This window comes from Juglans regia, chromosome 4 (assembly GCF_001411555.2).
Source record: "Juglans regia cultivar Chandler chromosome 4, Walnut 2.0, whole genome shotgun sequence".
In the NCBI taxonomy this organism is placed as follows: Eukaryota; Viridiplantae; Streptophyta; class Magnoliopsida; order Fagales; family Juglandaceae; genus Juglans; species Juglans regia.
This window is the reverse complement of record NC_049904.1, coordinates 2,299,496-2,370,349: the sequence shown is the minus strand read 5'-3', so window position 1 is coordinate 2,370,349 and position 70,854 is coordinate 2,299,496. Positions and strand designations below refer to the sequence as shown.

At 35.6% G+C, this 70,854-nt stretch overlaps 7 protein-coding genes and 2 non-coding genes across 13 annotated transcripts; 3 read left to right on the top strand and 6 right to left on the bottom strand.

Annotated features, from left to right (window-relative positions):
- Positions 1 to 10,201: 10,201 nt before the first annotated feature.
- LOC118348288 lies at positions 10,202 to 11,669 on the bottom strand. Its single transcript, XM_035689656.1, has 5 exons — positions 11,439 to 11,669; positions 11,144 to 11,353; positions 10,947 to 11,039; positions 10,733 to 10,828; positions 10,202 to 10,600 (listed from the first exon to the last, which is right to left on the bottom strand). The coding sequence occupies exons 1-5, from the start codon at positions 11,502 to 11,504 to the stop codon at positions 10,202 to 10,204; spliced, it is 864 nt and encodes a 287-aa protein (XP_035545549.1). The 5' UTR covers positions 11,505 to 11,669.
- A 17,736-nt stretch (positions 11,670 to 29,405) lies between these two features.
- On the bottom strand, positions 29,406 to 31,495 carry LOC108984209. The gene is made up of 3 exons (XM_018956086.2): positions 31,225 to 31,495; positions 30,646 to 30,975; positions 29,406 to 30,107 (listed from the first exon to the last, which is right to left on the bottom strand). Exons 1-3 carry the CDS (start codon positions 31,289 to 31,291, stop codon positions 29,920 to 29,922), a joined length of 585 nt encoding a protein of 194 aa, XP_018811631.1. The 5' UTR covers positions 31,292 to 31,495; the 3' UTR covers positions 29,406 to 29,919.
- Positions 31,496 to 37,735: 6,240 nt separating this feature from the next.
- LOC108984216 (fructose-1,6-bisphosphatase, chloroplastic-like) lies at positions 37,736 to 42,334 on the top strand. The gene is made up of 4 exons (XM_018956095.2): positions 37,736 to 37,881; positions 41,098 to 41,302; positions 41,476 to 41,982; positions 42,131 to 42,334. Exons 1-4 carry the CDS (start codon positions 37,736 to 37,738, stop codon positions 42,200 to 42,202), a joined length of 930 nt encoding a protein of 309 aa, XP_018811640.1. The 3' UTR covers positions 42,203 to 42,334.
- A 916-nt stretch (positions 42,335 to 43,250) lies between these two features.
- Positions 43,251 to 46,845, top strand: LOC108984220. Of its 2 annotated transcripts, none has more exons than XM_018956100.2 (5): positions 43,251 to 43,755; positions 44,390 to 44,568; positions 45,157 to 45,517; positions 45,724 to 45,841; positions 46,419 to 46,845. In XM_018956100.2, the coding sequence occupies exons 1-4, from the start codon at positions 43,369 to 43,371 to the stop codon at positions 45,802 to 45,804; spliced, it is 1,008 nt and encodes a 335-aa protein (XP_018811645.1). In that variant the 5' UTR covers positions 43,251 to 43,368; the 3' UTR covers positions 45,805 to 45,841; positions 46,419 to 46,845. The 2 variants fall into 2 exon arrangements, with proteins under 2 accessions (XP_018811645.1, XP_018811646.1); XM_018956101.2 differs by having other exon boundaries at positions 43,275 to 43,755; positions 46,473 to 46,845.
- A 2,305-nt stretch (positions 46,846 to 49,150) lies between these two features.
- On the top strand, positions 49,151 to 50,852 carry LOC109016006 (L-type lectin-domain containing receptor kinase VIII.1-like). Its single transcript, XM_018998475.2, has one exon. The coding sequence runs from the start codon at positions 49,526 to 49,528 to the stop codon at positions 50,582 to 50,584; it is 1,059 nt and encodes a 352-aa protein (XP_018854020.1). The 5' UTR covers positions 49,151 to 49,525; the 3' UTR covers positions 50,585 to 50,852.
- Positions 50,853 to 52,657: 1,805 nt separating this feature from the next.
- Positions 52,658 to 54,701, bottom strand: LOC109016008 (tubulin beta-6 chain-like). Its single transcript, XM_018998477.2, has 3 exons — positions 54,052 to 54,701; positions 53,696 to 53,965; positions 52,658 to 53,608 (listed from the first exon to the last, which is right to left on the bottom strand). The coding sequence occupies exons 1-3, from the start codon at positions 54,443 to 54,445 to the stop codon at positions 52,929 to 52,931; spliced, it is 1,344 nt and encodes a 447-aa protein (XP_018854022.1). The 5' UTR covers positions 54,446 to 54,701; the 3' UTR covers positions 52,658 to 52,928.
- Positions 54,702 to 58,218: 3,517 nt separating this feature from the next.
- Positions 58,219 to 58,309, bottom strand: LOC118348340. Its single transcript, XR_004801434.1, has one exon. It is a non-coding gene; the product is annotated as a small nucleolar RNA snoR27 (small nucleolar RNA).
- A 1,486-nt stretch (positions 58,310 to 59,795) lies between these two features.
- Positions 59,796 to 59,884, bottom strand: LOC118348339. The gene has a single exon (XR_004801433.1). It is a non-coding gene; the product is annotated as a small nucleolar RNA snoR26 (small nucleolar RNA).
- A 2,049-nt stretch (positions 59,885 to 61,933) lies between these two features.
- On the bottom strand, positions 61,934 to 64,878 carry LOC109021305 (immediate early response 3-interacting protein 1-like). Of its 4 annotated transcripts, none has more exons than XM_035689326.1 (2): positions 64,842 to 64,878; positions 61,934 to 62,317 (listed from the first exon to the last, which is right to left on the bottom strand). In XM_035689326.1, exon 2 carries the CDS (start codon positions 62,312 to 62,314, stop codon positions 62,081 to 62,083), a length of 234 nt encoding a protein of 77 aa, XP_035545219.1. In that variant the 5' UTR covers positions 62,315 to 62,317; positions 64,842 to 64,878; the 3' UTR covers positions 61,934 to 62,080. The 4 variants fall into 4 exon arrangements, with proteins under 4 accessions (XP_035545219.1, XP_018859464.1, XP_018859462.2 ...); XM_019003919.2 differs by lacking the exon at positions 64,842 to 64,878 and adding an exon at positions 64,632 to 64,707; XM_019003917.2 differs by lacking the exon at positions 64,842 to 64,878 and adding an exon at positions 64,109 to 64,541.
- Positions 64,879 to 70,854: the final 5,976 nt, after the last annotated feature.

The window sequence follows — 70,854 nt, the reverse complement described above, 5'->3', positions numbered from 1 at the left end:
AAATTCTAAATGTTCACAACCATTATAAAATTATTTAAATATATATATAGAGGAAATATATGTGACTACAGATAATATAATTTAAAATAATTATGATTATCCTTATTCCTAAATTAAGAATCAATTAAAATTAAAAGAATCTTTTTTTAATCTTGAACCATTGGATGGCTCATATATGCCTGCATATTGCATGTTCAAGTTCTCGATTAATGCAAGGAAAGAATTCGGGCTTTTTGTAATTATAATTTGTCCTTTGTAAGTTTGTAGCATCGATTCGGCCGATGTCCAAAGGGCCACAAACATGTAAAAGAGTCTAAGAACTTCATTCTAAAAAAAAAAAAAGTACAGGATTGAACTTCTAACTGTCTCAAGCCGTCCTATACCAACTTGGCCCAAAAAAACCTAAAAACACTTTGGATAATGTTTTGTTTCATACGCTTTTGGGCTAAATTTCAGCAACTTAGGTCTTCAGAAATGGGCTTACAAAATCGAAGCAGAAATCAGTTGGGAGAGGGTGGCCTTGGGGGTAAGGCTCCGGTCCTGCAGGGATTGGAGAGTTACTTCTTATCACTTAAACTCACATTCTAACAATATATTTATAAACTCCAAATTCTCGATCCCATATAAAAAATTTTGATTCAAAATAATTTTCTCAATTTAATCAATCTCCCAAAATGCCAATTCATCAGTAGATGAAAAAAGAAAAAAGACTTTTTCCAACGCTAAATTTCATAGCTAATACCATAGAAAATTGTCGGAAATACTTATTTTCGTCGCAATTTCATTTGACACATGTTCGTCGGAATTGTGTGTGTGTGTGTGTTTTTTTTTTTTGCGTAAAATCAACGAATGTCAAAATTCTTTGCAATTAGTTATCCTTTCCAGCGATTATTGGTCGTCGCAATTAGCTGTACAGATCCACTCTTACATTGTTGGAAAAAGTTAATTGCAGCAAAGATTTTCCTTGCAATAGGTTAAATATTCGCCACTAATAGTGAGATCATTTTCTCGTCCAATCCCTAAAATCGCCGCAATAGGAGATTTCCCAGCGATACCATGTTTGACGCAACTTATTTGAAACATATGATAATCGTCGCAAAAAAATATTTCCAACAATAAGACTTGGTGAGGAGACCCAATGGCAATCAGAATTGGTGACAAGAGTTAGGCGATGAGCGAAATATTTTACTTCTCGGGAGGCGAGAAGACTTGGCGACCAGTCTAACCGATCAACTTAAAAGACTAACCAAAACCACATCGTGGGTGACAACCAGCAAAGGCAAGTAGCTTTACCACTCGGTAGGTTGGGAAGATGAGACTTTCATCCAGGTCAGGAGTCTTTCTACTCGGTAGGCAAGGAGAGGGCAGTGTGGTCTTTGTGACCTCCACACCCGTTCAATTGTGAACTCCATGCCAGTTATATTCAGAGCACACGGCATCTACTTGGTGGCACTATTCCTCCCAACTAGGATAAATATGCTAACCACCAAATCCGAGTTCCACAATGAATCTGTTTGGCGACCAAATCCTCTCGAATTCTGCAATTCAAACCACATATCACTGAATCATCCATTTAGATAATCATGTTATTCTTGGGATATTTCCTTTTATATTAACATCTATCTTTAGAGATTATTTTCTAGATTTTTAGGCGAGATGGTAGCTGCAGTTATCTTGTTTCCAGATTTGAAATTCAACATCTGTTTAATCTCAACTTGTGGGATAAATAAAGGGAGTTCTGAATCAGAGTTTTGTTTGTTTTTTCTTGCTTTTTTTTTTTATTTCATTATGAACTAATTTTATTGTCTAGACCTTTGATGTAGCCTAGCACTGAATACACAATTTATATTCCAACTTATTTTATTTTCGATATTTCCATAATTAAGTGTTTATTCATTGTTCTTACTACTTGCAATTTTCTAGCTAACTATTGCTCGATCTATTAGATTGCAATGAGACCAAGATATGATTTGTGATTAGAGCTCTATGATTAAACACCATTAGTTGAGTGAAAGCAGAGATGTTATACCACGACTAGTGTGATTTTCAAAAAAAATCTAAAAAACTTAATGAGTCTCCAATTAGTTAAATTCATATAGAGATATGGAGTTATTAGTTGGAGATATTTTTTGTATTATTCGAGATAAAATATTGAATAATTAAGAAATTTTTATTATCAACTTAGGATAATTGAGATTCTATAACAAAGGAGAATAAACTGTGTAAGATTTGCTAGGTGAAGTCAAACGCTATAGATCTGTTCTTATTATTTTTAAAAACCTTAATTTTAATGTGCATTTCTTCAGTTTAATTTAGATAAACAACTCTTTAAATTTCAATTTTTCAAATAGTAATTAATTTAGTCAATTTCAATACTTAATAGCATAATTATTCCATGTGGGTTCAATAATCATTTTCTTTAAAATATTTTACTACTTGTTACGATTATGTGCACTTACAGATATATTTTTATACCGAACATTGCTTTATGCGGGGGTACCTGGCCTTCAGCCCCATGATATGCTTATCTGGTGTAGTAGACCGGCCTCAAGACTTCCTCCTCTTCGTGCACTAATGTCGAAGAGACTGCTTGGGGGAAGACCGACAAGTATAGGGTCAGTGTTTCCCCACACCTGGGTTGGTTGAGGAGAGGTGGGCATGTGAGGTACTTCTTGAGAGCCTTGAACACCAGGTCGCACTTGATGTCCCATATTTATGCCTTTCGCAGAACCTTAAAGAAAGGCAGGCACTTGTCTGTGGATCCTGACATGAACTTGCTGAGAGCTACCACACGTCCGACCAGTCTTTGCACCTTGTTTATACTTTGGGGTGGGGCCATGTTGAGGATGGCCTCCAACTTTTCGGGGTTGGTTTCAATTCTGCATTCTGACACCATGAATCCCATAAACTTCTCTGATCCGACGTCAAAGGCACACTTCACATGGTTCAACTTTATCCGGTACTACCTCAGTATTGCGAAAGCCTCCCTCAGATCATTCAAGTGTTTTTCTGGAGTCTCACTCTTAACCAACAGGTCGTCTCCGTAGACCTCCATGTTTCTTCTTACCTGATTTTTGAACATACGGTTGACCAACTGCTGGTAGGTGGTTCTCGCATTCTTCAGCCCATAAGGCATTCCATGTAACAATACAGGCCTCGGTCGGTGATGAATGAGGTCTTCTCCTCCTCCTCCAGGTTCATGCGAATTTGGTTATACCCGGAGTAAGCGTCCATGAAGCTAAGCATACGATCACCCACCATGGAGTCGACGATCAGATCAATGCGGGGAAGTGGGAAGCTGTCCTTCTAGCAGGCTTTGTTGAGGTCGGGGAAATCGACATACATTCTCCATTTTCCGCTCAACCTTTTCACGAGCACCACGTTGGCTGGGACAGCCATTCTAGGTAGTGGGTTTCTCATATGAATCGGGCGGCTAGCAGGCAGTCTACTTCCTCAGCTATGGCAACATTCTTTTCCGCACTTACACTTAGGCATTTCTGCCTCACCCCTTTGGCCTTTGGGTCTATGCTAAAGTTGTGTTATATGACTTCGAGGGCTATTCTGGGCATGTCCTCGTGACTCCAAGCAAATACGTCTAGGAGTTGCTACACGGCGCTCCACAGCTCAGGTGTCATCTCGCTACCGATCCAGCTTGCAGTGGCTCCTGGTTGAGTCAAGTTTAAGGGAACGAACTCCAACGGCTCGTTTGGCTCCACCTTTCTGAGTCTCTGCTCGTCTCGGACTTCGCCTTCAACTGGGTCACAAACCAGTGACGGTGGTAAGGTGTAGTCATCCACTGTAGGGCATACCACGTTCACCCCACAACTCGGAGGCACCATTTCCTTGGTATGTTCTTGCCTCTCCTCCAGGGCATCTCCTTCTCCAATCTTGGGAGTTTTGTTTCCTTGTTGGTGAGCTTCCATGTTCGTCAACACTATTTGTGAGCTTCTGAGTTGTATAGAATGGGTTGTCGCAACCATACGAAGTACAAACAAGATCTACAAGGATCCCACAGACGGCGCCACTGTTAACGTCGTGTTTCATACACCTTTGGGCCAAGTTCCAGCAACTCAAGTTTTCAAAGTTGGGCCTGCGAAAACAAAATAGAAAGCAACTGGGAGAGGGCGGCATTGGGGCCAGGGAGTCCCTGATGCCATTGTCAATAAAGTATTTTGAAAGTTTGTAAATAATGAAAGAGTCTAGAGACTAGAGAGCTTTTTCGTACCTGAAAATTGCTATTTATATCGTGAGTCTGAGGAGGACAGATCGTGTCTGCCTTATGGAGTCCATGACCTTTTTTTCTTTCCTTTTATCAGAGTCTTTTAATGTGGTGTGCCTCTGCGATAACGTCATTAATGTGGGATGTAACTCAGGTAATAGTATCATTATTGCGGCGTGGTTCCCTGATTGGTGCCTTTGATGGTTCGTTCCCATGTCAGAAGATCAAAGCTTCTCCGTCTCTCTCATTCCGCTATGTACAAGTCCCCAAAAGCAAGGTGTGACTGAGCGGTGTCAAGCCTGTGCATCCAATTAGCCATCATTGTTTAATTTTTCTTGCAGGCAAATTACTTCGTAGGCAAGTTTGGGCCTTGGGGTCACATATCGGTGTGAAACCGATTACTCTTGGCCGAGTGCCTGTGGGCTTATGAAATGAGGAAGAAATCCCCTTTCAACTATCAACCAACAAAATAAAGCATAAAATTTAAAAGATAAAAAGATTATAGAACATATATCATCAGCCTTCAAATTAGTTGGATATATTTTTAATTAATATACATCTCATTTCTTCTTTTTAAAAATAAGCATATTGTTAAGCCCCAGAATGTTTTTTCTCCCTATCACAAGTTCTAAGAGGGCAGAGGACTTCAGTCGGGTGACGTGGCACCATTAATAGAATAATTAAAAAATGTCAAGATAAATTCCTACTTTTTAAAAATGAAGCAAAATGTAAAACCCTCTCTCACAAATTCTAAGGGGACGAGGCTCTTCAATCGGGTGACGTGATGGTAGGTATATAAGAGGTTGATTGGTGAGGTGGAAAACGAAAAAGAACACCTAAGAACACGTTGAGGATCATGAGACTGAGCATGCATGGACGGAAAAAAAAAAAAAAAAAAACTGCAAGAGATACTAGAAAATGGGTATCTCTGATGCCTTATAGAATAACAAATTGGTATGAAATTGAGAGAGAACAATTTGTATTTCTATATATCAAACTATACAGTGAGAGGCTCTATTTATAATAAAGGAATGAGACATGAGAAATAAGGAAATTATAATAAATCAAATATAATAATTGATACTAACTAATTTACAAAATAAACTATATACGGTAGATAATATATTCTAACATCCAGTACCATACATAGCAGTACTATGGCATTTTGTATATTCATCAATGTCTCACCAGAATCATTTATGTTGGGGATAAAATGAGCACATGTACAAGACCCCACCAAAGGTCTATGGAAGATTGAAGCCCACTACGCTAGGATGGATGGGAGAAATAGAAGATCTGACAAAGATCTACAAGAAAAAGGTCATTTCCGGCGGTCAAAACCGCCGGAAATACACATACTTCTCGCTACAATTGGTTCATTTCGGCGATTTCTAAATCGCCACGGATTCAACGATATCCTCAAGCCAATTTAGAACTGTTTCTTCGACTTTAAAAACTCGCCGCAATTATTAGCAATTGCGACGATAATCTGTCGCCACAAAGTGTATAATAAAACGCCGAAATTGGTGGTATCAGATTCGGAGATAATCGCCGCACCTTAATATTACCAGCGACTATTTACGTCGCAAAACACTCAATTAATCGCCGCAAGTGGTTCTAGTTCAACGCAGCGATATCAGACTATCGCCGCAATTGATCTCGGTTCATAGCAGCGATACCCACATTCGTTGCAGTTCAAGATATTGCGACGGAAAAGTAATCGCCGCAACATTATTTTTTCCGCCGCTCTTCTTCAGCTGCAACGATTACGATTGGTGTCAATATAAATAATTCCATGTCAAATGACTTTTTGCGGCGCGTAATACTCGCCGCAAATGAGTTTTTATAGCGATATCCTATATTCGCCTCAAGGATCCTATTTCATCGTTAGACTATTGCGACGGTTAAGTAATCGCCGTAAGATGTTTTTTTTTTTTTTTTCGCTGCACCTAGAGACGTTGGCTGACTTCATTTGCATACTTCATGTAATGGAACCTTAATTTATTTGATTAACAATATATTTATCTTATTCCAAGTCAGTAACTAAAACAATATTAATTATAACTTTGGTGTATTAATATTGTTTTAGTGACTGACCTGGAATAGGATATACTGTTAATAATATAAACTGCACTTTAATCAAGTAAAATAATATTGTTTCATTGCTATGTACTTAGTGTTTATCCAGCAGTACCCATGCCTTATGATATTAAATATATACTTAGAAACATGAAACATAAAGGAAATGCTATAGAACTTCCACTATATATGCCTGACCGAACATGTAGGATTCCATGACAGACCTTTTCAAACCATTTCCATCTAATTACATAAATTAATGACATTCAATTCATCCATTGAGGTGGGGAATTCACACTAAAATATTGTTATGGGCTATATACACTGCGGTGGACCAATCATAAGCCAAAACACTACATCTTAACTACTAAATAGCAGAGAGTACATATATCATTCACAATATGCTTGCTGTACTGCTCCTCCATCTTTATAAATTATATCTAGTCAGATCTAACAATATGCACCTGGGCATGAGAGGTCAGCAAAACACCTCCTTACAAGATTGCATCAACTCCCTTATACTCGTGGGATATTTCTCATTTCCATCTCGACAAACACCAATCTGACAGTTATAGATAAAATATATCAGCACACACCATATAACAATTATATATACGGTTTGACCACAGTTATAGTTCATATAACATTCTAATATTTGTTTAAATCAACATAAGAAGGTTGACTGGTATATATAAAACATAAGAATTTAATCTCACTTGACTAGTAGCCATTCCTTTGCTTGTCTCCTTCAACCAACTATGTGTCCCTCTGTAATGAAATCACCTGTAAAGCCCAAAAAATTGGTTTAACTGAGCAATTATTCAAAATTGGCAAGCTGAATGCCAAGGCAGTCACCATATATTTTTAAATATAATGAAATAAAAGGACAGGAGAAAAGCTGAACATTAGTCTTGCAATTATCCCATGCTTGAGCAGTCCAGAAAAATCACACAATGACAGTAGGAAGTGATAAAGAACTGAGCCTCCAGGCCTCATATCTGCAGAATATATTAGAAATCTCCAATCCAAATATTTGCATACAAGTATTCACTAAGAAGGAACTATTTTCTGTTAAATATTTTACATGGTGTGTACACAAATTAAGCTTCCCACTAATAACCTTATACTTTGCCCAAGGAGGTAAATTCATTTAAGCATTAATACCAGCAACATATATATAGAGACCAACATGCAGAGATAGGAAGAGAAGAATACTCTTCAATTCAAATATGCTTATTTTGGGGTGTCAATGACAAAAGTAGTCACTCTACAAAGACAATAGATTCTAAATGGTGCTTAACCTGATCATGATCTAGTCCTATCCCTTAATCCAGCAAAAAACCAAATAATATACAAAAAAAGGAATATGGAACTTTATTAGTCGTGCATGGGGGTTGAAGATTGCAAGAATAAAAATTAAGTGAGTCTCTGCCATAAGTATTAGTATTATTAAACAACTTTATAGAAAGTTGAAATCAAGGGAACTTGGTTGCTGAAAATCTTCATCAATAAAGTAACTTTTTCCATTTGGGATTATTCTCAGATTGCATAATGTCAATACAAAGAGTGTATAAACAGTAGCTGCCTCCTGTTACAGTGGGAGCATCATTTATCTAGTGAAAAACATGTTTTATTTAACATTAAAGACATGACTGTAAGCTCATTTTGCAAAGGAATACCAATCCCCCAACCAATCAGATGTAATTTGAACAATTACATATTGACATATAATTTCCCTTTTAGTATGGAGTAATGAGCTCCCATCTTTCTTGATCAAACATATATCCATCATGCACAATCAGCAATAACAACAAAAATACCAATCTGATCTAGTGGTTTGTCCATTATTTTTGCATTTGCAATCAACTATAAATAAATATTCTAATCCACTGCACTTGACTCCATAAAAAAAGTGACTTTATGGAGAACTTTGTAGTGATGTAGATATGACTGATTTAGGTGAAATGGTTTAGGATTAGCTAGGGAGGGTAGCAAACAATCCCATGTTTTTCTTATTAAAAAACAAAAAATTAAGCATTGGATTCCCAAAATATTATTAGTGTCCTTCACACTCATACCTGGAACTCTTCAAGATCCATCATTAACAAAAAAGCATATTTGTTTTGCATTTTCCAGTCAACATGCTATGTCTTCATGTACATGTCTATCATAATCTTTATATTATAATTCTATACCATTCTATTTTTTTTATAAATAACTCTATAAAATACAAATTAAACAACATGCTGCCATTTTTTATATTGGTGGGTGCATGCTGGACAACCATTGCTGAAATACAATTGCACCAAATCAGAACTACTGCCTATACATGAATAACTTTAAGAAAGTGCTTTTTTGCATTCTTTCACTACTTTAGGAACACACTGCACGCTCAATCAATTCTAAAAACATATGCAAAGACTTGTGCAGACTTGTAAAAACATACAAAGCATGAATTAATGTAATATAATTATATAAATATTAAACACATGTAATAAAATATTGGATACACCATTAATTCTGATCCGAGTAATAAAATAACAAAGACTTGTGCAGATTTTGAGGATTATCTCCTACTGGCCGGGAACCCTTTTGATGTATATATATATATATTTCACATTATATAAGAACTTTGCATAAGACTTCTACTGTGGCAATTCTAAAACAATCACACATGTTTAAACATAAAAGGAAATCCAAAAAAGAAGAGAAAGGTAAGAATTGCCTTACTGTTTGTGGTTGTTCTTATCAATATGCGATAATGGACTTGAATACTTTCTGCCCCCGGGCACATTGCTTTCCTTTGCTTTGTAGGAACAGGAAAAATATTAAAATACTGCACCATAGATTACCAAATTGCAGAGAAAAATATAGTAGTTTGGAAGCGTTGACTTTAGCCATTTATAAGGAAAATGCTTTATTTATCTCAACATTTCACACTTCAACACATTTTAATAAAACTCACAAAATACTATTACCTGACCCATCAATTCAAACCATTTAAAATCAACTATGTTCAGTAACCAGCAGTCAACTAAGTGGACAGCTAGGTGTTAATCTTAAGAGCATCGGGGAGCATTCTCCCATAGTTGATAATTATTATTATCTTTATGTTTTTAAAGTCAGTTTAATCATATCTTCCGTACGTCCACTTACTATTACCATGTTACCCATCTCATAATTAGTATCACATTACATTAGGTTTACATTAGGTTTAAATTAGTATCATGGTAATAGTATACAAAAAAGCATACAAAACCACAAGATAACACAGTATACAATGTAACCAATGACGGAGACTAAGTATATATATATATATATATATATATATATATATGCATATACGTAGGCACAACAATGACCTTGTTCCTTTCAGCCACTACCAGAATTAATAGAAATGCAGTACACATATGACGTTGTTCTCCAACAGTTTGGAATGTGAACATACCTTCTGCTTGACCACCCTCAGTTTGGCCATTATTTTTGAAGTTCGGCTCCCTTTATCAAAACACATCCTATTGAACCACTCATAAACGTCCTTGTGTGGAGCATGGTATTTGCAAAAGAAGAACACATAAGGTGGTTATATTGTAGCTAAAGGGATACATTTGCAAGTAAACATCTATAACTAAATTGATTGAAGAAGAGAAAATAAAAATCTAGGAGAAAGAAGCAATGGCATAAAAAAAACTATGCCATCAACCTTCATCTCGACGCCTCGACAATAATCCTTCAGGTTCACAAAATCCTCTCAACTGCCCAATGACTCAAACTAGTTGGAAAAGGTTTCCCAACCTTCATCTTCACCAAAAATATATATATATTGGCCACCAACCATCTCCCACCATCAAAAAGTGCCCAAAATACACAAAAAAGCTCTTCCCATGCCATAAGACTGGTAGCTCACTGAGTCTCTCGATGAGACTGGAGAGACTCAGTGAAAGACGGAAAATTATGTAAGAATTGCCTCAACATGTTATCAGTTTCATTTTGCCTCTCACGAAGTGCGGTCAATTCATCCTTCATTTCATCAAGCTGCGTCTTGTAGTTCAAGGCATCTTTCTTGTAAGACTCGACATCTTTCTTGTAGTTGTCGGCGTCTTTCTTGTGTTGTTCAACCAAGGCAAGGTACTCTTTTTCTCGTTCACGGTCCCGTTGTCTGCTCGACTCCGGTATGACCATCTCCCCTAGCCCCCGGGCATATCCTGGTCTATGCCCAAGTACCTCCCTAAACACACTCGCTGCTGCCTGACTGGTGCGTTGTTCAGGATCTAGATCATCCAGTTTGTCAACCATCTTTTTCTGCACGAGAAAACTTTCATTTTGTTATTGTTAAGTGTAGATAATGTCTCCTGAATTTATTGCTTTCAAATATAAAGTAATTGAACCTTAGTTTTTGTGCAACAACTAGCCTAACATAAAGATCACACTCACATAGGTGTCTTCAGTGGCTGGGGTGACAAATTTATCGTTCTTCTTCGACCAGTGAGTCTCCTTATAAAACTCCACCAAAGTCGCATTCGTCGCCCGCTACAAGAGTGTGGAATTTGTAAGGAGTTAGCTATGATCAATCAGAAACATCAACTCCTGGGAAATAGGGTTGTGACCATACAAGTGACTGGATAAAAAATCAGTTGAAAGATTATACCTTCTCCTCCAGTATCCTAACAAAGGATTTGCGGCCTGCTGTGTGGTTATTAGTTAGCTTCTTTCTATTCTCCTGATTTTGTCTTGACATTTTCTGCCATTAAAACATATTGTTAGCCAACACATTACATTATAAGATAGGAAAATCCTGACTTATTAACTATATAGAATTTTTATTTTGAATGGAAGTTCATATACCTTGAAGTCTTCACTTCCCCACCTCGCACACAGCTTATCCCATACGATGGGGTCGACCATGCTACCCCCAGATGACAACGCTTCTTCGTGAGTTTTGTATGATAAATACTTTTTGTGTAATTCGTGATGGAATGCATTGAACCGCTTACGTAGTTGCTTTAAGACTGCCAATCTATGATTCGCCATATCCCAATCCAACACGAAGTCACCCTACATGAATGAACATTTCATTAATTGAGCCGATTATTCTACGCCCACTTCCTTAATGTTCAAAATGAAATAACAACTGTCTTACCCGAACACGTTCAATCAACTCGTCCTTTTGAGCTTGTGGCACATCGGTCCATCTAGCATAACTCATGTCACAGAACTATTTAACTATTTGCGTGATCCGTGTCGTGAACATGGATGCATTCTGACAACACGGCGCTGACTCACCGTCATTAATCTTCAACGACACTTTTCCGAACTTTCTTATCTTTTCAAACTCAGTGCACTTAGCAGGCCCACGCCTACGTTTGGGTTGTTCCTGGGTGGCTGCAGCTGCAGGCACTGTGGGGGCGGCTGCATCTGTATAAACAACATAAAAAAATTGACTCTTATGTGAGGATCATTTTTAATCTTTGGTGTTTACACATATATGGTTCTAGGACAACAATGATAGACATAACACGCAAATGCTATACGTACCAATATCCTCTATGTTCGGTTCAGGTTCTCTTATGGGTGAGGATTCTCTATTGGCATGGGGTGGGGGCTGAGTAATGGGACATGGAGGCTCCCATGGATGACTAGGAGGCTGCGTTGAGTCATCCGAGCCTGACTTATCCGCATCTGAATTTGAGCTATGGTATGAACTGATACAAGCTCCTCGGGGTCGACGAGCTCTACATGAGTATGGGACAAATCTTCTAACTCGAATACCTCTTCCAACACCTTTTTCCTCGGGAACTTTCTCCCCTTGCAGCACCTGCATTTGTACGACATTATATTTCCGTTAAATTACATTGCCACTGTACTTTGCAATGAACTAGGATGCAGGAAATATCCAAGAAACCTACTATAAGAAAGTACGTTGGGTTGAAATATCTACCTTGAACATTGATACTCGTCATTGCAAAGTAGACTGAAGATGGTAATGGTCTAGTTGGAGAGACTCAGTTATGGGCTCCTATTTCACGTCAATCTGGCCCCCAATTGAATGCGAGACCGAGTCTTTTTACCCCCAACTGAGATGCAATAATATCAATTTAGTGGTTACAGTTAACTTAGAGATCCCAAAGAATAAATATAAGGTTATAAGATAAACTTATCAAACTAATTTATAACAAAACATTAGAAGGCTATACTTGTAATTACGAACTTCAAACGAGCATAAAGTTGTAATTAGAATGCTATACTTGTAATTAGAAGGTTATACTTGTAATTCTTCGTACATTATCTATTGGCAACATGCCCATTAGTGAAGTGAAACTAAGTGTCTTTTAGTGCATTAAAATACCTGATTGTTGTCTATTCTGAAGCAGACTCATCGTCTGTGTCTAATTCATCCTCATCTGAATATTCCCCATCGGCATAAGCATCTCCTGAACCAGAAGCAACTATGCCATCATCAATGAAGTTGTATGAATTGATGTCTTCGCTAGCCGGACCAGTGATTTCTAGTGCATCAATGGGGATAGGTTCGATATCATCCCTATTTAGTGGAGTTGACACCGGACATGCATCACACGAAAATGGTGCATATGTATATGATGGCTCATCTTCTTGATAGGCATCATCATCACTTGATTCGCCATCATGCACCACTGTCCTAAATATGCAGTTCATTGCATTAGTGGCGCCTTTTGGACAAAATTATTTTACTATATGATCATAAGGAAGATGATTAATTAATTAGAGTTAGAAGTACATCTACATGTTGCCATGCATGTTATTGGAAGCTAGCTAGCTAATTTCCTGCAATCCAATCAAGAAGAAGAAAGAAGAAAAAAAAATAAAAAGGGTGCTGCTTATTTGGGACTGACTTTTGTTGTTTTGTTTTTATTGGTTTTCAAAATTTTGAATGGGGAATGAAAACAAGGAGTTACATTTGGATGTATGCATGCACTAATTTTTTTAAGATTTTCTTACAGCCCAGATATGAAGACTACAGTTCTTAGGTCTTTGCAAGCATTCCCACTACTCACAGATAGAATAATCTACAGTTCATATGCTTACTTATACACATTTAGATCAAGACAAACTTACATATGGTCAAGTAGAAATCAACTGTGAACCCATAAAGAAAACAATCAGTATAGGCCTAAACACGTACAATTATTATGAGCACCTTCTACACCATAAAAAAAAATTTTAATCTCATTCCCACAAAATTATAAAGTCACTAAAGACACTATATAACAATGTGTAACACGAAATTACAAAGAAAACAAAGTCCAAATTAGGGTGAAATTAGGGACACAGGAGCTCGATTCCGGAACTTCTAGTGTGAATGGAAAACATTTCTCATGACCTAATGCACCCAAATCATAGTAATGAAAAACGAAAATAGAGAAAGAGAAACTCACTAGGGATCTGCAGATGACGACGGCACTGGGCAATCGGAAACCGCTTTGCGAAGACGAGAGCGCAAGAGAGATGGATGGAGACCAACTTGCTGAAATACAAGCTCACCGGCGTCGGCGAGGCGGCGAGATGGTGGCGAGATGGGCACCGGAGTCGACAATCGCAGTCGAGAACAGCAGAGAGAGTGAGAGAAAGGGGGCGGGAACTGGGACAAATCGCGAAGGGGGGAAAGTTTTGGGTAGGGTGGGAGAAATAAGGCGCCCGCGGGGGAATATTAATTTTATTCGTATTTGCGGCGCTTAAATGTCGCCGCAAATAACAAATAATTGGCCGCAATTAACTGGCCATCTATTTTACGCTGACAATGTCGACTATTGCGACGACAATCTACGCTGCAAAAAAGTGATGTTGCGTCGATTATTCACTTTCGACGAAAACTAAATGCTGCTACAGTTAACGACTCCTATTGCGTCGAAAAAATATCGCTGCAATAATAAAAAATCGCCGCAAAAAACAAAAGTGAACATCAGATTGCGAATTTGAGCTGCAACTCAGCGACGGCATGGAAATCGCTGCAAATACTAGTTTTTAGCGGCGATTAAAGTTGCGGCGATATGAAAAACGCTGGAAATGACCCTTTTTCTTGTAGTGAGACAAGGAGTTGATCGGACAAAAAGTAAGGATGAACATAACATGAACATAACACTGGATCAGGAAAAAGAACATGAAGCTGAGGTTGATGAGACATAAAGCAATGAGATAGATTAGAAGATGAGAGTGAGGCATTAGAGGAGAGAGGTATACTTCATTTGGAGAGATGAAGGGAAGTGAAGAACCAAAAAGCCCTGAATTCTTTTTTCTTAGAGAGTCTAGTGAGAATAAAGAGTCTGTATCAAAGTCAGCTTATATTAAATTTTACATCCCAAACCCGTGGACATGATAGGTCTTAGTGCCTTAAGCAAGCCATGAATCATGAACACTTCAAGCACACTACCGCCAAAAACATTCATGTGAGAGGAGAAGATCATTTGACCATACTGTAAACGCCTAACGATGCATCAGACATTAATCTCTACTACGTTTACCTCCAAATTTAATTTGCGAACTTATATACCCACTTGGAGCTAAACAACTGCCAATTTACAATGCATTTTCTCTCATCTGTATTGGTTTAGAATTCAGATTTAATAAATAAAAGATAAAACCAAGATTCTATGCTTTACTTTCTATTTATTAATTATATATTTTATGTGTTGGATTTATTTATTAAGAAAGTCTAATTTACATATGAAAAAACTGTTAAAATATAAATTAGATAATTAAATTTTTGGAGTTAAACTTTTGAAAATCTCGTGGTTTAACAACATTTTTTTAAAAGGATAGTCGTTGAATTTATTTATAACCCTTGCTTTTGGTATAGGAAAACCATGTACAAAAACTATATTGATTACAAAAGAAAGAAATATAACCTAAACATGTTAGGAACTAAGAGCTGATCATGTAAATTAAACACACATATTTGTAATATGCATTAATATATGTCTAAAAAAGTCGTGCTCCAAATGGATCTTCCATTTCATCTTCATTTTCCAATGTAAAGAGTTTTTTGTTTGTTTCTCTGTCCTCTGAATTCTCAATTCCCCACTGCCTCTTTCTTAGTTTACTTCCAGCCCGTCATTTGGCACAATCTTCCATTGTGTTTGGCTCCACATTCCAGAAAGCTTCGTATATATTTCATTGCCGATCAATAATAGAAGCTCCAGTTAAATATTGTACATTGACAAGAGAGATCACTTTACTAATCCAAGAGAGATATTACTAATTGAGGTACTCCATGTAAGTTGTCTTATTGTTGTTAAGAAATTGAGGTACTCCATATAAATTGTCTTATTGCCGTTAAGAAATTGAGGTACTCCATGTAAGTTGTCTTATTGCCGTTAAGAAATGCTAAATACAGGCACAAATGTTAAATTTTTACGAATACTAGATACATATAATATATCACTAAATAAAATAATGAAACCATTAACTTTAAATTTACATGTACCTTATCCTAAGACGACATCGCTCAATATGTGTTGTTATCCATATATACTTTGTGCTCACATGTTTGCTTTTTTTTAAGTTTGACAAGCAGCTCTTTGTTCCTGCATAGATGTCTTGTTGCTACAGAGTCAACCCACCATGAATCTGTTGCTAGTTCCACGAGCATTACTTCTGAGACTCTCATCAAAATTTTCTTAATTTCGACCAACAGGTTCCTATAATGATTTGGCACGAAATTTGGAGCACAATGGCTCAAATCGGACTTGTAATGACTCAGAACAATCCTAAATTCACCCAAATCGATTCGGAAAATCGAATTAGCCAGTTCAAATTGGGTTCAGGAGAAGAAAATTGGTTGTCAACGGACATGAGAGAAGTGGGTTGACGATAAGGCTCGTATGCATGCCGTTTGGTGGAAGCCTGTTCCAGATGAAACGGTGTCGTTCAATTTGGCCAAAACGACGTCGTTCGGTTTCTTACGGGCGGCTTCTAACAATCTCAGAACGTCATCGTTTGGACCTTTGCTCGAAACGGCATCATCTGATGCACTATTTGGCTCCCCAGGCACATCCAATTACATTTTGGTCGATCTCTTTCCTACTCGATGAACAACATTGGCGTTGAGTACATTATTATTTGAATCCTTGTTACGATTGGTCAAAACAGCACCGTTTCGACCAAAGGTTTCATCTTCTTCCAGACGTCCAGTACTTCCTGTTTCTAGAAATGCCAAGTGGTATCTTTCTCCGACGTACTGGATGATAGCGACCCAGTATCTAACGTGTCCTTGACACTCTCAAACCTTGGCTGCAGTGAGCAACTCTGGTGATCGGCCAGAAACTTTTTTGGTACAATTTTTCTCAAGTTTGTACAGATTTTGCTTTTCTCTTTGTGTAAAAATATGTCAATAATTTTCTTTGAAGTAATAACTATTAACCAAATTCTGCAAATAAACAGTATATTCAAGGCCACCAATTGTAATTTGAAAAAGCTTTTGCCTTGGATCCAATAGCCTCCTCAAATGTTAATAATATGCAAGTGTGATTGCCAAACCAAGCACCTGTCTATTAATGGTCTTCTCAATGCGCGAAATAAACCTCTCTGTCATTACCAGGCTCTGACACCACAGTAGAATATTATAGAACAAATATAAACAAAAATTAGACAGAGTTTCGACAATATGGTGATACTCATGTGAGGGTATTTGTCTTATAAGTTGATGATGAACAAAGGGGAATCAAGTATGTTCATTGTGCACAAATGGTCCCGATTTATAAATTATGAGTCACTGATTGGCAATGGGCATAAATATTTGTAAGTGACACAATCTTTTGACTAAATCAAAGGGTTGTATCTCTTGACACTTCCTCAACCATCACCCCATGGAAACCATTACTATGGAGATTGTGTCATTCCATGAGGTATATAGTTTGGTGATCACAATCCTTAAAATTACACAACTAACTTATCCAAGAAACTAAAATTAGACATGGTTATTTTCATTTTCCTTTTCGGGTTTAAGGCCTTTGCATGTTTGATTACCCATTCTATAGTAAAGCTTAGGGAAAAGTAATAGAGATAACAAAAAGAGATTTTATAAAAGTAAACTCATAAACTGATATACTTTTATGTGATCCGTTAGATTTTCTTTATAATAAAAGTAACTTTACAATCTAATGAACCACGTCAAGCTACATTAGTTTGCAGGATTATTTTTATATAATCGTTTTGTGGCTAAAGTATGTTTTATTATCAGATACTTTGTTTGCTGATTTTATTTCATAAATGAATTTTGTGAGATGAGCATTACTACCATTTTTAGTCTTCTTTGTTTGCTGATTTTATTTCATAAATGAATTTTGTATTTCGTATTTGTAATTAAAATTTTAAGATTTAAAGTGAGAGATATATATGTAAACTAAACTTAAGGCTTAGTTTGGATACTGAGTTGAGATGAGATAAATTGAAATGGTTTTATGACTAACAATGAGATATTTGAGTTGAGATGAGATAAGTTAGAAATAGTTTGAGTTAAAATGTATTATGGGATTAAGAAGTGCTACACCTACCGAGGGCGTAGCCCGAAGATGGGTCCCGATAAGGCCATTTGGCCTTTTTATTTTTATTTTTTATACTTTTATTGATTTTTTTTATATCCTTACATATATTTTTTTTTTTTTAAATCACAACATCATTTAAAATATTTCCTTAATTTCTAAGTAAAAAAATAAAAAATTCTTTGGAACCTATTTGCTGGGACAAGTAGCCTTATTCTATGAGATTTTGGGAATTGAAGAAGAAAAACATTTCAAAAAAGTTATAAAAAAAGGTCAAATTAAGTAACATTTTACTTAGCTAGTTCACGGGATCCGCGATCCTTATCTAAATTTCATTTTTTCTTCTTTTTCTCCCCACTTGTTAATTCCATTTCAAACCCTTTTGGCATTATCTAATCCCTATCGACATCATAGTATAAGATGAAACGAAGCAACAATATTAAATAAAATACGAAACTGTTTCAAATCTCTTTAACACGTCAAATGTGGAAGAAAAATAATTTGTACAAGCTTCAAATAGACAGCCTCATACAAGCCTTTATAAAAAAATGAACCCCATATTAAAAATGTGAAAAAAAAAAAACTATTCTTTATTTGTGGGATCTATTATTTTACAAAAGACTTGTACGAGACTTGTCTATTTGAAACTTATATCTAGCATTACTTCTTCTGTAGACTTTATAGCTAGTGGGGCTGGTTTTATGTGGCAGATAATAAACAGTTGAATTAATCTTGCATGATCTGGGTTTTCTTTTTTCTTCCCAGCATTACTTTCCTCCCTTTTCTTTTTAAGTTTTCCTTTGATCAAGCTGGAACTAGCAGTTCGTCGATCGACAACTAAAGAAAACAAGAGTAGGATAAGATCGATGTTATATTGGTTCGGTTCATAATCCTCAAGGGAAGCACACGAGGCCTATATATAAAACTCATCAGGGGTCTTCTTTGTGTTTGTTCACCAAACACATTGAAAAATTGAATGCAGGAGTAGATAATCCAGAAAATAAAATAAATAAATAAAAGATGAAATTCCTGGATAAGGGAGTTCGAGAAAAACGACAGTCAACAAGTTCAAATCAGAATTGTTCTTGGTTTAAGGGTTCTTTCTGCAGCCAAATAACATCGGGTTAGGATATAATTTTTTAATATAATTTTTTTAAATTTTAAAAAAATTAAATTATTTATTTTATTTTATATATAGAAAAAAATTATAATGATAAAATGGAAGATTTTTATAATTTTTAAAATTTTAAATTTTAATCTTAAAAACAATTCATTACATTAAATATGTGGGTCTTTATGTACTGTTCGAAAATCTTAATTAATAGCTGTAGGGACCACACAACGTATGTATTTCTCACCAGAATTGAACCATCTGACTTTGGTAGGCAATTGAAAATGATGCCAAGTAATTATGTGGACTATTTTTAAAACTCTTTTAGTTTATAAATAGAAATAAAATAGTTTTGAGTTAATATATTTTATTTTGTTTTAAAAAATAAGAAATAAAAAATTAAATAAAAATATTAAAAAATTGTTTAAATTTAATTTTTTTTTTATTTTTTTTATTTTGTTTTGAGATTTGAAGAAATTATATTTTTTTATTATTTTGTTTGAAATTTTGGAATAATTGTAATAGATTTTGTATTTAGATAATGATTAAGTAACAATTAAATGAAAAAGTTATAAATTTGATATCTAAAAGTATTTTATATTTAAATATATTTAAATATATATATATATATATGAAAATATATTAGAATACCTGAAAAATACATGAAATGTAGCTAGAGAGAATTTGTGAGTAGTATACAATTTTGGCCAAGGAAAGCACAGACATCCGAACGTGCGAAGCTTGAGGCAATTGGGAGGTCAATGAAACAGTTTCTCGAGAGGACTTAGCAGACCAAGTACGGGTGTGGGAAGTCTATTTATTAAATAGACTGCAGTTTTGAAGGCTTGAGCCTAGTGGGACATTGGCATATTTGCACGATGGAGAAGGGTTATATCCGTCTCGACAATATGTCGATGACGCCGTTCAATAGTACCATTCTGTTGGGGCGTATGTGGTGCAGTAGTAAGGTAGCTCATCCCTTGAGAAATGAGAAAAGGTTTCAGTTTAACAAATCCCCCACCATTATCAGAGTATAAGTTCTTAACTTTGTGACTGAATTGCCGTTCAGGAAGAGGAACAAGTTGGTGGAAAATACTAGCAACATCAGATTTATTATAAATTGGAAAGAACCAACAATACTTGGTAAAATGATCAACAAATAAAACATAATATTTGAAACCACCTATATCTACAACAAGCCGAGCAGGACGCCATACATCAGCATACAAGCATTCAAGTGGAGAATGACTTGAAAGAGACGTGTTGGAGAAAGGAAGTTTGTGTGATTTGTTAATATGGTAGGATATGCAGGTGCTTCCAGACTTCTTGGAGGGCAAAGGAATGGACTTGCGACTAAGAGCATCTCTATTGGCTTGGCCAAAGTCCAATGAAAACTAAACTTTAGCCAATATGTGCCGAGAAATGATTTGTGCAAGCCTCAAATAGATAAGCTCCATACAAGCCCTTATAAAAAAGTGGACCCCACCTTTAAAAAGTATAAAAAAAAACTATTCTTTATTAGTGGGACCCATTATTTTACAAAAAGCTTATATGAGACTTGTCTATTTGGGACTTGTATCTAGCATTACTCGTATGTGCCAAAAAATCACCACATTGGATTGGGCATCTCTATAAAAATTTTGACTTCTGCTACAGTGATTCTCCAAATTTGTTGGTGAACAATAGGTTAGCCAAATATTAAAATATTCAATTCTCACTTCTCTCACAAAATATGTAAGTATTTTTTGTAATTAAGAAATTCGGTTTGATTTATTATTATTAAATATAAAATGTGATAAGAATAAATTAATTAGTTAATATTAATTATTAAGTTAATTATAATGATAAGTTAATTATAATATAATTATTATTAATATTAATATTTAACATTAATTTAATATTTAATAAATTTTATAAATATTAATATTAATTTAATTAGAATATAATAACAATTATTATTAATATTTAATGTTAATTTAATTAGAATATAATTATTATTAATATTAAATTGGTAGAATTATAAAATGTGATACAAATAAATTAAATAAAAAAATTATTAAATTAATAATATTTTATTATTATATATAGAGCAAATGGCTAATCCAATGTGAAGATTAAATTTAAATAGAATAGGCAAATGTAAAAAAGTGTGATATTGACTAAATTTTGATGATAAATTTGGCCAAGCCAATGAGAATACTCTAAGGAGATGTTGAACCATTTTGAGGGAGGGATGGCCAAGACGATTATGCCACGCATCAAGAGAGACCCGTAATTTCCCAGCAACTAAGGCCGAAAATGCTTGCTTATTGGTAGCCAGTGTAAGAAGCAGATAGACACCCTCAATGCAATCACTCGAAGCAGTTGCACCCCCGTGATTAGATCCTTCATAAGAAAATAAGAGCCAAAAAATTCAACAGACACTCAGCTGGTTTTGGTGAAACTATGAATGGAAATGAGATTTTTTTGAATAGATGGCACACAAAGAGTATCATCAAGAAGAAATGAATGTGTAGGGGAGATAAGACACATAGAGCCAACATGAGTAACAGGCAAACCTATTCCATCTCCAATAACGACCACATCCTGGCCATCATATTTAGAATGATTAGTGAGGTTGGAGAGATCAGATGTTATATTGTGGGAGGCAGCAGAATCCATAAGCCATTTCTTCTCTTGACCCGCAATGGTAGTGCAGTTGACAATTGCATCAGCAGAGCGATACTTTGGACATCTTTTGGCTGTATGACCAGTTTGGTCACAAAGCTGACAAGTTGGTGCAGGACGGTTATTATGCTGCTGGAATTTTTTGTTGGGATTTCTGCAGCTGCTAGTCTTCTGAGATGAATTACCTTTGCAGTAGGAGGAATTAGCAGTGGCCACCAGGGTGGATGAGGATGTTTCCAAACGCTTGAGGTAGGCTTCATGACCAATGAGAAGATCAGGAGTCAATATAGATAACAACAAATGGAAGAGGGTAACAACATTGACATTGACGACATCAATATGGATATTTCTGATGACAGTGATGATAACGGAGAGGATATGACTAAGATGTTAGGCAATCTGGTTGTAGGAATATTTAAGATGACAGATGGAAAAGGAATATCTGCACAATCATTTGAGGGAAATGGAAATTTTGGAAGACTGTGGGAGGATGCACAAAGAGAGCTGTACGAGGGGTGCACTCGTCATAGCAAGTTGTCTTTCACGGTGAGGTTGCTCCATATTAAGTCTATTTGTCATATTTCTACCAATGTCATCGACATGTTGCTAGAATTATTTAAAGAGGCTCTTCTTTAGGATAACGTAGTATCCCGTAATTTTTATGAAGTGAAGCAATTGAAGCAAGGGCTAGGATTTGATTATAATATCATCCACGCTTGTAAAAATGATTTTTTGGCAGCAATATGCAGAATTTGACTCAGGTCCAATGTGTCATGAGTCAAGTTGGACATCCAATAAACGTAATGTACCTTAAAAAGTGTTAAGACATATTCTGTTGATTCTTTGACTTTAAAGATTGTTTACGTCCCCGTTGACTACAAAAGATATGTCTTGGCATCACACAGAAAGAGTTTAAAATGAAAGAAACTTGATGTCGAGTATTCATGATAAACCGAATGGAAGAAACTTGATGTCGATTCCTTACAATGGAAGAAACTTGATGTCGAGTATTCATGATAAACCGAAGAACCTCGTAATGTACGTCTTGGTTTAGTAACGGATGGTTTTAATCCATTTGGCAACATGAACACTTCTCATAGTACTTGGTTTGTCATATTATGCTCTATAACTTGCCACCTTGGAAGTGTATAAAGGATCTGTATTTTATGATGACTCTACTAATACCAGGGCCAAGGTCACCAGGGAACGAATTAGATGTATATCTACAACCACTGATTGCAGAGTTGAAAGAGTTGTGGGATCAGGGTGTCAGTACATATAATGCGGCCTCGTCGCTGGAGTTCAAAATGCATTCTACAATGATGTGAACAATAAATGATTTTTCAGCATATGAAAATTTGTCTGGGTGGAGCACAAAAGGTAAAATGGTTTGTTCTATTTGCAATAAAGATACACAGTCTCGGTGGTTGAGTCATAATAGGAAATTATGTTTTATGGGACAGCATCGTTATTTATCACAAGATCATAGATGGCTGGCGTTCAAATAGAGTAATGTTTGATGGAAGGGTTGAGCACAGATCATCACCGCCAGAGTTGTCTGGGAATGATATTATCATGCAATTAGGGGATGTTTCTGAAAATAGATTTGGGGAAGATACAAGAGTTCGAAAGAGAAAACGACAAGCAGCGGAGTTGAATTGGACAAAACAAATATTTTCTTCGAGTTATCATACTAGTCTACCTTGACACTGTGCCACAATCTAAATGTTATACACATTGAGAAAAATATATGTGAGAATATATTGGGCACTCTGATGTCAATAGAAAGGAAGACAAAAGATACAGCTAACTCTCGTAAAAACTTAAAAGAGTTGGGGATAAGACCGGAGTTACATTTACAAGATAATGGGTCGTCAGCTAATATGTCCATCAGATGGTATACACTTTCAGATGATGAGAGAAATAAATTATGTGATCGGATCATGACAATCATTACCCGATGGCTATGCTTCAAATATGTCAAGATGTGTTCGAACACATGATTAGAAGATAATTGGTCTTAAAAGTAACAACTATCATCTTTCTACAATGTCTGTTGCCGGTTGGTGTGCGTGGAAATCTTACTTGAGATGTTCATACAACTCTCACAGAATTAGGGAGAATTTTCACAGACATTTGCAGTAGAACGTTGAAAGTTGATGCATTGCTAAATATGAAATGTGACATTGCCGTGATATTGTGCAAATTGGAGAGTTTATATCTGCCTTCATTCTTTGATGTAATGGTTCATTTGCTTGTGCACCTACCTCATGAGACTTTAGTCGCTAGCCCAGTTCAGTATAGATGGATGTATCCTATTAAACTGTTTTTTAGAAAACTTAAGCGATCGGTCAGAAATAAAACTCGTCCAGAAGGTTCGATTGTAGAGTCATATATTGATAATGAATGGCATGCCTTTTGTTCAATATATTTCCGTGGGGTTGATACTAGATTTACAAGAGCAGACTGAAATTATGAAGGTGGACAAGAGATTGGAGTCTCATCGACATTTACCATGTTTTCCCAGACCGTATGTCCCATAGGCGCACAAGAGGGCTACAACCTATGTGGGCGAGAGTTTGAAAGAGCTCGATGGTATGTCTTGAATAATTGTTCAAAGATTGACCACTACTTGAAGTTAGTGATAATCCTCTAAATCATTATGATCTTTAACTTCATGTATAATAATATATTATAACCTGATACAAATTAATCATTCACATGAACATGCGCAATGAACATATATAATTATTTCGCACGAATGGTGTAACTAAAGTAGAAAAGACGCACAAAGAGGAATTTACCTCGTGGTTTAAACATACGGTATTACTGTAAAACCCCATTTTATAATACAAACTTCATACCACTAAACTCCACTTTTTTTTTATCTAACATTGAAATAATTATAATAATATTTATTGATGTAGGTTGTATCGAAATATGGTGAAAATTCAGAAGAAATCTCATCAAAACTGTATGCTTTGGCATGTGGTCAATCCAGGCGGGCCATCCAGTACTCAAGATGTTTGGTGCGTGGATATAGATTTCACACAATTGACAGAAAATGATATAGGAAAACTCAAAATTGTGCGGTCATAGTCAAAGAAAGTCATGGGGATGATAACATTAACTTCTACGACATTGTGGAAGATATCATAGCGTTAAAGTACGTGAGGGGGATATATGGTCTGGTTATTTAAATGTAATTGGTGGGATGTCTCAAATCCTAGGTTGGAAGTGCGTAACGATGAATATTTTGTGAGTGTCAATACATATCGCACATGGTATGAGAACGATCCCTTCGTTCTCACTTGCCAACCGAATTAAGTTTTTTATTTAGATAATCCGGAGTACGGAAACCCATGGCAAGTAGTGGAGAAGTTTGCACCAATAAATATATATGATTACATTCCAAAGGCAGACCAACCACATGAAGAAGTTGATAGTCCAGCAAATAAAGAAGCATATCAAGAAAACGAATCAGACATCAATCTATTTGTTGATCTAAGCCAATATGACATGGTCCCATTGCGTAGAAAAGATTTTCAACCCGAAGTAATTCAAGGTGAAATATCGGAGGAAGATGAATCAATTAAAGTGTCTAGTGAGGATGAGGGCAACTAGTCTAGCAAAACGGATAGTAAATAAATTTCAAACAGGAATTTTTACAAGTATTATTCTTATAAATATTCATAACGTTTGTATGAAGAATAATTTGTTACAATTTCAAACAAATATGCCTCCCATACGCAAATGAACACGTGTGACATCTCCATCCATTATCGACTCTTCGTGTAGTTCACCTACCATGAATAGTGAGCCAACATCATTAGACTCAGAATAAGGTAATTTATCAAATTAAATACTACATTTTATACTCAATTTAAGTAATATATATCTATAAAATAAAATGATTTAATTAAAAATACATGCTTTAATACGTTGTATATATAGCTGTTGTAAAACAGCGCCGATGTAAAGGCCCTACGAGGGGTGTCTGCATAGAGAAAGTAAGGAAAGTAGGTAAAATTAAGTTGATATTCCTGATGATCACACTGGTGGCTCCAGAGATTCGACAGCCTGGCTTGCTTCTTACGTTGGTACACTTAGTCGCACGTATGCACCGATTGCTACATCCTCCTGGTCTAAAGTTTCCCAAGTTGTGAAAGACCATATAAAAGATCGTTGCTCGGTAATAAGCTGCATCTCAAACAACTAAGCATATAATATGTTACTTTTCAAGTTACTTTGTATTTATACTAATTGTTTATAATTTATAAAATGATGAGTTTGAGTTTAATTTTGGCCGATGAGAGGATCGATTAATGGTTGAGGAACTGATGTCAAATGTATTCTGGAGGTACAAAGGTCGATGACATGTACACTATAAGAAGTTCGATACTACAATAGAGGCACGCCAAAATCCATTCCAAGCAATGCCACCAAACGAATGGGAGAAGGTTTGTGATATGTTTGAAGATCCTGCTTATCAGGTAATTTCGCTGCTATGCTAACTTTTTTTAATAGTATATGATAGATGTATTAAACATATAGACATAATAATTTTTTTTTAGCAATAGAGTATTGTGAACAAAGCAAATAGATCAAATTTAATGATACACCATCATGCGGGTTCTCGATCTTTTCATTGTTTGTCTAACAAAATGGTAAGTTATTCTAGTCTTCGTTAAATATTAACATATAAGACACTTTTCTGATTTAAGTTCTAATATAGATTTTCCTTTTGCAGAAAGAAGAAAGTCCTGCTGACTATGATCTAACTCAATTGTATGCTAAACATATAAAAATCGTGATGGTGTTTGGACTAGTCCCGAAACAGAGGCAAATTATGTAAGTTTAAATTTCTTTAATTCTATTATCTAATAATATTTTTGTTACTTATACTAACTTTAATTTTTTGTTTTTGTAAGATAAGATGATATATCTTAAGGAAACTACTAAGGATTCATCTGATGCATCATCTGTCCACGATGCTCAGATCCTTTCTCAAGTTCTTAGATCACGTTCTGGATATTTGAGGGACTTAGGACATTGTGTAAAGCCATCCTTAACATCATCATCCTCTTCTCGAGCCAGATCAAATGATGACAAGATTAAGGAGTTGGATGAAGCAGCACTTGAGATAGAATGATTGAGGTCCAAGAAAAAAGAGTTGCTGACCCGATTAAATCACCCGATTAAATCAATCAACAGATCTTGAGGCGAGATTCGAAGAGAACATACAGAGGAGACTGGGGAAGGAGGTGCAAAAAGTTGTTGTTTGAAGAGTTGCAGCAATTATGTCCCAAAACTCTATACCACCACCACAATCTTAAAACTTATTTTTTTCTTTCATTGTCTTTCTATTATTATGCTCCAAAATATTTGAACAATTGATGTTTAAATTACAATTTGTGTAATATTAGTATGGTATTGTTAATCAATTAAATTATGTTCTGTATGATTAATATCGTTCAAACGGTAAATTACTAAAATCCATTCGAACAAAAATAGACCTATTCAAACAAAAACTAACCCATTTGAACGACAAGCGAGAAATATAGTCTGTACGGTCGTTTGAACAATAAAATATTTCTTCGAACAACATTAATTTTCAAAACCCAGTTCGAACAGACAGAATTTCACAAAATAAAATGTATGTTCGAACTGACAAAATTGATGCTTGAACAAAAGTCATTCGAACAAAATTATTGGTTCGAACACTCCATTCATTCGAACAGGATCAAATGTGATCATTAGTTCGAATCAAAATTTTAATTTGCTCAAATGGATGGGTCGGTTAGAACTGGAAAATATTTCATTCAAACAATTTTTTTTTTATTTTTTAGAATGGTTTAGGCTCCTTGGAAGAAAGATAACTTTTTTTTTTTTTTGTAAGAGTAGAAATATAGTCTATAGGAGGGGTAAGAGATATCAATATATTTTTTTCTCTGATATACTTCTCTTATTAGAAGGTCACAAAACTATGGTTTTAGTGTATGGTTCTTATTTTTTTGATAGGTAAAAGTGTATGGTTCATATGTTAGGGACAAGCCTTATATATAAAAAAATGTTATAAAGTTTATAAAGTCCGTCATAGAAATCAAGGGGTATTGAAAAAAGGTAGGACATAGTAGAAGAGGTTGTAAAAAGTCTCACTACCATATACAATTGAGTTCTTGTTTGATTGTGACCCAACTTTCACAAACTTGTTTAATATATATTTCAAGATTGTTTGGCTTATAATTTCTTCATAGAACTTAAGAAGTGAGAATCAAGATTTTGAGAAGGAATGGACTTTCTTTTTCTGCAAGGGAATTTCTCTTTTTGATTCCTCTACCTCTGATGAAATGGCATCAAATTTTAAATAAATAAAATATTTCTATTTTGGTGGATGTTGTTGCAAAATTCTTACTTCGTTTCTAGATCAATTGATATACACCTTATGACTGAAAATGGAGAAAAAGAGATAAAAGGAGACAAGTTATTGATCTACAAATGAATTTTTCTGGAGGCTCATTTAATTAAGGGTGACTTGCTTTTTGTGATCATCTAAAATCCCCTATACCTTCTAAGTCTTCATTACAGCAATTAGAAAAAGATGTTGATGGTTTATTTTATGGTGACAAACTTGATTTGTAGTATGTGCTAGATTAAAAACGTGAGAGTAACATAGGAATAAAAGATTCTATATTTTTTCAGTGCTCCCTAGGTCATCAAGTAGTGCAGTTGAATTTTTGTTAATCGGGGAGATAATTTTTTTATTCATGCGATCAAATTTTTGAAAGTATCTTCTCTTGCCATCTTTATGACAATGATGTTGAGAAATGATGGATATATATATATAGAGGTTAATTAATTTCAAACTTCGTCTGAGTTCTCATATATATATGAAGGTTAAGATAGATAGTTTTGGAGATTTTAATTATTTAGGCATTGCCACATTTTAGGGTGGATGGCCTTTCTCGACTCCAAACAATGGCTGGATTGTATAAGATTGTACATGAGAATGTAGGTAATTACCTTAGAACAAACATTCCTCAGCCAAGAATTACATTAGCTTAAAAATTATAACTCAACAGTAAAAGTAATTCAAATATATCCTTATTAATTGTCTAAATGATATGATTCAATACTTCACTATAAATGTAAGTACTACAGTTATCATGAGACATTAAAAATCATTAATTTTCAAGTAGCGCTGTTGTTTTCAAGCATGCCATCTGATATAGTTCAAAATCTATTTTCTTTAATCTAAAATATTAAAGAATTTAATTAATTTGAGTATATTTTCTTATTCTTGAAAATGTATAAACATGGAGGGTGGATTTGCTTTATACGAGCTCACTACATCTTCTGCATGGTTGGAGGTAACATGGCATGCATGCATTGATCTCTACCGTCAAATATAGTTCATTTGGAAATACTACAGTTGGAACAAACTCTTCCTTTTAAAGCTAAGAAATATGGAAATCTAGAGATGCTTGCTTATATTAGGTTTTATGCTCCTATGTATTAGGTTATTTACTAATTAATCTTACGTACTATTTCAATCTTATTGATTGTGAACTAACAACTAACTCAATTACTCAAAATTTTGTACGGAATGTAAGGAGTCATACTTTGTTTACTGTTAATTTGGACACATTAATTTAAATAATTTTATTTTTTCTTCCAACTTGACAAATGTGGCAAACGGCTTTCCACGTTAAACCAACTGCTAGTATATTTATGCATGTGTGTGTGAACGAATAACTATATATCTGTAGAGTTTGGTAAATCTAGGCCGCGAGAGTTTATTCCAAAAAATATAGAATATAATATAGCTAGCCTATATAAATAGGCCGCATGATTAAAATTCATTAATCTCAACTTAAAAAATTATAAGGAGCATATATATGCTTTTGAATAAAATAGCATATAATATTGTTGAAATAGTTGTCAACAGTATATTCCATTGAGTTATTCTTTTCTCAAACTGATGTGTAGAGTAAACAATTTACATTACTTAAATTATAAACTTTGATTTATAAAATTCAAATTTTATAATTTATATTCAAAATAAAATTTTACCACGCAAATTGCGTGAGATGTAGAGACCTTATAACAATATTACTCCACACCAAAGCTGGAAGGATTGACCCTCGAATTTCAATCCTTCACTGATCCAACACATTCCCTCTCAATTTTACTAATATAAATCCCTCATTAAATTAAGCTAAATTTTAAAATAATGAGTACTCCAAAAACCATGCATCCAGATGGTCACATGATTACTGGGGAGCTGTAGCTCCAGAAACGTAGAAGGGAACAGTCTCGTATAATTTTCAAGATGGTGAGCCGGAAATAGGGCTAGGGGCTAGGGCAACACCAGAACCCAAAAGCTCAGTCTCATATAATTTTCGAGATGGAGAGCCGGAAATAGGGCCAGGGGCCACACCAGAACCCAAAAGCTCGCTCATGGAACGGTGAGGATTGGTGCGTTGTTTCTCACACAGGTCCGGCAAATATCCTCCTGCATAGTGCATATATATATATATAGATATATTAATTTCATGTCACAAAATCATACCATAATTTTTACGAAATACATGATGCAGCAATTATAATTAAAAGGAAAATCAATATGAGTGCTCCTGTTACAAGTAAGGATCATATAATCAATTAGCACTTGCATAATCTACACAAATATATTTAATTTATGTGAAATTATATTTGTAGTTTTAGGATGTGTAAATCTCGTTCATTTTCTTTGAAAAAATTAGATAAATCTCACACAAATTAAAAAATTATTTTTTTAATAGTAAATCTTATTTTTTTTAAAAAAATTAGTCTTGTCTTGCACAACCTAAGACTGTTATTACTAAGCTACATGTTGGTTTGTAAACATGACAGTGGTACAATTACTATGATCAAAACCAACATATATAGTTATTTAAAAACAAATTCAAAGTATATGTTTGTTATGCCAACTAATCTAACAAACTTCCACATCAATTGTATATTTGCGTTTTTGTGTTTTTAAAAAGTGAGTTTGGAAATATTAGTCTTACCCTCCCCAGCAGCCAAATTGAAGTAAAGATCGACAATGTTGGGGCACATTTGGTAACAATCAGGAGAGCAAAGCTTGGCAGTGGCTTTTGGATCAAGAAGGGCATCCGATGAGATTCCAACAGTGTTCCTCTCAACCCCACACGCTTCAACACATTTATCGGTCTCAATGTATTCAGTGATGCCGTTAACCAACACCTCTGATGTCTTGCATTGGTACTCCACCTTTCCATGATCACAAGCCACGGACGTCTCCAGCAAACACCTTTTGCCCGACGATGATATTGAAAATGCGCAAACATTATTTGGCAAATTCTCGCAAACAAGTTCAGCTACACATAAATGAACATATATCACAAGCACAGTTTAAAAAGAAAAACTACATTTTCAAATATGGAGGAATATGCAACTTCCACACTATGAACGTGACGTGACGTGACATGACATAATATGACATGACATGATTTGATTTGATTTGTAAGAGAATTTAGTTTTAACAATAGATCAACAATCAAAACATACACAATCCTTAACAAATAAATCACTCAGTGTAAGCATGACAGAGTGTGAAATAATCATACCTATTGCAGCATGGAGGAAGAGAGAAGAGAGGAAAAGAACCAAGGGCAGCTTGGATAAGAAAGCCATGGATGGATTAATGTGTGATGGTTTCTGCACGTACGTGCCCTGGTTCCAAAGGGAAATGTGGTACTATCTTTTAACGAATGGAATGTACTGAAAGGACAAGACAAACCCAATGTTTTGTGAGATGAAGTGAATGGAGGAGGTTTTACTTATATATATAGGTAATGGCTTTCTCGGACAATACAATGAATTAAAGCAGAATCCATGGCCTACATATAGGAAATTAAAGTCATATATAGGCTTTGAAGGCTCCATTGCTTGTTTGTGAATCCATCAAAATTAACTTATACCTATATTTGGAGGTTTGAGGTTAATTATATACCATATTCCAACTGTAAACTCCTTTGGGAAAACCTCACCTTGGGATTTGTTGCTATTTTTAAGTTTCTGTTTGTTTACCTTTTATATTATACACTCATTCCTGTTTTTGTTTGCCGTCAAATATTATTCTCTATTTTACATTTGTTTTTCAATTTTAATCACACTTGTTAGTATGATAGATTTTAAATTATCACAACCATTATAAAATTCTTTAAATATATATATATATATATACAGTAAATATATGTGACTAAAAATAATAAAATTTAAAATGCTGATTTGCCCTATTCCTAATTAATTAAGAATCAATTAAAATCAAAATTCTTTTTTTTTTTATCTTGAACCATTGGATGGATCATATATGCCTGCATATTGGACGTTGAAGTTCTCGAATATTGAACATGTAAAAAAGTCTAGGTACTTCCTTCTTTAAAAACAAAAAAAACAAAAAAAAAAACAGTCTAGGATCGAACTTCAAACTGTCCAACCCCTGTCCTATACCAACTTGGCCCCAAAAAAAAAAATTAAAAACACCATCAAACAACAAAATAAAGCATAAAGAATATATATCACTCGCCTTCAAATTAGTTGGATATATTTTTAATTTATATACATCTCATTTTCGAGTGATAAAAAATAAGTTTTTTTAAGCCAAAAATGTTTCTTCTTAGAAAATTTTTTGAGATTTGTTTACTATATATTATTTTTTTTTTTATAAGTAAATGGTGAATTTTATTGGAATGCGCAGTCATAAAATTTATCATATATATGCAAGAACGTGCTAGAGTGAATTTTTATAGGGCACCATTAATACAATAATTAAAAAATCAGATCAATTTCTTCTTCTTTTTTTAAAAAAAAAAAAAAAAAGCAAATTGTTAAGCCCCAAGAAATTTTTTTTTTTTTTTTTTTCTTTCTCTATCACAAATTCTAGGGGGGCAGGGGTATTCAGTCGGGTGACGTGGCACCATTAATAGAATAATTAAAAAATCTCAAGATAAATTTCTACTTTTTAAAAATCGAAACAAAATGTAAACCCTCTAAATTTTTTTCTCTCTCTCTCTTACAAATTCTAAGGGGACAAGACTCTTCGGTCGGGTGACGTGGCGGTAGGTAAGAGGCTGACTGGTGACGTGGCAAATACAGTGGCTGCTGATGTGGGTTTGAGAGAGTTGGGCTTTGGGGTTTGAAGAGTGTGGGCTGGAAAGAGAGAGAACTTACTTGGGCCGAGTAAGGCAAGGATCCAACTGTGGATACGTGAGATAGAGAAGCTCTAGTGCATGTCTGGTGACTGGTGCGTTGCGTGAGTAGATTTACACAATAAACTGTATATGGTAGATTATATATTCTAACATCCGATACCATACATAGCAGTACTATGGCATTTTGTATATTCTTGAATGTCTCCCCAGAATCATTTATGTTGGGGGTAAAATGAGCACATGTACGAGACCCACCAAAGGTCTATGGACGATTGAAGCCCACTATGCTAGGATGGACGGGAGAAATAGAAGATCTGACAAAGACAAAGGAGTTGATCGGACATAAAGTAAGGATGATGAGACATAAAGCAATGAGATAGATTAGAAGATGAGAGGGATAGAGATGAGACATGATGATAATGCTTGTGCTCAAGTAGCTCTTATATATTCTTAACTTGTTCTCACAAAGTAGCTTAATAATAAAGCTTTGTGTTTATAATTTGGGCAGACATTCCTAGTGATCAATAAGTTTGTGCTCAAGTGGTTTCTCTTCACCCAATGAGACATGATAGGAGTAAAGCTGCAATTTCAATACCTCCTTGGTGTATGAGGCATGATTGAGTTGAACTCGTTGGTAGTATTTGAGGGAACTCATTATTTTTTATTCCTACCAGGCTCACTAATTGGTATACTCTGGAATATGATGAAATGTTTATGCTTGGGATAAACAGGTCAAAATGGCTATTCCTTCCCATGTTTTCATGTTTTAAGAGTCAAAATTGATTTGAGCTCATTACTATATATGATTCAATCAAAGTTGACCTAATCTTGATTTGATATGTCTCTGTTTAGTTGACCTAATCTTGATTTTCTTAGCTAGAGGTTAAGATCCTTAAAAATAAAGTTGACCTATCTTGATTTTCTAAGCTCATTACTATGGTGCCTTCTTATGTTCTCGTGGTAATTGTTGATATTATTTTAATTTAATTCATTTGGAGGTAATCTATTTGGAAGTATACCTTATTAGTTTGTATTTTAATTTAATTTATTTGGAAGTAATCTATTTGGAAGGTGATGGAATAATGGAAAGTATTTATTTTAGATTAATAATTTTTATTACTTTATTTTTAGTGTGTTCTGCACAACTAAAAGAATATTTCATGCTTTATTTGCTGAGGCATGTTGTGGATTTTATTGTTGATTAAATTCTAGGAAAGTGACTTAAGTTTGTTTCTTATATTTTTATCTTCACCTTCCTATGGATGCCTCTTATAGTCTGAGGGTAATTTTAGTCTCCTACATTTGGTTAACGTGGCTTTTACTTGTTTTTAGATGAATCCTCCAACTTCAAAGGCACCAAAAAGAATGCATATGCTTGGAGCAGATCCTGAGAGAGTTTTCACATTAGTCTCATAGGGAGCCCTATAATATGAACGTGCATTATATTTTTCATATATCCTATTTTGTGTATTCTTTTTTTAAAAATTTTGTAAGGGACCTTTCTAGCAATAACAATTCGCCGGAAATAATTTTTTTAAAATTAAGAGTATTTATGGCGATCTATAAACGCCAGAAATAATTATTTTCATCCATCCAAATAGAGGCAAAAACTTATTTCCGGCACTTCATATAGTGGAAAATATGTATTTCCTGCTTAAAAAATCGCCGAGAAAACAATTAACTATGGTTGAACATATATTTACAACGAGAATTAGGGCCTCTTGCAGCAACACATACTCACCAGTAAAACTCAATATTTTTTGGCTAACAGGAAAACACCAGAAATTTGCTTACTTGGCTCAACAATTGCGGCTACGTTCCAGCGATGGGAAAACGGACATAAATAAGTATTTAGAACGAATGAATATAGGGCTTTTGCCATTGCCGGAAAAATTCGTTTTTCTTGTAGTGTACATGTAGAGAGTTTAGTGAGAATAAAGAGTTTGTATCAAACTCGGCTTATAGTAAATTTTATATCCTAGACCCATGGAAATTATAGGTCTTAGTGCCAAATCACGTAAATATAAGTCTTCTATATTTCTTGAAGTTTATTCTTAAGCAAGCTATAAATGAATACTTCAAGCACAGTATGGCTAAGAACATTCATGTGAGAGGAGAAGAACATTTGACCATATTATAAAGGCCAAAAAATGCATCAAACAATCTCTAATACGTACGTTTACCTCCAAATTTAATTTGTGAACTTATATACCCACTTGGAGCTAAATAACTGCCAATCTACAATGCATTTTCTCTCATATATATGTGCTAAGAATTCAGATTTAATAAATAAAAGTTAAAACCAAGATTCTTTTCTATTTAATTATATATTTTACGTGTTGAATTCCTTTACTAAGAAAGTCTAATTTACACATGAAAAAACTGTTAAAATATAAATTAGATAATTAAATTTTCTTAGCTTTAAGCTTTTGAAAATCTCATGGTTTAACAACATTTTTTTAAAAGGATAGCCATTGAATTTACTTATAACTCTCGCTTTTGGCATAGAAAAATCATGTACAAAAACTATATATATTGATTACAAAAGAAAGAAATATAACCAAAACATGTTAGGAACTAAGAGCTGATCATGTAAGTTAAACACACATATTTGTTATATGCATTAATATATGTCCAAAAATGTCGTGCTCCAAATGGATCTTCCATTTCATCTTCATTTTCCAATGTAAAGAGTTTTTTGTTTGTTTCTCTTTCCTCTGAATTCTCAATTCCCCGCTGCCTTTTTCCTAGTTTACTTCCAGCCCATCATTTGGTGCAATCTTCCATTGTGTTTGGCTCCACATTCCATTGTGCCTCAGAAAGCTTCATATATATTTCATCGCCGATCAATAATAGAAGCTTAAGTTAATTTGATTAAGGTAAGCCTTCTACGGATTCTTCATTGCTCCTTCGGTTTCGAGTTGGTTCGGGTTTATCAAAGTGCAAACGGATTTCGATATCAAAGTTAATTGTAGAGATCATCACTTTACTGATCCAATTAAAAGAGATATTGAAGATGTTTTGAGAAAAACTATCTCACGAGTTGAGTGAGAGAGCGTACTGTTATTCATATTTATAATATCATTTACAGTCTGTATAGTACCATGTACAATCTGTTTTATCTAAGGAAACTATACAAAATAGAAAGAACGCTAGAATAAAGGAAATTACACATTAACTATATACAGCAAGACAGATTTGACTTTCCAAGTTTGTTCATCATTTATCATGTTACAGCTTTGGGAAATATTGATGTTTGATTGTAGCTCATTTGCTTTGTCGTTTGCTTCATTCTTTATATTCCCCCTCAAACTTAATTGTGGTAGGTAACAGAGGCGAAGTTTATTTCTCAGAATTTTGAATGAACCCATTAGCAATGGCTTTGTAAAAATATCAGCAGCTGATCAAGTGATGTACCATACTTAGTTTCTAAGGAACCGAGGGCTACTCTCTCTCTAACAGAATGATAATCAAGCTCTATATGCTTTGTTCAAGCATGTAGAACAGGATTTACTAACACATACGCACTCATATTATCACAGTGTAGAGTTGGTGCTTTTGGTAGTGGAACTCCAAGATCTCTAAGAAGAATTGAGAGCCAAGTTAACTCAGCTGCAGTAGATGCCAGGGCCCTATATTCAGCCTCAGCACTTGATCTAGACACTATAGGTTGCTTCTTTACACTCCATGAGATACAATTTCTGCCAAGGAATGTGCAGTACCCTGATATAGATCTTCTTGTTGTTGGGCAACCAGCTCAATATGCATCAGAAAAACCATAGAGATCTAGTGTGTTGCTTGAGATGATTCATAGGCCAAGTATGGTAGTGCCCTGCAAGTACCTCAAAATCCTCTTAACAAGCTGGAAATGAGTGACAGTTGGTGTTTGCATGAATTGGCAAACATAGTTGACACAAAATGACAGATCTGGTCTTGTAAAAGTCAAGTACTGCAAACCTCCTACAATGTTTCTATAAGTTGTTGGATCGTGATATGGCTGATCAGAAGCAGTGAGATGTTGACCTTTTGATGGCATAGGTGCAGACAAAGGCTTACACTCATGCATATTGGCTCGAGTTAGCAACTCCATAATATACCTGGGCTGAGATAAGAAAAGATTGAGCCAAGTTAATGAACTTCTATTCCCAGAAAATGGTGAAGACAACCAAGATCTTTAATTGAGAATTGAGAACTAATCTTGGAAATCAGCCACTGAATTATGTTGGGATTGTCACCTGTTACCACCACATCATCTACATACAATAGAAGTATTAGTATCCCATGTTTAGAGTGACATATAAACAAACTTGGATCTACTGAACTTGAATAAAACCCAAGATGTAAAAGAAATTCATTAAACCTATCAAACCAAGCTCGAGGAGCCTGTTTGAGGCCATACAAGGCTCGAGTAAGTTTGCACACAAGCTGAGGATGATGCTCATTTTCATAGCCTGGTGGTTGATGCATGTAAACATGTTTGTTAAGGAAGCCATGGAGAAATGCATTCTTAACATCTAATTGATGAAGTTCCCAGTTTTGAATATTGCAAGTGTGAGAACCACTCTAATACTAGAAAGCTTCACAACTTAGGAAAAGGTTTCAGAGAAGTGCACACCATCCACTTGACTGAACCCTTTGGCAACTAGTCTTGCTTTAAGTCCACACCATCCAATGACATTCATGTCAGCAGTTCGTGGAACCAGTTCCCAACTGTGATTAGCTGCAAGTGCAGCTAGTTCTTCTTCCATTGCAGCAAACCATCCAGGGTGATTTCTTGCAGATCTTATAGACTTTGGCTCAGCAGGGTTGGAAACCAAATTATGCAAGTTTGCATAACAAGGGTTAGGTTTATGTATTCCACACCTAGATCTGGTTTACATAGGATGTGTTGGGAGTACCTGCACTGTAGGTTCAGCAGAAAAAGATGAAGCTGTATTTTGCAAAGGATTTGTTTTTGGATTTGATGCAGAACCCAAAGGAGGAAGTGAACAATTGCTCTCAGTTTAAACTAATGATGAGGGAGGAGGAGCAAATGCAGAGGGCAAAGGTTGCAAAACAGATTCCTTGGAAGTGACATTCTGCCATTCAATGAAATTGGAGAATTCCCCTTCAACAGGAGAAGAATCATATGACATAGTTGGCTTAGAATAAGCAAGGATAGACTCATCAAACACAACATGCCTTGATGTAAAGATTAGACCAATGGTTGGATAAAAGCATTTGTAGCCTTTGTGGTTGGTGTTGTATCCAATAAAGACACATGGCAATGACTTTGGTTCAAACTTATTGGACATATAATCTCCAAGATAAGGAAAACATCAATATCCAAAGGTTCGAATAATGCTATAGTCAAGATGTTTAGCATAAAGCCCGAAGAAAGGTGTGATACCCTATATTTTAGTGTATTTTAATTGAATGAGTATTTTAATTAATTAAAATATTGGTTCTCTTGTTTTAAATTTATTGGATTTCTAATTGGTTTATTTTTATGATTTTTAAGGTGTGAAATTTATTTTGATATGTTTTCTTAATATTAATTATTGTTTTGCATTTAAATTGCTCTTTAATTTAAATTAGTTTGTTTGTGGACTTTAAAATTATTGTGTTGTTGGATTTTTATTATTATTTTATTTTAGCTAGTCACTGCGTTAAAATTATTTTATTCAACTTACTGTTTTGAAATTCTTTTCGTTAGATCAATTTTGTGACCCAAGTTGTGATGATTGGACCTCATTTTTTTCCCTCACTTTTTTCTTTTTCTCTTTTTCTTTTTCCCTCTTTTTCTTTTCCTTCTTCTCTTTTCTTTTTCATATTTTTTTCCTCTACTTCCCTTCCTCCCGCGCTAGCCACCCTCCCCTCTCTCCCGTCCGTTTCTCTTCAGCCTCGCCGTCCCGCCACCATTGGCCACCATTTCTTCACCACACCACCATCGGCCCTCCAACCACCCAAACCACCATTCTCCAGCTCCGATCCGCCACCGATGAAGCCCATCTATTGCATTTTATTTGTGCTTTTTGGCTTTAGACCGCCGCCCACACCACCACCCACAGCCAACTACCACCACTAGTAGCTTCACCAACACCTTTAAACTGGCATCCCAAGTTTTCGTTTGTTCCCGTTCAAAAATTGGGTTATTTAGACCCATGGCCCTTGTCCATTTTACACTGTTGCGTTGTTGTACCGCCACTTCTAGCACCTCCTTGATCCTCCGAAAATTATATTGTAGCGCTGTAAGTATATTTCTAAAGAATTTTTGAGATTTAATTATATTTTTGCGCTAACCTGTATTTATTGCGAATTGGTTGGTTGTGCCGGACTGAGTCCAAGGAGTAAGGAGGGGTCGGTTGGATTGGAGTATGGAGTTGCTTGTGTGATTGGATTATGCACGGATCTTTTGGCTGTGAACATTTGTGTCGTGTTATTTATCATTGCATAATTGCACACACGTTCATGTTTGTAAATGAAAACTGGGTTTTCATGTGAAAAATAATTTTTTGGTACGTGTGTATCATGACCCCAAGCCAAGATGGGGTATTATCTCAGTGGAGCTCCTTTGGTCACTCGGGAGCGGAATATATTAAGTGACGTCTCCTAAGTTGTCTCTGGGTGACAACGAGATCAGACGGGATGGTAACGTCTTCATGCCGACTTCGTGGCCCCTCTTATTGGTGGGGATTAGAGGATGCTTGGCCACGAATTCGCTCAGCACTAAACTAGGCATCGCTCGTTACCAAGTCACTAGCACGGTCGTTACCCATGGTGTGACGAAGGGAGTCAGGGTGTGCGGATGGTCCCTAGAGGAGATCATGCATACGGTTGAATTGGATATTTGGGCCATTTTCTGGGAAAATGGCAGGAAATGTTTTAATGGAATGTTTTGGGCCAAAATGTTTTTTTTCTTCTATCATTAGGTGACAGAAGAAAAAAAAAAAACTCTATCAACTCGTAATGGCTCTCGATCCATAAAGAAAAACTATCTCATGAGTTAAGTGAGAAACTGTATTGTCATTCATATTTATAGTATCATTTACAGTCTGTATAATACCATGTACAATCTATTTTATCTAAGGAAACTATACAAAATAGAAAGAATGCTAGAATAAAGGAAATTACACATTAACTATATACAGCAAGATAGATTTGACTTTCTAAGTTTGTTCATCATTTATCATGTTCAGCTTTGGGAAATATTGTTGAAATATTGTTGCTTGATTGTAGCTCATCTGCTTTGTCGTTGGCTTCATTCCTTATAGATATTACTAATTGAGGTACTCCATGTAAGTTGTCTTATTGCCATTAAAAAATGCTAAATACATGTTTCAGACGTATAATTAAAATAAGAATAAAACCAAATTAAAAAAATGTGGATTTTCTTTTCAAATAGTTTGCACGTTTGGAACTTACACAAATCATTTTTCTTATTGCTAACAATGTACCATAACTATTAGCTACTTCGTTATCACAATTTGTATATGAATAGTGTTAGAGGTTGTTTGGAAACAATTTACATATTATCATATCTCATCACATCTCATATCATATCATCTCATTTCCTTACTATATATCATTTAAACTTAAATACTTTCAAACTAATTATTATAACTTTTTTAACTAATCATTACAATTTTTCCAAACTTTCAAAGAAAAAATAATTCAACTTTTTTCAAATTCCAAAATAAAAATTATATTAAAAAATTATATTCTAACAATATTTTAACTTTATAATATTTTTTATTCAATTTTTTCTCTCTCATTTCTCAAAATTTAATAAATAATTAAGTCAAACTATGTCATTACCATTTCCAAGCTATCTTATTATTATTTACAAAATTCTCATCTTATCTCATTTCTCAAATACTTTCTCCTTAGATACATTACTAGTTAGGCTAGCATGCACATATCACGCAATTATTTTAAAATAATGTAGGGTTTACTATTAAAAAGTTAGATTTTTTATTTACTGTATACAATGTGTTTTTTTTTTTTTTCCCAAATGTACGAGATTTGCCGGTTCACACTTTAAATCAACACTAGTTATTTTTGGATATCAATTTTATTATATACAGTTAGTTATTTTTGCAACTGCCTTCGTTTGGTTTCAAAAATCCTCTCAACTCATCTCAACTCATCATTACAACTTTTTCAAATCCCAACATAAAATATAATAAACAATTCAATTTTTTCAAATCCCAAAATAATAATAATATTAAAAAATAATATTCTAACAATATTTTATCATCTTAACTCAACTCAACTCAACTCACTTCAACATCCAAACACAACCAGGTCAAGTGGTCGCACAGAGATTATAGCATCAGAGGAAGAAGATGTACCTGTTGCAGTGGAGGAAACTTACTCTGGACACTACATTGTCGTGTTTGACCCTATTGACGGATCTGCCAATATTGACACCGTCTTAACTACTGGCTCCATCTTTGGCATTTATGGCCCTGACCGGCAATGCCTCGTCGACCTTGACGATGACTTCACGGTATTCTCATCTCATCTAAACTGCATAACCAAATCTTAATTATTTACCGTTTATGGTATAATGGGAAACAGCCTTTCTCAGGAAAAACCCGATTGCATATTGAAAACTCCTAATATTATTGCAGTATTGCTTCCATTCTACCTAATTGTTCAACTGTATGTGCAACAACACAGCTCGATCAAGCAAAACAGAAATGCATCATCGATGTATGCCAACCAGGCAGCAACCTACTGGCGGCTGGCTATTGCCTGTATTCAAGCTCAGTTGTCTTTACCCTTTCAATAGGGAAAGGGGTGTTTGCATTCACCTTGGACCCATCATATGGAGAATTTGTTTTAACACATGAAAATATTAAGATTCCAAAAACAGGGAAAATATATTCATTCAATGAAGGTAATTATGACCTATGGGATGAAAAACTGAAGACATACCTCACTCACCTCAGGCAGCCAGGCTCCAATGGAAAGCCCTATTCTGGCCGTTACATAGGATGCCTTGTCGGTGAAATCCATAGGATGCTGCTCCGTGGTGGTGTCTATGGCAACCCCAAGAACAAGAACAGCAAAAATGGGAACTTGAGACTCTTGTATGAGTGTGCACCAATGAGCTATCTAGTAGAACAAGCTGGAGGGATTGCTACAGATGGTCACCAGAGAATACTTGACATCAAACCAGTGCAGGTAATTAAACAAACGTACCTGCACTTTTGCAATTGATCATTTATATCACAATCTTAACAGGACATTGGAAATTTGTGCATGAGGATAATGTTCAACAAAAAATTAGAATAAAGCAGTAACGGCTGACATTTACTTGTTTCTCTGGCAGGTTCACCAGCGTACACCAATATTCACTGGAAGCCCAGATGAAATCGAGAAACTGCAAACATACTTGCTTTGATCACATATGTCTTAATTCTGCATTCAGATTATTCCTTTGAATATGTTTTAAGCATTTCAACACATTAGAACGAACATAGAAAAGGGAGAAGGATAAGTACATCTGACCAGGAAGTCAATTTCAAAATTAATTTGTTACCGGCAACCTCCACAGAAATGTACAGTCATGTAATCCCACGGAATGAATGGATAGTTTAATGCTTTTTGAAAAATAAAGATGGCTGGCATCCTTTGTTGTAGGCACAGGCACTATGTCAGCATACCAATGATTCCTTCAAACGTTGATCAGTTTCTTGCAGGGCAAGTATCTTGATTCAAAGAATCTCGATGACTTTTTAGTTTTTGCTGCAATTTGTAACAACTAAAACTAGTAAATCCAATGCTACCTACGCATATGAATGTTGAGGTGATTTGATCTGCATATGTAAGAAATAGGTTGATCAGATGGATTTGGCTCATTTGTTTTCGTAGATGAGATAAGATGAGTTGAGATTAAAATTAAAAAGTTAAATAAAGTATTGTTAGAATATATTTTTTAATATTATTTTTGTTTTAAGATTTGAAAAAGTTGAATTTTTTATTTTATTTTGTATTAAAAGTTGAGAAAGTTATAATGATTAGATGAGATAAGATGTTTTCTAAAAACAAACGAGACATTTTATATGAAATTGAAAAGGTAGTGAGTCTCCTCAATAATTTATTTGAGATGGATTGAAGTAATCTATCATCTAAACACAAATCGTTTGAATAGAGAAATGGTTTTATCTCGTCTCATCTCATCATTATAATTTTCTTAAATTCTCGTACAAAATATAATAAATAATTCAACTTTTTTAAATTTTAAAATAATAATAATAATAATAAATAATATTTTATTTAACTTTTAAATTTAATTTAAAATTATTTAATCTCATCTTATTATTCAAACCGACTTAAAAATTAAAATATTTAAAATTAGAATATAGATAGCTATTTATATTTGGCAAAAGGAAATTGATTTTCTTTGTCTAGTTGAAGTTTTTTTAACCTTGATGGGTGTGGACTATGGTCTCTGGATTATTAACACAGGCCCATTAGTAATCAGATTCACATCCAACACCAACCTCCACTCATCCCCTCCACCACAACTTCAGGAAAAAGAGAAAAATCCACCTCTGCCAGAAGAAGATGAAGCAAGGACTTCTACCATGGAGGAGTCCTTGCCAACACTCTCTCTCCCTTCCCTCCTTCCCCTTCCCAAACCTCGTGACCAAACGCCCCCTACTATCTATTTCCGCAAGCACCGCGCAGCTCCCAGCCAGGGAGAGAAGGCGGCTCAGGAACGAGAGGAGGGAGAGTAAAACCACCACCAACTGGAGAGAACAAGTGGAGGAAAGGCTCATGAAGAAGCCCAAGAAGAGGTACGCCTCTTGGACCGAGGAGCTCAACCTCGATAACCTTGCTCAACTGGGTCCCCAATGGTGGGTGATTCGGGTCGCCCGGATCAGGGCCGAGGAGACGGCCGAACTCCTCGCTCGTTCACTGGCTAGGAACTTTCCCGACATTGATTTCAAGGTAATTTGACGCTGAGCGCTCTGAATTACGATTGTCAATTTCTGGATTTCTATAATATGCATTTCTTTACATTTATTACTTCCTACGGGACCGAGTGTGTTTATATCCATGATCTAATTAGACTTTCTAAGAATTACTTTTGAATGAATGTTCCTCAATGGCGTAAACTGCCAATAAATAGTGTGAACTTCACGTGGAAAGAAACGGAATTTGTCTATAATTCACATAGTCTCCATTGTTATGATGCTGTATAAAGTGATCGATATGATTCGCAAGGAATTTGGTAAAATTTCGAATGTGTTGCGAAATTGAGAAATATTCTGATGACAACTTGCTCTTATTGTTTTATGGTATGATTAATGGCATCCATATACACTAGCACAAAACCATAATAAACTCAACACGATGAAAGATTGACGAATTCTTTTTGCCTAACTTGTTGCTAACATCACGACAGGGTGCAGACCAAGTATCTTATACTTCGACTTTCTGCAGTTTGCAGTGTTACATGCAAAAAGTTATTGACACTTTATTTGTTTGATGCTATTTTTGTGGGGCACTAAGATAGCAAACAATGGATGCTGCGGAAATTAAGATTTTATAGTTTTTACAACCCTGCTGAGTTTGTTTACAGGTCTATGCTCCGGCAGTCCATGTGAAGAGAAAATTGAAGAACGGTTCCCTTTCAGTTAAACCAAAGGCCCTATTTCCTGGGTGTGTTTTTCTAAGATGTGTATTGAACAAAGAGCTACATGACTTCATACTAGAATTTGATGGAGTTGGAGGTTTTGTTGGTTCCAAAGTTGGAAATACGTGAGTATTTTTTTTTTTTTTTTTCTTTTGTACTTGAAATATTTGTTGCTTCAAAATTCATATTGCCTAATCTAGAAAGTAGAATGGATGGGAAACACTCATGTGAAAGAAAATGCAGACATCGTTGCAAAAAGCCCAATGAAAAGAAGTCTAAAAGGACTAAGAAATGTTTTTTGTATTATTCCATTTAATTATCTGAATTAAGCCCTGTGTTGGTCTCATTTGGATCGCCAGCCCTCATTCATGGTGTACTTGCATGACATATATGTGTATATTTTGAATCCGTATTATGACTCAGACTTGACTTAACCTGAAAAGAAAGAATCCAAGGGACTTTGATACTTCTGATAGAGTTTCTTGTCAATTTATGATCTGGTATATAGGCTTATTCTCTAGCCAAAGGGGAGGAACATGTAAATTTTTGGGTTAAGTTTTCTGGTGTACCGGTCTTTGTGGGTCCTTAGATAGCCACCATCTCATGTCTGTTGACTGCAAATCTCGGAACCATGTTTTATAGGTGTTCTCTTAGCATACTACCTTCATTATCTACTTTGATCTGTGTAATTAGAAGCTGTTCTTTGAATGCAGGAAAAGACAGATCAACAAACCGAGGCCAGTCTTTTCTGTTGACATGGAAGTGATCTTTAGACAGGCAAAAGAGGAACAAGAAAAAGCTGACCAAGCTTTTGAGGAAAGCCAGCAAGAAGGAAGCCTCAACTCAGGGATGCTCAGTCTTGACTCTCATTTAGATCCCAATGACAACACAAAATCTGTTATGGATTCCAAGCCCAAAAGGAGATCCAGAAAAGCTTCTAATCCTGTCGCAAACAGTTCATCTACAGCAAAGGATTATAAGCTCCTTGTCCCAGGTTCAACCGTTCGAGTTGTATCTGGGACGTTTGCAGAATTTGTTGGCAGCCTTAAAAAGTTGAATCGCAAAGCTGGAAAGGTGTGGCATTCTTTCTCACAGATAGTTGACATAAAGAGGTGTATGTCAGATAATGTGTGCCTGCATGCTGTATAAAAGATCCTTAATGATCCAATTGATGCTTTACAGGATACAAAAAAGTCCTTGTGACAACAATAGTTTCTCATTTCCTACTAATCTACATCAGAATTGAGGAATGATGTTTCTAGAAAATCTTCTTCATGCAGGCAACTGTGGGATTCATGCTATTTGGGAAGGAAAGCTTAGTAGATCTCAATCTTAATGACATTGTTGCAGAGGCTAACTGATGTAAATAATGTCACTCCTTTTGATCATCAATTTAGGGTGGGTTTCTTGATCTTGTGATATATACCTCTTTTTGCGGATATTTCTTCCTTTTTCTGTCTGGAGAATATTGTGGCCCCAGTATCATATGCGTGTTCCAATATGAGGCACGCAGTATAAGCTATCATTGTTTATATATTGGGTTTAAATATTTCAACATATTGAGTTGCTTCTAGATTCTTGCTTCTCAAGATGTTTACATACTACATAGCATGCCTCATCAGGTCAGTAATACAAATCATGAAAGTTTCTGTTTGAGGTCTAACACTTTTTGCTGAGGGTGGGCTTAATTAGGTTTGGATATTGAGTTTGAGATGAGATGAAATGAAATGAAATGAAGGTTGTATAAAATATTGTTAGAATATTATTTTTGTTTTGAAACTTGAAAAAGTTGAATTATTTATTATATTTTGTTTGAAAGTTTGGGAAAGTTGTAATGATTAGATGAGATGAGAGCCTTCTTGTATCCAAACAAGGCCTTTGTTTAGCTGGCGTTATGTTCAAAAATGGGATGACCATGCATATAACTTGTGTCATATACATTTCTAAGTGCATATGCTGTCAAGTGATCTACCAGGGAATGCAGAGGTTGGTATGTTGCCTCACTATTTTGGCTCTATCCTCTAGCCAGACATTGAGCAAGGATGCAGATCCCAGGCCTGCTAGGATACTACAGTAATAGATCCTAGACGATGCAGCTGAGGAAATGCAAGGCGCAAAATGTTTCATTATTCTAGTATGGAATGAAAAAAGACCTCAATACTGTGCAGAGGTCTCAGAATCAAGTATCCTAGCAGTGGGAGATCTAGTATCTCAAGTAACTGTGAAAATAATAGGTCCTTTTATCTTTTCTCACTTGCCCATTGTTGCGGCATTTGAAGCTTGTTCCTTCAGATGGACAAGTTTTTTGTTCTAGTTGTTTTTTTATATAAGCTTGTAATAAGATTATCCTGCATGCAGATGCTCTCAATTCAAGAAGACATTGAGTTATATTCTCTCTCTAATTCTTCATGTTCGTGCATGAAATGTTGGTTATGTTCTCTACAGATACGTTGGTAGCATGCGCACTCAGTTTCCTTGCTTGTTGACAGCATTTTAGCTTTTGCAGCCTGCAGGGAGAATTTTTGTATACTTTTTAAGCTGAACAATTGAAGTCCTTAGGCCCACCTCAAAGCTGTTTAGGCAAAGTGGATTCAATCCACTCTTTTTTGTTCCTGCTTCGATGTTTTAAATCGGCGAAACTGCTCAGGGCCCCATGGGATGAATGGTCCTAACATGCGTCACTTGTGCAAATCATCAGGCCACACCAAGCAATAAGTTTGCCAGCACATCTTTTAAAAATTTCTTTGAAGTAGACACAACAATTCTTTTTGTCACTGGCACTGCAACGCAAGTGACACCTCCCTCACCCTGATCTCATGTAAAGATAATTGAGCCCAATAAAATAAATAAATAAATAAAATAAAAATAAAAAGAAGAAGAAGATTGCCAGAATCAAGATTTTGGAGATCAAAATCAGTTTATTTTCAGAGTCTCCAAAGGATGCTTTCAGGTCCTGAATTTATCAATTCAATTCAGTCTAATTTTAAGTTGAGTCTAATATTCAGATACTAAATTCTTAAATTATTAAACTTATTTCAATTTAAAAAAAATTTTATACGTGAGATCCACAATTTTTTTTAACTTCTTATAAATATATCTAAATTCATCTTAACATATAAATACATTTAAATTCATCTTAAATAAGATTTACAAAATATACTTCATCATCTCAACTTAACATCCAAACGGGACCATGTCATGGATAACAACATCAACTAGTGTGGTGGTTGTGTCGGATTGGAAACTGCATATTCTGGATAAGGTCCAGCTCACCCCTGCCTCAATATTTCGCATTGAGAGGAGATGTATAATCTTACTTTCCATTGATGACATTTTTTATGCTTGACTCTAAAGGCTAATGACGATGTTGTACTTCCTTAACTATAAAGGCTAAAGTTGAAAACAAAAGTTTAAGAGTGTTGTTAAAGACTGGAGTTGGTGATGACACAGCTCAAAAGCTTAGTGGTCCATTCTTCAAATTTAATGCCTAAACTCATGCAACTGTCACGAGTCTTGTCTTGTGGTTCTTATCTTATTTTCTAGGCAAGGGAGACCTAACAGTGGATTAACATTAATTTACAATTCAGATAGATAGAGATAGCCATACTCTCTGTAAATCTCACAGCCTTCATCCTCACTGCATTAACTTAAGGCTAATGTGCCAAATGTCAATGAAAATAAACTTTTTCAAGTGATTTTATAGAGAAAAAGTCTTCTTCTAAGTGAGTTTGTGCACCAAACTGAACATCAATACTAACATGTAAGGTATCCATTTAATCAAATGGTATAAATTAAATATAGAAATGATTTTCACGACCTTTTTTTAAAAATTTTCTTTTTTTATTTTTTCTTTTTTTAAAAAAAAATTATATTAATGTCGATATACGATTTGATACACCAAATCGTTTGTACCTAACATAACTTTTTTATAAATTAGTCTGAGATCTACTTGACATAACTTTCGAAAATTCCTATAAAAAAAAGAAAACAAAAAAAAGGTTGCTATTACAAACTTCATTATTCATACATGCGATTTTACTTCATTAAATGAGAGACAGGGTTGTCATACCAAGACCACAGAAAGCACGCGCATATTAGTTTTTGGCTGAAAAGAGTTTGCTAAAGTAGGCACTGCTTGGTGGGTGCGCAAGTTAGAAACAAAATGGTCCCAAGAATAGCTTTTCCATTGACAGAATTTGAAAACGGGAAGAACGAAAGAGTGTGATAAAACTGCACACTCGCTGCCTGTGTTTTACAGCTGTCCTTTGTTTAGTCATTCTCATCACGAGGATTTCGAACTAAAAAAAGAGATACATTTATTCATAATATTTAACGATTAAGTGTGCATTGATATGTTGAAGTGAGTTGAGTTGAAATAATAAAATATTATTAAAATATTATTTATTATTATTATTATTATTTTAAAATTTGAAAAGATTAAATTATTTATTATATTTTATATTAAAATTTAAAAAATTATAATAATAAATTGAGAGGAATTTTAGTCTAAACGAAGCCTAAATATTAAAAAAAAGAATTCAGGAGTTTTTTTCTCTGAGTTTGATAAGTTTTTCAATTGAAAAATTATTTTTAATTATTATTCATCGCTCCATATTTTATGAAAAAACTTCACATTTTATAAAAACAAATTATAAAAATAAATAATATTGAAAGACTACATTCCTCTTTTCAACTGCCTTTAATTCGAGTTTACGCAACTTTTTCGACAACTTACAGAGGAAAGAAATGGTTATGGTAGAGAAACGTGAATACACAATTTACAGAGACTCCACTAGTGAATTTAACAAAGCACGAGTGTAGAACTGCAAAATATCTTCTTCATATTCCCCCAGTCAGCTACCACTCAGAGAAAGTGAGTCAGATTTTGCAGAACCGAGTAACTGTATTTAATTTTCACAACCTCCAAGCCTACCACGCCCATTATTCTTTACATTCCTCCTCTGCTTTTCCGCTCTCGAACCCTAGAAAAATTCACCTTGGATGCAAATGGGTCCACCCCACAAACCTTAGAATCCCACCAGTTCGCGCACAACCAGGATTCAGCAAAAACCCACTTCACCCATGGCCACATTATCCATTTCCGGGCACCTCGCTGTCTTAAGTTTCTTGATTTTGTTCTTCGAATCATTGGCTATAGACCCAGATTCTTCTTTCTCATTCACACGGTTTGAGAATGATTCAAGAGTCGAGTCCAAGATCGCTCTGTATGGGGATGCAAAGGTTGTTGATGGCGGCTTTCAACTCACTGGTCAAGCGAGTTCGAGTGCTGGACGAGTTATGTACAAGAGCCCCATTAAACTTGTGGAAGGTAACTCCAGAAATCTAGTTTCTTTTTCGACATACTTCTCGTTCTCGATGTCTACGGGCAATGGCGGTTATTTAGATTTCCTTATGGTTCCAAGTGGTTTCAACATAAGTGAGCTTGGCAATACTTCATCTGGCCTTTCTCTAGGATCTGGGAAGACTAAAATTAAGGTTGTTGCTGTCAAGTTTTATACGTTAAGGGATGATGCTAATGGTTTGGTTAAGAATCATGTGGGAATTGGTGTGGGTAGTTTTGTATCAGCGATATTTAGCAATGCGTCAGTTTCTAATTTTAGTCGTAGGAGTGGAAAAACACATGCTTGGATAGATTACGAAGCGGGTTCAAAGCGAATAGAGGTTAGGTTGAGTGAAGATGGTCATTTGAGGCCCTCTGGTCCGTTGCTCTCGTACCGAATGGATTTGTCAAAAGTGTGCAAGGATGAGCAAGTGTTTGTAGGCTTTAGCTCGTCCAGCAGGAATTCTTCCAGTACATATTTTCTGCATTCATGGTCTTTCAAGCTTAGGCATGTTCCGAATTGGATGCATTCCGAGCCATTGGATCCCAAGGCATTTGCTAAAAGCACAAAAACTTTGGCAGCTCGAAAGAGTTGCGACTGTCTCTCAAGATTGCTGGCTATAATGATTTTAGGTGCTGCCTGCGGAGCATTGGTGGCATTCACTGTGTTGTATTTGTGGACAATATTTGGCAATAGGCGTCCAGTGGTGCCGGAGGAGGAGTTTTCCATGCAGCCCATGGATTGCGACTACAAGAAAGTCAGAGTAGTTGTAGAGAAAGCCATCAAAGATGGCAAGTAGGTGTTTGAGGTTCTGTTGGATGCCGTGTTGTAAATCAGTATCTTGCTCTTGTAGCTTCGCGTTTTGTAACATTCTTGTGATTTGGTTATCAATTGTCAAAATGTGGTTTTGGTAGCATATTCTCCAATCTGGGTGAACACCAGAATCATTCTAGAAAAACCATCCTCCGTTTCATGGCTCAAATGTCCTTTTGCTGGTTTTTTGAAACCTTTTTACTATTTGTAATACTCCATATGATAAAAATAAGGGTAGGTGGTATATGAGATCCCACATTGCTTGAGAAAAAAAAGTTCTTACTCTTTATAAAGTTTCAATTGGGCTCTAATTATATCATTGACTAGTCCTTTTTAGAATATAGATCATATGGTTTGAGTCTTCTATCCGGACGTTACACTTTTAATGCCTTCTCACAATTATTTAGGCCCTGCTTGTGAAGCAATAGATTTGCTTCCAAGCCTTTGAGTCATTGCTATTGAGATTTTAACAATCTGACCAAACTTTGTTGTCAATATTCTTTGTATAGTTGGCATAGCAATTTGGGGGAGAATTAAGTGGCTACCAAGAGCTACCATGCTGCAAGCAAAAAACCTTGCATGCATATAAATAAGAAAAAGGCTATTTGCACTAGGGAGGGGAACACGCCGCGTACCTGGGCCCTCCACGTAGACACCAGAAGAAACACTGGGTTTCAACTTGGATAATCCACTTCATGCGAATGCTCCCCGTTTCAACTTGTGAAATCTCATCCTCCCCTTCGTGCAAACACTTCCCTTCGTCAAGCAGGCGACCTCTCTGCACACTGAATGAGAAATATCCCCTGCTTGAGCATTCTTGCCACCTTATCTCTCCCCAGTCTTGTAAACCTTGGGCTATTCCTCATTGTCTGCCCGAAAGAGGCCACGATGTCGAATTCCGGAAACAGGCCCTTTCAGGTCCAAGAAATCGACTACACGTGAAACCATTCTACCTAATTTGAAAATATCACAACCAATAATCGACGCCAATTTAGCAATCAGTAACAATTTGTTATCTTTCCGCATCACGACATAGGCGCAAGCACCGATTAGGATAGGGAACCAATCGCCTTGGCCAAATTCGTGGCCACCGAACTGGGCATCGAAGTTGTCGAACTCCTGGACGAGGCCACAAGCGGAACATACCAGGCTCCCCGTGATGTCGTCGTTGACGAGGGACTTGCTGCGGCAACTGGTGCAACCGCATGAGCCGCTGGACATTGTGCATCCGTATTTGATTACAGCGAAAACCTAGGATCTAACCAAAATTCTTTGATCAGGGGTTCCTCTCTCTATTCGAAACCATCCTATGGAGAAGAAGCGTAAAGCTTTAAAAACACTCCGTTGCGAGTCGGCGAAAATAATTTTATGGAAGAAAATCTTGAGAGTAAGATCCAGACTTTGATCAGGAGTTCTTCTCTCTATTTGCGTCGATGGAAATTGAGAGTAAGAACCAAACTTTGTTGTATGATCTCTCAAGCTTTACAAATGCTTCGTTCCCGCATTTTTTTTTTTAATATATCAGATGATGTGGCATGAGATTCCCCCTTGTATACCATCTCGTGTATCTGTAGAAGAACTGTATAAATAAATAACTGAATCCTTATTACTTTTTATGATATAAGAGGATGAGAGATCCCACAATATTTGGAAAGGAAAAGTTCTTATTCTTCATAAAATTTCAATAGAAACTCTAATTATATTATTTGATTAGTTCTTTTAGAGTATAGATCATATAGTTTAAGCCTTCTTCCATTGAGAGACGTTACACTTTTAATGCCTTCTCATAGTTATTTAGGCCCTGCTTGTGAAACAATAGATTTGCTTCCAAGCCTTTTGAGTCTGTCAATAATGCTGCTGTTGAGATTTTAACAATCTGAACAAACTTTGTTGTAAATATTCTTTTGTATAGTTGGCATAGCAATTTGGGGTGAATTAAGTGGCTACCAAGAGCTACCTGCTGCAAGTAAAAAAACCTTGGATGCAGCAAATAAAGAACTGAGTCGCAAGGGTACGACAAACAGCTCAAGTATGGACAAACAAGTGGCAACATAATGAATTGGAGATCGAATAAAATGCGATAATTGATCCAGATAAGATAAGCAGCATCAATATATATCGATAAAGAAACTTCAAGTCTTCACCTAAGAATATTATATGAACGCGCATGCTCTCCTCGAGTACAGAGTTACAGAAAAACAAAAAACCAGGAAAACACTTAAGATTGACATTAATATGAGGCCTAAAGCTACCCGGAATAACCCCACTTTTACGACAGAGACTGGCAACCGAGAGTTGCGCGGCTTGTTGCAGATATATAACTCACAACATCACACTTCATTAGCTTCTTCTTCCTCGTATTCCTCCTCGTACTCATCCTCATCGGCCGTGGCATCTTGGTACTGCTGATACTCCGAAACCAGGTCGTTCATGTTGCTTTCGGCTTCAGTGAACTCCATCTCGTCCATACCTTCCCCTGTGTACCAGTGCAAGAAGGCCTTTCTCCTGAACATGGCCGTGAACTGCTCACTCACACGGCGGAACATTTCTTGGATAGAAGTAGAGTTCCCAATGAAAGTCGATGCCATTTTCAACCCTGTTGGTGGGATATCACAGACAGTGGACTTGACATTGTTCGGAATCCATTCCACGAAGTAAGAGGAATTCTTGTTCTGAACATTATTCATCTGCTCATCGACTTCCTTGGTGCTCAGTTTCCCCCGGAACATAGCCGAGGCCGTGAGATAGCGACCGTGTCGTGGGTCTGCTGCGCACATCATGTTCTTCGCATCCCACATTTGCTGAGTGAGCTCTGGTACAGTCAGGGCTCTGTACTGCTGGGAACCGCGGGAGGTCAAGGGAGCGAAACCCACCATGAAAAAGTGGAGCCTAGGGAAGGGGATTAGATTAACGGCGAGCTTTCTAAGGTCGGAGTTGAGCTGGCCAGGGAATCTCAAACAACATGTTACCCCAGACATGGTTGCAGAGATCAGATGGTTCAGATCTCCGACTGAAATCAACAATAAAGACAATCAGTAACACAAAAAGACAGATCGTGCAAAAATAACCCACATACGGGGAAAGGAAATTAACTTACAGCTTGGGGTTGTGAGCTTGAGGGTACGGAAGCAGATGTCGTAAAGAGCCTCGTTATCAAGAACCATGCACTCATCCGCATTTTCAACGAGCTGGTGGACGGACAAGGTTGCGTTGTAAGGCTCAACGACGGTGTCGGAGACCTTTGGGGAGGGGAAAACAGAGAAAGTGAGCATCATTCGATCTGGGTATTCCTCTCTGATCTTGGAAATCAAAAGGGTACCCATACCAGATCCAGTTCCTCCTCCTAGAGAATGGCACACCTGAAATCCTGTACCACCAAAACACCACCTAATATAAGCATTAAAACTGAAAAAGATGGAATAGAAAGATTCAGAAGAGTTGGAAAGAACAAACCTTGCAAGCAATCGCAGTTCTCAGCCTCTTTACGGACCACATCGAGCACGGAATCGATGAGTTCTGCGCCCTCGGTGTAGTGCCCTTTAGCCCAGTTGTTCCCGGCGCCAGATTGACCGAAAACGAAATTGTCCGGACGGAAGATCTGACCGTAGGGACCGGTCCTAACGCTGTCCATGGTACCAGGCTCAAGATCCATGAGAACAGCGCGAGGCACATACCTCCCACAACTCGCCTCATTGTAGTACACGTTAATCCTTTCCAGCTGAAGATCAGACTCACCCTGGTACCTCCCAGTTGGATCTATGCCGTGCTCGGCGCACACCACTTCCCAGAACTTGGCACCGATCTGGTTTCCACATTGACCACCTTGGATGTGAAGGATCTCACGCATTTTCGCTTGGTGTTAATCCAAAAAGAAGAAAAAGCAGAGAGAGAGAGAAAGTTTTGTGAGGGAAGAAACTACGAGAGAGAGATAAAATGTTAAAAATGAATGGAAATGTGGGGACGGTAGTGGGTGTCTCTTTCTTTATAGAAAGTTGCAGTCTTTAACGTTACATACAAATATATAATGAATGCTTTTCTTTTTTTTTTTCTTGGGGTTTGAAAGGAAAGAGAAGCGGGAGGGAGGGAGAGGTTTTGGTTTGAATTTAGTGAATCTGAGTTGTGATTCAAAAAGTAACGGTCATATTGAGCTGTCTTCAAAGACTCAAAAAAAAAAGGTTACCTTTTTATTCTTTGAAACTTTTCGAAATATAGGCAAAAGACCACCTAGATGCTGATGGGCACCAACGAAGCTTCCCCCTTTAATGGGGTTTTTTTGGTCTTAAATTTGGGCAATCTGGAATAATCGGACAGATTTCAAATTTTGAAATTTTAAGATATTTTAAGATAGTCTGTCTGATTACTTGGGGGATAGTTATCAAATCAGCAAATATTAATGGACCAGAGCTTGCCACGTCTATGATCCTTGTCTACCTTTATTCCTCATTTTGAAAGAAATTAAAGAAATTTACTGGTCAGGTCTTTTCCAAAACCGCAAAAATTAACGGATCCAAACTTGCCACAACTATTATCCCTTTTTTAGATTTATTCTAGAATTTATTCATAATTCTATACCACACATTTTATATATTTTAAAACTATTTTTTATTTTATTTTATTATTATAAACTAATTGAATTATTTTACTTATCATCTATATACCACATATTTATTATAAAAAAAATAAAATAAACATGATGTGTGATGTATGAAGATATTAAGTAAAATTATTCTTTGAAATAAGAAAAGAAAATTAAAAAATTTTATTCATCTTCCTCACACCACACACTACACGTAATTTTTTTATTTTTTTATTTTTTTCTCTTACAAAATGTATAGTGTATGAATAATGAGTATAAGAAATCAATTAGTTTAGAACAAAATCAAAAAAATTAAAAATAATAAAAATAAATGTGATATAAAGTGTGCAGAAATGATGAATAATAAATCTCAAAAAAAAATATTACTATCCTTAGGTACGATTTAGATAGTAAATTGAGATAAGTTGAAAATTAAATAAAATATTATTTTTTAACATTATTATTAATTTGTAATTTGAAAAAAATTAAATTGTTTATCATATTTTGTATGAAAAATTTTAAAAATTATATTGATAAGATGAGACGAAATATTTATTATATCCAAACGGAGCCAAAGAGTCTAAAATTTATTTATATTACTCCTTGTGGTTTAAAGAAAAAATTACAATGATGTTTCAAGACAAAAAAAAAAATATTAATGTAACACATACCTGCTTCATTATAATTAACCAAATAACCAAGGTTTGAAATCAACCGTTCATGAAGATAAAATTAAAATCGATTATTAAATAATACAATTCATGTGAAACTCATAACTATGATAGACACATTTGAAAGTCATAGTAACATTTTCCTTTTAGTATTTACAAATACAAGAAGAAACCATTCTTCTAATATATTGCATGTTGCTTGAATTATCTTGAATTGTCATTGATATATCTATACATTAAAATGTTTTCAGATACTAAAAGTTTAATTTTTAAAATATATAGATAAACTTTAAATGTATAAGATAAAACTTTAAACAAATTCAAGCTCGTTTGACTATAAATAAACTTGACGATTAATTTCGAGGGGTAGGCACCGATTCCTTTCTCATGATTTTAATTAAAAGTTTAATGAAAGTATTAACCACTCACTGTTAAATCATCTTGTTCACACTTCACACACCTAAATTACCTAATTCCACAAAAGGGTGTTTTTTCACTTTTTCAGATTTATTTTTTTTTTAAAAAAAGAATGAAGGACATTTGCATTGTAATAGTTTAGGCTACGATGTTGAAATAAGTTAAATTGAATTGATAAAATATTATTAGAATATTATGTTTTAATATTATTATTATTTTAAAATTTAAAAAAATTAAATTATTTATTATATTTTATGTTAAAATTTAAAAAGATTATAATAATAAATTGAGATGAGTTAAGATAAATTATGATCCAAACGAAACCTTAAAGTGACTGATTGGAATAGTCAAAATTTCAAAACTCTACTTTTAAATTACAATAAATTCATTGTTTTCTCTAAATTTAAACAGTCACTATTTCATCTTCAAAATAATATTTTAATCTATAAATATTCTCAATAGCTCCGATTGAATAATTGAGTTGGCAAAAAAAATAGATAAAATAAATAATTTAAATAAAAATTAAATTATTAATTACTGTTAAAAATAGTATATTTACAAAATATATAAAAAGATAAATTATTATTAAAATTAATAATATTATTTTATTATTTTATCTTTTGAATAGATAGTCAAATGTAAATTAACCTCTCTATGATTTTGACTTTAACCAAAACTTCAACTTTTAGTCAAATTTTATACTTGCCAGTGGCTAGATCATTGTCAAATCTTATAATGCAAATAACATTTCTCGTTATCAAATGTTAAGCCAATTATAATGATCCAATGCACTTTTATGAGATTAAAAATAGAAACAAGGTGATTGCACTTGAGAAAGCACGCGGATGACAGAAGAAAATATGCAGTCGGAAAAACTAGCATCATCAACGACACCCAATGCATCAGAAAATCAACCACTTGCCGCTGATGTCGAGTTCACGTGGCAACTTCCACCTTTACCTTCGCCATTGTGACATTTCGAGATTGCTTCAGTCTCCTCTAAATTACCACATAGAGAATATGAACCCAGAAGCTGCACATAATGCATCTGATTCATCTTTCCAGGTTGTTGTACCAAAATCAAATTATCAAGTAACGGAGGTCGATATAAAAGTAGTTGGTCATAGTTGAGCAACACAGATTCCTTTACAGCCTATGAATTCTTACAGGAGTCCGGATACAGTATAGGATTTATCTTCTCAACCTAAAGGAGAAATTTTTTCAGACAAAGCGACAATCCCATTCAAATTAACCATGCCGGCAATGAGAGTGAGAGAGAGAGAGAGAGTATATACCAATACCATACAAATCCAAGAGAGAGAGAGTGCCCCTATAGTGAATACCATCTACAATTCAGGCCTAGTTCACTTTCACCAAACTTTTAGGTAGTATTTGGATGTTGAAGTGAGTTGAGTTGAATTGAATTGAGATGATAAAATATTATTAGAATATTATTTTTTAATATTATTATTATTTTAAGATTTGAAAAAATTAAATTATTTATTATATTTTGTATTGGAATTTGAAAAAGTTGTAATGATGAATTGAGATGAGTTGAGATAAATTTTAAAACCAAACGAAGCCTAATCTCATCTTATCTAATCATTATAATTTTTTTAAATTCTCACATAAAATATAATAAACAATTCACTTTTTTCAAATCTCAAAATAAAAATAATATTAAAAATATATATTTTCTTAATATTTTATTCAACTTTCAACTTTTATCTCAATTCATCTCATCTCATCTGTGAAAACAAACGAGACAGTTAATCCTACCTCTCTTTAATATAACACTCGAAACTTGAGCAACAAAAAACCACTGAATTTGCCAACATGCTTGTCTACATGTTTTTGTAAACTTATGGTGTCCAAACTGCTACTACTAATGATGGTGTATGATGACAAAAACGAATTTTCAGGAAAAAAGAAATGAAAATTAGTTATTACAACAATATTGGATCTCAGAATGTTATGGTCATCTTCAATTCCATCTAGGAAATTACAGATAGATAACGCAGTTTCTTACAAACATCATTGATCCATAGGAGAAACTTAGTAAAAGAATTTAACAAATTCTTGAAAAGGACATGAATACAAAAAGTGGTAAACCTCTTAGAAGGATCTATCATCACTCACCTTAACATATTTCAACAACCAAGCCATTCATACAATTTACAGGCAGCGATTTATACAATCCAAATAACATTAACCAAGACCGACTAAGATTTAAAGGTTTTTTTAGCAAAGAGGCTAGCACCCAATTTTATTGATGATCCCTCAAGTTCGGCAGAAGAATACTACAAAGATTTAAAAATTGCAAGATATTTTTAGGGCAATATACGAGGGAACAAAAGACAGCCAAGACTAATAGGCTACATGTGTGAAGTTGGACATCAAGATAAAGACTATAAAATAGAGGTGAGCACTCAAATTTAAGAGCAACCTAGTATTTTGTTTTTATAAGTAAACCTGGTCAGTGATTACATTTACTTTTAGGCAGGTTAAATTTAACAACGAGATGTTTAACCAGTGTAGGATAAGTAAACTTCCCAAACCCTAATGCAACTCAATAGAAATATTATAAAAACCAACCAACATATCACATATGGCAATATTCTAGATAACTTCAGCACTCCATGAACCTTTGGTTCTCTCTTCCATGAATATTTCTTCAACTTTTATGAGAAGAAATAGTCCAGAAACTACATTCAATGCTTTCGTCCTGTTCACAGTGGACCAGTTTAGCAAACGGAAGGAATGAAAGAGAAATCCAAAGGTCCATGGAATGCTGAAGAGGATATAATTTGGACAAATCTTGATAAAGCCTTATGTAAAACCCACAGTTTAAAAGCACAAAAACTCTGGTTGAATGCACAGATGAAGTACCTCAAAACAAAAGGAACCTTTTTGTGTGCACAAAAATGAGCACGTCATTGTTGTGATAAACATTTTTCAAACCCAAGAACAAAACTGATAATAATTACCCCTCCACCACCTGAGCCAAAAACCCCCGAGCAACTACATCATTTTCACTATAAAGGGAAATCCTGAAATCATTGTGAGGGCATTACAGGCAGCAGAAACATATCACTCAGTTGTAAGCTGCAAAGCGGATCCCAACAATTGTTTTAGCACATTTTGATCAAGCAACCGGCAAATTAACACTTGCACAGAAGCTTCAGTAACAGTGCAACACAAGGTAGATTGAACCAAACCAATACATTGGTTTCATTCTTTTTCCACCAAATAGATCGGGAATGTTTTCTATTTCAGTGAAAAGACAGAGAGATGCAAGCTTTTCAAAGAGTTTTCTCCGCAAACAAATTCTAAACGAAGTAGTTACCAATTGATCAGTAACAATCTAGTCCAAAAAGAGATCGAAAATAATATGTTTCACTTTAACTATGAGGGGAACAAAAGGATATGCTTAATTTGCAAATCCCATAAAATCTGAAATATAAAATAAAAAAGAAAACATAGGATCACAAAAAAAAAATGAACTTTTTTCTCGTTAAGAGTATATAAAAGAAGAGCAACTCAGAGAAATTTCCCCATAAGTTTCTTCACTAGTAATCAAAGTGCAAGGATAACAATGGATTATACTCATCATTGATGCTCAACAACTTCGAAAAAACCAAAGAAAACCATCACAGATGCAATCTAGTAAAAAAAACTCTCCAACAACTAAAATAACCATTCATACGAGCAAACAAAAACCTTAAAAAGCGAAAGACGAAGATCGCACAATGTACCTCAGGTTTTTCTTTCTTCAAACCTAGGACATCTTATAATGTTAAAGGAGGTTTAAAATAAAAAGCACAGATCAAGCTACCAAGGGATGCTTTCTGAGCTTCGTATTGAAAAAGGATCTCCAGAGGAGAAATTGTGAAGCCGAGCAAGAACTATGTTAAAACCCGGATTTTCTCAAAATTTAATAGGCGCTTTGATTTGGTGTAACCCTAGGGTTTGTTTGGAAACTTCACCAAATGGAACCTAGTCTTGGGCCAAGGTTATCCAACGCCAGTATTCAGTATATAAGTGTATTTAGCAGGGTTTTTTTTTTTTTTGTCCTTTGGCTATAAATGAACTAATTTGTTAGTTCGATACTTGTTCGGTTAAATTCAAATTGTTAACTCGACTCAATTAAAACTTATTTATATATTAATAAATATGTGTATATATATTAGTTAATAATATAAGCATAACACATTTTATAATTAAATATATAATATGTAACCTAATTACTTATCCTAAAAAGTCTCAATTATATTATTAATCATTCTTATAAAGAGACAAATACATCGACGGATGGCTTGGCTCGTAGCAGAGCAAAGGGTGGGAATGGTTTGTGATTTTCCCTTTCGAAACTCCATTTGTTTATAAAAGGTATAATAAGACTCGAAAAATAAGGTTTTTTTTTATATTAGAATTGCTCGCTAATAAATTTATTTTGCAGGGAAGTTAGGTTTTTTCTATGGTTTATTGTATAGTTGGTTTTTTTCTAAGGATTATATTGGTTTTTGATTTATGGGTTTTGGTTTTTTGAATAAATGTTTTACCTCCAAGTGTCAAGTTGTTACCACGGTATTCATCCGTCATAAGAGAGTGTTTATTAATAAAATTTGAGTATCATCATCTTCTAAAAAAAACCTAATTACTTATGCCTATATATTGAATATACTTCATAACTATTTTATAATTTATACAATAGTTAGTTGGTAAGATTTAATAATTTCATATACTAGTATGTGAAAACCATATATGAAATATTGATATATACTATCATATTATCTTATCTATATGTATCGGTAATTTATGTGGGCATATAATATATGATTATTATGAATAAATATCGACTAGTTACATATTAATTATTTATAAATTTTATAATTTTCTAATTTAATAAAGAGTCTACTTGTTATTAATTCTATTAAATTTAGATTTTTTATTTATTAAATTTCTTAATTATTAAAAATAAACAAATCTGACCGAATTCAAGTTCGAGTTGAAAACTTACCTCACCGAGCCGATTTCGAATAAAGATTAGATAAAAATCTTCAAAGTTTGAATTTTGAATGGAGCCAAACAAACTCAAGCAATCTAAAAATTGGATACCTTCTAATAAGTGTATGAAAGATTTATCCTTTTTTATCCTAAGCAATTTTTAGCTGTCAATAGATAAAAGCACTTAGAGCCTATATTATAGGATTAATCAAGTTTGTGGCTCATTTTATATCGGATTTATGGTCCAATGATATCAAGTCCAGGAGTACCCAAGTAGCCTCTAATGTCCACTCGACTCCCCCAACAAAACGAAGTACAAAATAGTTCATGTGTGACCAGAGTTATGCTGAACAATTTAAACATAATATCTTTATATTTATATATATTTAAATGATAAATTTTCAATTTTTTTTTTTTATAATTATTTTACAACTTTATTTCAAATAGAAGATAGTAAAATAAAATCGATTAGATGTTTAAAATCACCAACTCCCATCAATTTTCTGAGATTTGGAGTATTCTTAAATTATGACTGTCATGACTAAATAAATGTCATGACATGATTCTGCTGTTTATCTTGATTGTCATATTGTAACCTCCATTTTATTCCAATAATCATTTGAATCATACTTGATCAGTTTATGAAGAGATTCCATTGGCTGAATGATTGAAATTTCCCATGATAAAATTGGCAGCATATATATAGTGGAACAAGTCAAGAGAAAAAACAAAAGGGTTGTGCAGCCTCTGACCAATACACTGAACTGAACACACACCACTTATCAATCACCACTGATGAAACTTATCAATCTTACCCACTGAAGAGCTTTAGAACAATAGTGATGACATTCAGAATCATGAGGGGTAGTCTCAAGAACTGGCATGCGTGTATGAGCCCTACGACCTGCCCTTTAAGCGATTTTCTCCCACCTCCTGAAATTTCTGCCAAGGTCCATCCTCTTCGAGCAAGGAACCTATCCTCGTTCAGTATTGCCAATGCGTTTGCAAAAAGCAGAAAGGCTTCAATCAAAGTCCAGAAACCCATTTTCTGCATGATGAAGGATTCAACATTTCAGCTTCAGGATTTAAAAAAAAAAAAACTTCCAATTCAACATCCAAGTGGAGGAACCCAGCATAGCATAGAAATAAAATGCCCTTGAACTGGCCCCACATATTATCGGGCCCAGGCCATTTGACTAAAAAAATGGTTATATATGGGGTTTCTTAATCCCTGATGGAGCTAGGTAAGTCTTATACTAATATATCTCGCCAAGCAAATGCTGGAAAAAAGATAAGCTGCATAGACATGTTAAATGAGCCACTGGAGAATGCAAGTTCACCAATGGTGTCTGGCTGGCCACCTGGCAACAAAAGCAGGATGCGTTTTGCAAGCTCTACAACTTGCTCTTTCAATGTCGTTTCTCTATATCTTTGCGTTCTCAATAGGTAGGAATCATTACCCCCTGTGTTCTGATTGGTAATCTTTTGGAGCACCATCTCAATTAGCCAATCACAGGCGCTGCGATTAGCCTGCTAGATACCAAGCAAGATTAGCTCGGTTTGGATTGAGAGGGGCTTTCAACTCATTTCATCTCATCTCATTATTACAACTTTCACAAATTTCCATATAAAATATAATAAACAATTCAACTTTTTTAAATCTCAAAATAATAATAATATTAAAAAATAATATTTTATTCAACTTTCATCTCAACTCAACAGCCAAACCTAACCTAAGAATATTGTGATGAAGGCATGAACAGTAATCCTCTCCAAATAGAAGGCATTAACTACAGAGGGTAACTCACGATCTTTGAAAAATATAGAGAAAAATACTATGAAATAAACCTTACGTTAATGCATCCCAAAGCAATAACTTTTCTTTCTCACCATCTGTGAGTACCAAACATTAGGCTAACTCGTTCAACTCACTACATACACTTTTGTTCTGAAAACATAGGATAAAGTTCCATCATACAGAGTGCGCAATCCCAAAATGGCATACTAATTTCAAACCAGGCCAAATCTGTCAATTTTGTAGCCTGACAAAGCAAAGATCACTACTTACAAGCTATTAATGTCAAGCCCATATATTTTGTTCTTGAAGCACGGACATTATCATTTTCCAGGCAACTTGTGGTTTGAGGACTTCGATTTCAGAAGGTTGCACTCAACTTGCACACCGTCCCATTCTAGGGACTGGTGGAGGTGCCATCAGGTGTATAAGCCATCAGTCACAGCGGCATTACAAGATTTACAAAGATAATCTGGCCAGCGCAACTGCTCTCGAGAGTCTGATTATTCTGATGGAAGTATTATGGCAAAATATGTCGAGGCCACCATGTTTGATGCAACTTCATGACCACCAAGTGATATCCACTAAAATATCTAAAATCATTTCGCATCCCTTTATAGGATGTGGCTAACAGGAATAACATTTCAACTCCCTACCGGCTTCTAAGAACAATACTTCTCAATAGTTCAATAAAAAGCTTACAAACATTAAGATCTCTGAAATAAGAATACACCACAGCAATAAACACGTCTAGTTTGGCCAATATCAAATGACCCCATGTTTTCCTATAACCCTACGTTTTTCTTCCTCGGAAACCAGCTATGAAATCTTCAGATCGATCCTGAACCACTACATCCTATCAGTACCAATAATACCCAGAATGCCGCATAGCTCAAAAAACCCAGATATCCCACTTTTCAATCAAACAAGCCGGTGCTTATCAAAGCAAAAATGATGAATATTCAGCTAAAGAGTAAAAATAAATATAAATAAAATCATACAAAAACCCATCAAAACATATCCTTCACTGATTGGAAACCTCACCAGTGAAAAGACAGAACCGGCGAAACAATTGACTGAGAAAACGACGCGTTCCTCCTCAGAAGGAAGACTTGACCCCTTGCGCTGATGTCCACAACAGAAAACAGAGAGAAGAAAGGAAGACCCAAGAGGAAAAGGATGCAAGAAAAAAAAGAAAGTCCCCAGCTTTCATTGATTTCCGCAGTTGCACTTTTTCATATCCAACTGTTTGGATATTTTACCTAACTTTCATTTTACCTAACCGGGAACTTCTATCCGTTGGATAGAACCATTTGCTATCTCTCTTAAATCTATCGTTAAAAACCCGGTACCAAAAGAATCCAAATAACGGCCCTGCAGAATTTTGTGCGGAACAAGATAGCCCCAGAGGGTCAACATGGATAAACCCTCCGAGCTTTCAATAAAATATGGTGCCTTTTCAGCTACTTCCACCTCTATTTGGATATACTGAAATAAATTTATGTAGCCAAACAGTTTTAACACAAGTTTTACCAAAGCTAAAATTCCAACAGGTCTTTGATCTTACTGGAATTCGATCCAAGGGCAAGATATGTTAGTGCACTCGATTATGTATGTTGAGGGTAAAATATAGGCCCACGACGTACCAGGTCCGGTCCACATAAAGCTATCATCAAGAAATAAGAGGAGAAAATAGAAAGAGACAAGACAAGGGAACAAAGTTCAAGAAGGGAAGTCAAACACTCAGAGAAAGATAACGAAGTGAGATAAAACCTACATTCCGCACCAACTCTCAAGGCCTCAATAAAGGGGTGTTCCTAGTATCCTACCCAAAGCAAAGGGGATAAGAGATTGAGAAAGAGAAGGATTTCTAGGCGACTTCTGCTAGATCACGAAGGTTTCGTTTGGATTATTAATTTATCTTAATTTATCATTATAATTTTTTTAAATTCTAATATAAAATATAATAAATAATTCAAATTTTTTAAATTCTAAAATAATAATAATATTAAAAAATAATATTCTAACAATATTTTATCATCTCAACTCAACTCACTTCAACATCTAAACACAACCGAAAATATCTTCAATCTCATCACGAGAAACTCTAGAGATATTATTTTCTCTAGGCGACCCTCATGGTACTGTAAGATATGAGAGATCATGAGAGACTGTAAAATACTCTCATCATAATGGATTTGCCCTCCAAATGATCCGCGGACATAGGCACTGTATCGAATCACGTAAATCTACATATCTCATTCTCTATTTAATTTTTTGTTTTCTTTTTACTATTTTCTGCTATAGATGTACGTACAGGCACCGTACTGACGCCCCAAACCACCACCGTGGGCTTCGGACCAAATCATTGAGGCGATAACGACTTCATGGGTCAGAGATGACTCTTTCCTCCATTTCAAGCCTGTTGTGTGATTTTATGCAACAACCGTTGGCGCCGTTATGGGATTCGACATATTATCTACATCGAAAAAGGGAGAAGAATGATTCCTCGGCTTGTGAGATTGTCTCCAAAGAAACAGATAAGATCTTTCAATTTTAATCTATTTTTTTCCTCTTTATTTCGTTATCCTCGTTTAAGAAAAGAAAAGAAAAGAGTAAACTGGTGGAGTGCATGGCATGCATTGTACACATGACAGATGCATGCAATGCACAACGAACGTAAGGGTAGCATGCACCCAATTGTATCATGTGCAGGTCACCTCCGCAATCCAGGTCTGGCCACCCAGACAAAAGGCTAGACAGAGCCGATAGGAGCCTTACCAGCAGTTTGTCGCCACTAAAAGTCCAGAAGTTGGTGGTAGAGTAACCATCCAGCTACCCACAGCCCCGGTAAGGCCACCAGCAGCCACAGCTGGACACTCCGACGTTTTCTATCATCGGCGTGGTGGTCCAGGGCAAAAGAGGTTGGATCACCTTCATCCCTTGCCATCGTCACAGGAGCTACTCAACACAACGCCACAACGTCCCTGTGAAGATCAGTCCGACCATACACACCCCCATGGCGTCGCAAGGTGGACCGCAGGCACAACGTCCAGACCATTAATGTTTTCTGCAGCCACCGTGGCGTCCCCAGACCCCCGGAGATCTCAAAGTTGTCCCTGTAACACCCTGTATTTTTTTTTTTTAGTGTATTTTTTTTTAATTGAAGGATTATTTGTTATTAATTTAAAATTTGATTAGCTTGTTTTAAATTTTCAGGTTTTATTGGGTTTTTTTTTTTATGATTTTAATTTGTGAAAATTAAATTTGACATGTTTCCTTAATATTAATAATTGTTATGCAATTAAATTTCTCTTAATTTAAATTAGTTTGTGGGTTTTAAAATTATTGTATTGTTGGATTTAATTATTTTATTTTACTTAGTCACTGTGTTTAAATTTATTTTATTTAAAACTGTTGTGTTAAAATAATTTTTCGTTGGAATTTTGTGACCTAAGTTGTGAGATTTAGATCTCATTTATTTTTCCTTCATTTTTTCTTTTCCACTTTCTTTTTCTCTTTTCTCTTTTTTTTCTTCTTTCTTTTTTTTTTCTTTTCCTTTTCCGGAACGGCTCCTGCGCGCGATCCAGCCCTCTCTCTTTCTTCGTCCGATCCTTCTCTCCCCCAGCCCGCCGCCATGCGCCTCCGTCCGGCGACACCGCCCAGCCCACGGCCTTCCCCACCCTCCGGCGACCACCTCCCTCCAATCTCAGCCCCTCTCGCTTCGTCGTTTGCCCCCACGTGCAACACTATGCCGCGGCGTTCCTTATGCTCGTGCGCCGCCGTCGCGCCACCATCGGCCACCATCTCTTCACCACTTCATCATCGACCTCCTAGCAACCTAATGCACCCATCCTTGTCTCCGATCTGTCACCTGTGAAACCCATCTATCTCCATCTCCGATTCGTGCTTTTTGGCCTTCAACCGCCGCCCACGCCGCCACCCACGGCCAACCACCACCACCACTAGCTTCACCGACATCCCTAGGTCCTACCCTATCAATCTCGGGTCTTCGTTTACACCCGTTCAAAAGTGAGTTTCTGAGACCCACGGCCACAGTGCATTTCGCACTGTTTTGTTACTACGTTGCCGCTTCCAGCACCTCCGTGATCTTTCAAAAATTATATTATAGCATTGTAAGTATTTTTCCCAAAGAACTTTTGAGATTTAAATGTATTTCTGCGCTAATTCATATTTACTGTGAATTTGTTGGTTGTGCCGGACTGAGTCCGAGGAAGAAGGGGGTCTGTTGGATTTGATGGAGTTGTTTGTGTGAGATTGGTTTATGCTATGAAATTTGTTGGCTGTTTTGGGTTTGAATATTGGTGTTTTAAGTTTGACGATGGTCATGGTGAATATTGGAGATTTTTAGGAAGTGATGATATATTTTGGGATTACGAGGGTTTTAAGTTTTGAGATATTAAAATAGGTTATTTTAGAAGTTTAGGATTAACTATCGAAATCCATGATTGATTGAAAACTTACGGAAATTATGTGATTATTTTTTATAGGTGACGATTTATTTTCGACTCTACATTTTGAGGAAAATTCTGAAAAGCTAAGTTGTCCAGGTAAGCGGGGTTTATATACTAGTTTTACATAAAATAAATGAAAGGAGGTTGACTTTGAGAATAAATGTGTTTATTTTTTAAAGAGATGATCTGAAAACAACCTCAAATGTTTATTCTGCATATGCATAAATTCTATATAAGGGAAAGTGTTTTTCTGTCATGACTGGTGTAGACATGAGCTAGTTTTGTGTTCTTTATTTCTGAACTATGTAAAAGAGCGAATATGAAAATCTGAAAGTTTTGTTATGAACAAATGAGAATATTTTGTTTATGTTTATCTCGAACATGTGAAATGATCTGAAGCTTTTCAGTGTTTTGTTTTGATAAGATGTGTCATCTGAGAATCTTAGCATGATGTTCTGATTCTGTATATGATTGTAACCTGATTTTCGATGAAATCCGTTCTGTTTCTGTTAAGGCCCAGCCACGGGTATAATGGTGGTTTATAACCCTACCACGGGGGTGAAACATGGAAAATGGCCCAGCCACGGGTATAATGGTGGTTTATAACCCTACCACGGGGGTGAAACATGGAAAATGGCCCAGCGACGGGTATAATGGTGGTTTATAACCCTACCACGGGGGTGAAACATGGAATATGGCCCAGCCACGGGTATAATGGTGGTTTATAACCCTACCACGGGGGTTAAACATGGTATTGTCCCGATGTGTTTATTAAATGAAGATAAGATTATAATGTTTCAGTTTAGAAATGCCAACGGATTCTATTTTTGGAATAAGTTTATTTTTCTGAAAATTTCACTCTAATGTTTTTGTATAAGTTTTGTTTCTGCATTTTGAAAGTAAATGTTTTGTTCGGCTTATCAAATGTTATAAATGCTCATGTTTACATGCTAGTATATGCTCTCTGCTTGCTGAGTTGTTGATAACTCACCCCGTTAATCTTCATAATATTTCAGATGACATCGATGGCTCAGCTGAAGATCAGTATTAGAGTCTATGGAGAAGATTAGCATTGATTTGTTGTTGGGTATCTCATGATATTAGTGTTGGTGTTGGAGGTTAATTATCTTTCTTAAGTTTGCTTCAATGGATTTAGACGGTTTATGGATACTTATGTTAATGTTATATTATTTCTAGTTGTTATTTGAGACATGAAGAAGAGTTGATTTTATTTGGGTTGTTGGATTGAATATTGGATAGATGAGTTTATTTGATTTATTTAATTGAAGTATTCGATTTGAGGTTTGGGAAAATGGATAAATTCTTGAATTTGGAAGTACTCTAGCCTTGTTAGAGTTGATTATCAGGTTTTATAAGTTAACTCTTCAGACCCTCGGGGTCGGGGCGTCACAGTCCCACTGTCACTAGGTTCAGCCGTAAAGCCTTTTCCACACCACCAACCCCTACAAGCGCACCAATGGCATCAGAGCCCACTAAGTCGTTAGCCACCACTATAGTGCTCCTCTCTCCATGCCGCATTTAGAAGAACCTCACTAAGGCAGACATCCTCACCCACGCAGGATGAACTCTGGCGGGCAATGAACCTGCCACCCAATGGCAACCATGGCAAGTACTGGCCCAGCCCTTTTGCTATGGTGGGCAATCCAGACGAAACGATGGGTAGCCACCAATTTTGTGGCGAGCGACGAGCACACGATGGGCAATCTTTGCCTGCCCCGACGAAACACATGACGATGTAATCAATACTTAGGGCGTTGTCTTGCTACCATCAATGTGGCAGACATCCTCTGGTCTACCCAACTAAAATAGAGCACCATGAAGACTACCATTGACCAGCCATCGACCAGCCATCATTTGAATCGGAACAAGCCGCATTGTTCCTTTCACCACCATAAAAACCTAGTTGATCCTCCTAGGTTGCTAGCCAGCTCCATCCAAGCTCATGAAAGAGTAACAAGAGACCACTACGCATGATAGTGCAATGGACGAACGACGGCGTACAAGCCGAGAGCCCATGTAAGGCCAGTCCGCGAGCTCACAGGCCAACGGTAGAAGAGAAATAGCCACCATACCTACAACAAGTCAATAGTGGTCTCCTAGACTATAACCTAAGCGTGACTCGCCACGAAGGAAATAACTGCCCTTGCCTTTGCTCAGCACCATCACCGTTGTTATCCCCCAATAAATTGGCCACCACAGTATGTGCTCAACGTAGTAGTTTGCTCGGCACCATCACCTCCCCCATGACAAGTTGCTCACAGCGTAGTTACGTACTCGCTCATGAAAAGTTGCTCACATAATAAGTTGTCTGCTACACACGTTGCATGCCACCCAGACAACACGCAAGTGGACTACGAAGTTGGCAAGCATTAACCCACTAACCCCTTGAAGGCACCCACAGGCATGGCCCCCATTATAAGTGCCACTAAGGTTGTCAAATCGTGTTAACGGGTCGTGTTTGTATCATGTCAAGACATGTATATTATACTATATGGGTCAACCTGAACACGACCTGTTAAACTTATCGTGTCAAAATCTTAAACTCTAACACGACCCATTAACATAAAAGGTTGACACGACACGACCTGTTTTAACCTGTTAGTGAATACTACGAATAGATTAACACAACACAACTTGACCCGACTCGACCCGTTTCAACCCGTTTATGTAAATGGATTGAACAGATACGAAATTAATCTGTTTAGCATAATTTTATATAAATGTTAAAATCACAATATTTATAAAAAAAAAAAGAAGTATAAAACTAACTATAAGTCTAAAATTACAATCCAAACAATAAAAATATCAAAATTAAAACCTCAAAAATTTTACTTTTAGGTATAAGAGTATAATTGTAACTTTAACTTTCTTAACGGGTCATAACGGGTTAACAGGTTGACCCGTTATCAACCCGTTAAACAATCTTGTCTTAATGGGTCAATCCGTTTTGACCCGAACCCACTAAAACTAAATCCAAACCCGCTATTATCATGTCATGTTCATATTGGGTTAACGGGTCGTGTCACATATTGCCACCCCTGAGTGCCGCCAGACTTGACCGACAGTCAAGGCCCATGGGCCAATAGGTCCCACCTCAAAGGTGACCATAAAAGTTCATCGGTCATCAACAAAACCCAAAGGAAATTAATCAAAAAGATATGTGAACAGTGAATTTCGCTCGGCGATACAGTTAGATAGTTTGATTTGAGCTACTTGACTCGGGATTGTACGAGCCTCCAAGAGAGTGAATGAACAGAAAATTACCTTGAGACAAAAATAAGGCACTTTGATCGC

Excerpts from the sequence above, each read along its gene's own strand:
- LOC118348288 (XM_035689656.1), bottom strand. The coding sequence starts at position 11,504 with ATGAGTTATGCTAGATGGACCGATGTGCCACAAGCTCAAAAGGACGAG. Across the intron at positions 11,040-11,143 it reads GGGGAAGTGAAGACTTCAAG|AAAATGTCAAGACAAAATCA; the intron begins GTATATGAACTT and ends TTTTAATGGCAG. Across the intron at positions 10,829-10,946 it reads TTAGGATACTGGAGGAGAAG|CGGGCGACGAATGCGACTTT; the intron begins GTATAATCTTTC and ends ACACTCTTGTAG.
- LOC108984209 (XM_018956086.2), bottom strand. The coding sequence starts at position 31,291 with ATGGCTTTCTTATCCAAGCTGCCCTTGGTTCTTTTCCTCTCTTCTCTC. Across the intron at positions 30,976-31,224 it reads CTTCCTCCATGCTGCAATAG|CTGAACTTGTTTGCGAGAAT; the intron begins GTATGATTATTT and ends ATTTATGTGTAG. Across the intron at positions 30,108-30,645 it reads CAATTTGGCTGCTGGGGAGG|GAGGATATTTGCCGGACCTG; the intron begins GTAAGACTAATA and ends TGCACTATGCAG.
- LOC108984216 (XM_018956095.2), top strand. The coding sequence starts at position 37,736 with ATGAAGCTGTATTTTGCAAAGGATTTGTTTTTGGATTTGATGCAGAAC. Across the intron at positions 37,882-41,097 it reads GCAAAACAGATTCCTTGGAA|GTCAAGTGGTCGCACAGAGA; the intron begins GTGACATTCTGC and ends AAACACAACCAG. Across the intron at positions 41,983-42,130 it reads TTGACATCAAACCAGTGCAG|GTTCACCAGCGTACACCAAT; the intron begins GTAATTAAACAA and ends TTTCTCTGGCAG.
- LOC108984220 (XM_018956100.2), top strand. The coding sequence starts at position 43,369 with ATGAAGCAAGGACTTCTACCATGGAGGAGTCCTTGCCAACACTCTCTC. Across the intron at positions 43,756-44,389 it reads TTCCCGACATTGATTTCAAG|GTCTATGCTCCGGCAGTCCA; the intron begins GTAATTTGACGC and ends GTTTGTTTACAG. Across the intron at positions 45,518-45,723 it reads TGAATCGCAAAGCTGGAAAG|GCAACTGTGGGATTCATGCT; the intron begins GTGTGGCATTCT and ends TTCTTCATGCAG.
- LOC109016006 (XM_018998475.2), top strand. The coding sequence starts at position 49,526 with ATGGCCACATTATCCATTTCCGGGCACCTCGCTGTCTTAAGTTTCTTG.
- LOC109016008 (XM_018998477.2), bottom strand. The coding sequence starts at position 54,445 with ATGCGTGAGATCCTTCACATCCAAGGTGGTCAATGTGGAAACCAGATC. Across the intron at positions 53,966-54,051 it reads GAACTGCGATTGCTTGCAAG|GATTTCAGGTGTGCCATTCT; the intron begins GTTTGTTCTTTC and ends TTGGTGGTACAG. Across the intron at positions 53,609-53,695 it reads CAAGCTCACAACCCCAAGCT|TCGGAGATCTGAACCATCTG; the intron begins GTAAGTTAATTT and ends TGTTGATTTCAG.
- LOC109021305 (XM_035689326.1), bottom strand. The coding sequence starts at position 62,314 with ATGGGTTTCTGGACTTTGATTGAAGCCTTTCTGCTTTTTGCAAACGCA.